Here is a 72,089-nt window from a genome sequence, read left to right as displayed (position 1 = left end):
TGCGAAGAGACGTGAATTTCTTAACTGTCATTTAAAGCCGTCCTTAAGTTTCTTTAAAATTGATGCCGATCTACATTTAAGCAACTCGAATTTCATTACGATAGGAAATAAAAGCAAAAATCGAACATAATTAGGAAGATAGAGCAAAATTTAGCATTAAAATATCGTTGAAAAATCGATATTTTAAAGGTGTATGAATGCCTTGTTAACTAAAAAGTGCGAAAAATAAGGCAAAGATAAATGTTCAAACCATTTCCTCCGGAACTGTCATTTAACGCCGTGATTAAATTTCTTTAAAATTGATGCCGATCTACATTTAAGCAGCTCGAATTTCATTACAATAGGAGATAAAAGCAAAAATCGAACTGTTTTAGGAAGATAAAGAGTAAAATCTAACATTAAAGTATTGTTGAAAAATCTATATTTTAAAAGTGTATGAATGCCTCATTAACTAACAAGAAGTTCTGTCTAGAACTAGACGAGCCTACTTTCCCGTATACCCATACTACTTTCTAGTACCTGATCAATGTTCTCAAAATAGCTAAAATCGCAAATTGTTTCAAACATATTTTTCCAATATTTTAAGCTACTTTCTAGGAATAAAATATTCCTCACTCATCTAAAAAAATTAGATGCGTAAAAAAAGAAAAAAAAAACAAAACGAACAAATAAAATAGCAGCAACTTTTAAACAAAGCAGCTAATACACTTTTTTCCATTAAAAAAAAAATTCTTCAACAGCTTTCAAAACGAAAAAATAATAATAAAAATTAATAAGCTCATTAAAATAAATACATCCTATCAAAAAAAAAAAATCGCTTCTTTTTCCCCTGCTGCCAAAAATAATTTTTTAAATGAATTAATGCACTTATCAAGATAAATAAAAACAATAAAATGTCAACGTAAAGAAATACTTTTCATTGTCAAAAAAAAAAAAAAAAATCGTCTGCGCGTATCTTTATGTAGAAACATAAATGACTTCGAGTTTATTCACCGAAAACTGAATACCTAAATAAAAACTTTAGCGTTAAAATAAAAACAAATCACATCAACAATAATTATTTCACCGTTAAAACCATAGCGTCGGAGTCGGAGTCAATCTAATTTTGGGATGAAGGAGTCGGAGTCGAATATCCAAGAATCGGAGTCGGTCATTTGTCCGTGTATAAATTTTTGCCAAAGCTAGGAAGTCATAGTCGAAGTCGGGGAGTCGGAGTACGATTAATTGTCGGGCACAGGAGTCGGATTCAGGTGCCGCTAAATTCTCGGAGTCCGAGTCTGGAGTTCGGCGTCAAAAGCTATTTCCAACAAAATTTGTTTGAAGTAAATCCGCCTTCAAGTACGGAATCTACGTTGACTTTCAGTTTCCCCGTAGGCGCTAATGTTAAGGGATTTGAACTGTTCAAAATTGAACAGAAAATTGTTCAAATCAAAAAGATATTTTATATACAAGTTTTTCATCAAAAGCTTTTTCCTACAAAGTTTGTTTGAAGCAAATTCGCCTCACAGTTCCGAATTGCCTTGAATTTCCCCGTAGGAGCTAATGTTAAGTTTTTTTGAACTGTTCAAAATTGAACAAAAAATAGTTCAAACCAAAAAGCGAAATATGGGAATGAGGTGTCCTTGCCGAGATCTTTCGAACAAAAAAAAGTTTGTTCGAATCGGACTATTCATTCAAAAGTTATTAGGGGGGGACAGACAGACCGACAGACATTTTTCCCCATCTCAATACCCTACTTTCCAATTTTTAATTTTTCGATATTTATTTAATTATTTTATTTATTTTTGACTTTTTTTTTTGTTTTTCGGGATATTTTTAAGATGCATTAAGCCTTCTTTCATGCTTTTTTCTTCTTTTTCTGACTTTTACTGGGAAAGTAGGCTAAAAAGTGCGAAAAATAAGGCAAAGATAAATGTCCAAATCATTTCCTCTGGAACTGTCATTTAAAGCCGTCCTTAAGTTTCTTTAAAATTGATGCTGATCTACATTTAAGCAGCTCGAATTTCATTACGATAGGAGATAAAAGCAAAAATTGAACTGTTTTAGAAAGATAGAGTAAAATTTAGCATTAAAATATCGTTGAAAAATCGATATTTTAAAGGTGTATGAATGTCATGTTAACTAAAAAGTGCGAAAAATAAGGCAAAGATAAATGTCAAATCATTTCCTCTGTAACTGTCATTTAAAGCCGTCCTTAAGTTTTCTTAAAATTGATGCCGATCTACATTTAAGCAGCTTGAATTTCATTACAATAGGAGATAAAAGCAAAAATTGAACTTATTTTTGGAAGATAAAGAGTAAAGTTTAACATTAAAATATCGTAGAAAAATCGGTATTTTAAAGGTGTATGAATGCCTTATTAACTAAAAAGTGCAAAAAATAAGGCAAAGATAAATGTCCAAATCATTTCCTCCGGAATTTTTTTGGCCTTGAACGTTTGTCGATCAAATAACTTCAGCGTCTATTGAATCAAATTGAGCAATCGCTTTTTTTTTACAACCTGTCAATGTAAATGACTTATGAAGGACTGAGGGGGAAAAAAAAATATTTCAAAGAGGTTTTAAGAAACGATTTTGAAATAGGAAAACAAATGTTGACACAAATATTATTTATTAAGAAAATGTGCTTTTCTTATGTGTCATACAAAATTTCAGTAGATACGAATACAGTAGACCCTCGCTTTACGCGGGGGTTATGTGCTTCGGAAATGCTGTGTGAATCAAAACTGCGTAAATTAAGACTTAATAGTTGTGTCAAGTAAAAAATTGAGGTTAGGTTCCATAGAAAGAAAAAAAATTTAATTCTAGTGATAAATAAATACGTATGTATAAAAGTTGAATCTGCGTTAGATCATTGGACATTTTCAAGGAATGGCTCAAAATTTTCTTTGTCAAAGGCTTTTAATTGTGTCTCATCGATGTCGGTATCCGCGTTGGTTTTGCCCTCCTTTGTAACTCCTAAAAGCTCTTCTTCCAGTGAGTTCCGAGCTGTATGAGTTTAATAAGGGGCCATTCATTAATTACCTAAGAGTCCCGAGAGGAAGGGGGCGGTGAAACACGCCCGGATCTATAAATTTTGCCCCTCCCGCCTCAACCAAATATGTAGGGTCCCTCCTCAGGGGCCAGCAGTCCGTATTTGTAACGTTAATCAGTCTTAGTGTTATTTTTTTTCAATTTTCTTTTTCAATTTGTTGGGCCCCTTAAAGACATAGGGCCCCCGCACTGCAGGGTCTGCGGGTGCGCTGATCCGGACCTGGGGTGGAAAAATCTCTACATACCCTTGATTTTTTTTGAGGGGGGGGGAGGAGGGAGTCAAACCCTTCTTACCTAATATCTTTTTAGTCGATATTTTGTATCAGAAATCGCCTAGTTAAGTGGTTTGGCAGGGATTCTATTTTATTTGCGTCTGGAAGGTAAAAAACGTATTTTGAGGAGCTGTTTTTATTTGTTTTTACAAAGAATGAATAGTGTAAAATGTAATAAAAGAATCTCACTATGTATAAAATGTTTTATTTTTAATTAGTATCGCATCATATACAAAAAAAAAAATTTCGAAAACACATTCAGATGAGTTTTCGACATCGAAAAGAGACGAAAAGTGTTATTCCAACTTTTTAGTAAATATTTCTTCCCTACACAAAAGGTTTAATATAATAATAGTGAATTTAATGACTGTTCCAGCGATGCAAGATTTGTTATTTTATAATTTTGAAAAACGAAATGAAATCTTACGTAAAAATATGGGGGAGGGGTTTGAAAAATTGCTAAAAAAAACATTCTTACGTGATGGATGAATTGTCCCTAACTTTTCGGATATTGAAAGAGGAGAAAACTTGATCTGTTTGCATTATCGCATCCGCGTAAAATCAAAACTCATCTGCATAAAATAAAATAAAGCTGTCAAATCTTAAACCGCGTCGTAAAATAAACCCGCGTAAAACGAGGGTCTACTGTATTAAGTTACCGTATTACTCCCAGAGCCTGATTACCGCAGGGGCACAGGCCCTTCCTGTTACGTTTCTGGGGGCCCAAAATTCCCTAATTTATCATGTTAATTAAAAATAATGATTCCACTCAGAATCTAGAGTATCATGATATCATTGATATTTTTGCAAATGCTAAGACAGGGAAAAGATCTCTTATTTGCAGATAGAAATTCCCCTCTGCATTTACTATTAAAAGTTATGTCATAGATAACATTGACATTTAGTTTGCTGCAACGGGCAAAGTTTATCCACATCTTATATAATTAACGTTTGCTATATCTCTTCTACCTTTTTAAATGTATAATACTATATTATGATATGAGGTATCACCAAATTTAGCATGGTTGTGTTAATACGCAAGTATCTAAATATTTTTTGCATCATTTCATAGAATAAAGGGGGGGGGGGGACAAAACGAATTTCATGCCTAGTGTCTTCAAAAATCTTAGTCGGGTACAAGGGGGCCCTGAAATAGAACTGTGCCCCATGTCCAATATTAGAATGATCGGGCTCTGATTACTCCGCATTATCAAATTCGGACGTCACCAGATTTTCAAGATCACTTGCAAGAGGCCATGTCTAGTGGCCCGACCCTTTGGGAGGGGCCGATTTGAAATTGGAGTAGTAAAAGTTTTGGAAATTTTATGAGGGGGCCTGATGAAAAAACCGACCAAGGGCCCGCCTTGGACCTTGGTTGGCCCTACTCAGTGGTTCTCAACCTTTTCACTACTGAGGACTGAATTCTAAGTGTTAGAAATAATGTTAACATATGGCTAAAAAAAATGTTTTCTCAACAATTATATTGGGTGAAATAAGGTGAATCCACATGAAAATAGGGAAGTTTTCGATATTTCAATTTTATTTTTATATGATAGAGTAACATGTATGAACATCATAGGTGAAAAAAATTTTGCGATACGATAAGTAGTTTTTTTAAAATTAATTTTTTAAGTTCAAGCGCTTGTGACGTCAAATGGCATAGGAAGTGATGTCATGCGCTCTTCCGATAGGGGAGAAGCCGAAGGTCACGCATTCGACTTTGAAGACGAAACGTAAAAGGCTTATCTCCTCGCATTTAATTCCTCGCGTTTCTGGAACATTAAACCTCTCATCCTCTCGGAAATATTCGAATATCATCATTGATGTTACACGAGGAAGATTATTCAGATTATGCTTTAACGAATCCGGTCTCCATAGTGTGTTCAAAGGGATTATTGAATTTCTAAAAAATAAAAATATCAGCGCGCTCAAAATGTCCCTAGCGAAAACAAGGGATCTTCGGCGGAAGGCTGCCCATTCGCGCCCTGTGACGTAGGCTCGTGACGTTTCAGAAGCGCTCACTTTTGCGCGTGGATTTTAAAAAATTCATTAAAAATCAACCACGGTGTTTTAAAATTCGGCGATGGTGAATTTTTTAGTTTTGAGGGTCAATTAACAATATCCAATAGCCAAAATATGAACATTTAATAGGTTGCAACTTCCCTATTGCTGGTGGACCAAAGGTTGAGTCTCATTGCTGCAACTCATTTGATTCCCATTCTTTGAGTCATTGAATCTAAACTTGAAAACGAAAATAGCAAAGTAGAAATTCCAACTTTGATCATGTAATAGTTTCTTCCACATACCCATCAATTTTTAATTTTATATAGATATTTGAGTTTCTTTCAAATCACAAGAACCCCAAAGCCTTGGCGAAGTAATGAGGAAAAACTAGAAGTGTCAATCACATACATTGCGTGCGGAACCCTACGAACGTCCTCCGCATTTTGCGTAAGGGAATTGCGATGCCTTTCCATTCATTCTTGTTTCTTTTCAATTTCCAAGAAAATATACCACTGGGAAACTCCCCCCGGGACAAAACTTGACCCACGGGACCTTGGCGAATAATTGAAGTCAAGCATCTGAACCACGCAACTGCCCGTCAAGATTCCAGTCCGATTGTCAGTATCAGGAAAGAAAGCTCAGAAATGTAAACAGCTAATTGCATGTAACAGATGTATAATGTGAGAAAATTTATTCTCGTTTTGACTGAGAAAGCATGGCGACATTAAAAAGTGGGATTCGTTTTGGAATGAAAAGTGAAATTATGCATTATTCTTTGAATATGCTGAGGTCAAAGGAAAACAGCTGCAAGAGTTAGGCCATGCTGTAATTATAGACTTGAATTTTGTTGTTAGTGTATGATTTTTCTGTAATATTTAATAAGTACTGACCTTGGGTTCATTGCACACTGACTTAAAACTGGATCTTCAAGGATGGAAACATCTTTTAGTTGTGTCCATGTGACGATTAAATTTGTCTCCTGATATTGCAGCAATTTAGTTCTACGTCCTGATACATATCTTGATGTGGTAAATTGTTTGTCAGGCGATGCAGTAGGCATGCTTTTTGTGTGATGAAATTGAAAACTTATTCAAAGGTAAGTTTTAATCTTTTTTGTTCTTATTAATTTACCACTGAAATTAAAAAAAAAGACTATTTTATTATTTTCCGTTACAATACAATAAAATCAAATCTATAAATTAGCAGGCATCTTAAAATCTGGCTAATTTACCTACCAAAAAGTTTAACTTTTTAAGATGATAATTTTTCATATGATAAATGTAAGCTTTGTACTTTTTTTGAAAGTAGTGGCATTCGTATGAAATCCAAAAAATAAATTAATAAATAAACTCACAGAGCACAAAATAAAAAAAATGAAGCGAAGAATAAAATAAAATAAAATAAATGAATAAAAAATGAAATTTATTAATCATATTATTACATTATTAAGTAAAATCTTCATATATATATATATATATATAACAGCCGATGGTCGAGTAAAGCGCGAGTTTCAACAATGAAACTTGCGCCACGGCATGATAATTTGATAATATGTTTTGGTAATGTTAAATATGCAGGGAAAGGCTTTATTCTGACTAAGCTGAACTCTATCCGGCAGTTTAACTGTTTTACTGGTAAAACTGTCATTTCAGGAAAATGAAAAAACAAAAAAAGAAAAATAAATAAATAAATAAATAAAAAATAAAATAAATAAATAAATAAATAAATAAAAATAAATAAATAAATTAAAAAAAATTGGTTAGTAATGAACGCTATCTACTGGAGCTTAGGGTTAATCCACTGGAGTTGGGGTTACAATTTCAACTATCAAAACATCACCAAACAGGCAATGGATTCGTTCAAATGTAGAAGCAATTTCCACCCTTCATACCTTGACGGGCGACTTTCTATTCAATAAATAAATGAATCTTGAAGAAAATAAATTTCATAACATTAACGAATTTATTTAACAGAAAATAAACTCTTTTCACCCTCAAAAAGAGTCTTCATAATTCCAATTCTCCAACATTACAGATGCTACAGTTGTCGTTTTTGCGTTTCAGGAATGAGCTACAGTTTAATTAAAACACAACAAAACTAAATATTGAAAACAACGCGAAACAAATTAATAAATTATTATTATTTTAATTATTATTAAAATAATAATAATTTATATTATTAATTAATTTAATAAATATTGAAACCAACATAGAAAGCAAGGCAGCGACGCAAAATGAATTTCATCCTATCTTAAAATGCTAATGGTTTTTTTAATAATTGGATGTATCAATTGTCTGACCCAAGAAGAAAGCAAGCAACTAGGCAGACAATAAAGCGTCGATAGATCATCAGCGTCATTTTGCAATGAACACTAAATCAGCAACGCTTGTTAAGTGACTTGACCTTATTGTAATAAGCTAAGCGGATAATAACGGCATGTCTTTCTGAAATCTATTTGATAAGAGAACAGCTGATGTCAATCTAAATAAATGATTTGAGGATAAGTGGTGTAGTCTGCAAAGTAAGTGATACATGCGTCATTTTCCAGGATGATTCTGCTCCGTGCCATAGGGCAAAACTGGTCAGTAACAACTCAAAAACTTTTACCCTGCCGTTAGACTTAAATTTGCACGGGGTTAAGCAAATTTTTTTTTCTCTAAACTCACACGCAGGTTCAGAAATGAAAAAATGAGCATGGGGTCAGCGGTTTTCCTTGGCCAGGAAACAGCCCCGATCTACGCAAACAATTATCGGATTCCTGCTGTTAAATGTTTATTTCATAAGTTTTGCAGAATTTCACATACATTCATCGTTAATCGGCCGACTGTTGTGAAAATGCGAGGGTGATGCAATTTTTTTTACAAGCACTGTAGATCTGGCATCCATGGGCTCTTACTCTGTTAAGAAGCATATTTAAAATAAATATTACATAATGAGCACTTACTCAGCATCCGCCCGGGTGAACAGTAAAGTAGGAGGGAAATCTCTGATATAGTTATGAATCGCAGCAGCTAATATGGACAGCAGGAGAGCTACTCCGTTCAACCATAAACCAATTCGCGGCTTTCTGGGAGGAAAAATAAGGAAGTCACTCTTGGCCACAATTTGATAGCAAATATCTTAAAGCGAAAAATAAAAGTAATATTAAAGCACAAAATTGCAAACATATTCCCATACATGAGTTTTGGGGTTAAAAGAGTCGGAGAACACATGACGCAGTGAAAAGCAAAGGGATGCAAGTGGACTATTTTAAGTTTCGAGTAAAACGCGTTTAAAGATCAGATCCTGGGTAGGTTTTCATTGAATATTTTTTCTAAATCATGCTGTACAGCAGGACCTACCAGGGCTACTAGTACAATATCTTGCCCCTTGCCCCTAGACAAAGGAGAGGTTCATCTACCATGTGTACTGGTTATCTCCAAATTTTTAATTTTGTCACTTGCATCCCTTTGCTTCTCACTGCCTCAATAGTATTCCGCGGAACACCGGGGTTCCTCGGAGATCAATTAAGAGTTTCACGTTGCTTTTTTAAGTTCTAAATAGTCACTAAAAATTTTGTTGACATAAGTTCGGAGTGAAGCGTTCACCAGTATTTTCCGAATAAGCAACAGAGAAAAATCAAAATAGATTGTGTATTGAAAACTCAATTGTATTGTCAATCAGTAGTAACCTATGAGTATGTTGTTACTAAAAGTACAAGAAAATGAAACTTATATCAAAATGATATTTAATTGAAATTTTAAAAAAAGTGCTTCCTTTTTAAAAAGTGTTTATATTTGGAATATTTATCATTTTTATTGCAGGTAAGCCATTTTCAAATGCTGCAAGCAAACTATACTATTGAAGATAATCTAGGAATTCAGGGAAATAAGTGGATATTAAAAAGTTTCCTCTTATAAAAGAAATTAAGTAAAGCTGTTTTGGATTATAAATTAGTTTTTGAAGATTTGTTTTTCGCTCTCTTAAAAACTTACAAATTGCATCATGCCAAAAAAAAAAAAAAAAAAAAAAAAAAAAAAATTCCCCGATGAAGAAATATATGGGAATGAAATGTAATATGAGGATTTATAGCTTTTCTATTTTAAGACGGAAATTTATCTATTTTGACGAAAAATAGTTGTTATTTCAATATTGACAGGTGTCAGTGGTATTCTACAGATTTAAAGCTCTGGCTACCCCAGTTTTAAGTTCAAGGGACAACTTTTAATGTTTTAGTCGATGATACGAACAAGTTTTTAAAAAATATTCTCACTGAAAACAGATGCGTAAAACTCGCAGATATATGCAGAATAATGCAAAATTATAACAGTTTGGGATGGCGAGTTCAGTATAATTTTGTTTTTAGCATTTAGTTGAATTTTGAAGAATATATAGGAATGAGAATAATTCTGAAATTCAAATTGCACTTGAAAATTTCTTTCAAATTTAGCTGCGTACTGAAAAATGTATAGTTCTATAGTTAAGTGCAAAATAAATAAATAAGTAAATAAATAAAATAAAATAAACTAAAATAAAAACCCTGAAAAATAAATAAATAATTAAATAAATTGATGCATAAATAATTAATAACAATAATAATAACTATCATCACCAAAAATGTTTCGTTGTCAGACCAAATAGAAATTGAGTTCATCTTTCTTGAAAATCAGCTTTTAAAGTAATAGGTAATGGGACTAGGGCATTGTTTTAAAAGTTTAAAGCTTTATTCTTATCGATGCGAAAAAAATTTCATGTTATGTTTTTTTTTCTCACTTTTTGGAGCAAAAATAGTCAAATGTTACAGAAAATATTTTTAATTGAAATTTTACATTTAGTTGCAAAAAAAAAAAAATATAATTGTGATAAACAAATATCAGAAAAAATGTTAATCATTGTAACAAATTATAAGCTGATATATTTCATTGCTAACTATACATAAAAAAGAAGAAGTCTCGTATTAGCAAACATCTTAAAGGAAAGAATGGTGAGCAATTTGTGATCTCCCGTAGTTGTTACTTATTTTGTCATCTTAATTTGTTTAACATCCTTAATTGAAAAAAATATATACAAAGAAAAGCGCGTGATAACCCAATCTTAAAACGAAAATAATACTCGTACGCTACACAATGCTTTTTTTCAGGCTTAGTTTTAGAAACTACGAGTACATTCCAGCCCTTTTTTAAAAATACTATTTTTACGTTTTCAATAATAACCTGAGATCCATATTTTGAAAGCATGATTGTGAAAATTCATGAAATACAAGTAATTAGATCAGTGGCGGCGAATTCGAGGGGGGGGGGGTGCAAGGGGGGAGACTACCCCAGCACTTTTTTTTATCATCAAAGATTGCCTCTATGTTAACATTTCAATTTCAAAACATTCTGGGTGAGATTAGCCGAACATTAACGTCACCAAATACTGTTTAAAACTTCAGTTTTAAAACTTCATTTTTGAAAATTTCCCGGGAGAAAATTCCCGAGCGCACTCGATCCTTTCTTTAAATTCAAAGATGATCTAAATTTGCGTTATAAAGACTCCAGTTTGAGGGGAAAAATTCAGGAAGAGAACTGCCCTAGGTAGCGTAAAACTGCGTTTTTAAGACTCCAATTTAGAAAAAAAAAAAAAAAAATCTTTTTTTGAAGTCCCCCCCCCCCCCCTAAAGGAAATTCAAGACTAAATTCTTAGGATTTCATCAGTTCAAAAAAAAAAAAAAAAATACTGTGTGAACTTCCGAACCTCATCGTTCCTCCTTCTGAAATAACGTTTTAAAGGCAGTTCAAAAAAAAAAAAAAAAGTTTAAACTTTGCAAAATTTCTGGGAGAGAACCCCAAACAGATTGCTTTAATTTGTGTCTTTAATACATCAGTTTAAGATTTTTTTCCGGTAAGAGCCTTACCCTTACATTACCAAAAGCAGTCCAAACGTCTTCGTTTTCATTATTATTTTTATTAGATTTTATTTAAAAAAAAACATTACGGGGACAACCCTGGAAACTCCGCCCCATTCCCAAACGTTGGCAGAACTCTACTAAAACAGCGTTTTTAAAACTACAATTCCAAAACATTTACGCAAGAGAACATCAAAAGCCCCCCCCCCCCCCCCCCCCACCCCGCTCAGTCACTCAAGATAGCCTAAAATAGTCTAACTTCCAAAAAAAAAAAAAAAAAAAATGCCCCAGCACTTATAAGTCCCACTCGCCGCCTCTGAATTAGATGCATAAAAAGACTTGTTACGCTCATATTTTCAATATCTAGCAAATCGTTTGCTTGTTTGCTACTACACATCCATCCGAAAATATAAGGCCAAGTCATATGAATCGATTTTTCTCTTTTTTTTTTTTTCAAAAAATGTACGAAGTCACTTTTTTTTAAGTGTTTTTCTTTTCTATACACAAAAATGCTAATTGTTTAACGAAAGCCAATAGATTTATTTGCGTATTCATGAAAAAATGCACATTAACTCGTACAGAGACGTCTTCTTTTGAAAGTCTTCCGACCTGGATTTTTGCAAATTCATTTCCGGTAAACCATTTTCTCTAACATCTTACGTTTAGCAATAGAAATCTCCTTTACCCGTAATTATGGCATCAACCTTTTCCGAAGTGTCACAAAGAGGATATGGAGTAGGTGTGTGGGGGGCAGAGAAAGAAGGAAACCAAAGGAGTATCGAAAGAGTTAAAATTTAAAAACATCCGAAGTTTTTTGACCTGATTCTGTTTTTCCGGAATCCAATATCCGGGCTCGAAATATCCGTAACATTCACTTGGCACCTACTGCTCTCCTTACAAAAACTCCCCATGTTTTATTTCTGTTGACAAACAAACAGCTATTCGGAGGTTTCGGAAGAAATTCTTCACTCACACTTTATTGAATTAATTAATTCATAACAGAATAAAAAAGGATCTGTTCATCACGTTTCTCAAATGGTAGGTACTCGTAGTTTCATTTTTGTTTTTGGCATTGATTAAAAATTAATTATTTTCTTTTAGAGTAAAAATAAGAAATATTAATTTGAATTTTTGACATCTTGAATTCAAATTATGTTTTTCGCAATCACGAGCGTGTGTGTGTATGAATTATGAATGTGCGTGTGTGTTTGTGTATGCGCATGTGTGTGGGTGCGTGTGTATGTGTGTATGTATGCATGTGTGTGCGTGTTGTGTATATGCAGTCAGTGGCGTAGCTAGATCCGACTTTCGGGGGGGGGGTTACTTCTTATATATATATATATATATATATATATATATATATAAAATATATATATATATATATATATATATATATATATATATATATATATATATATATATATATATATATATATATATAATATACTAATATATGTATACATATATATATATATATACATATATATATATATATATATATATATATATATATATATATATATATATATATATATATAATATATATATATATATTACATATATATATATATACATATATATATATATATACATATATATATATATATATATATATATATATATATACATATATATATATATATATATATATATATATATATATATATATATATATATATATATATATAATCGCTTGGAATTTTTCCCTTTTCTTCTTTTTTTTTTTCTTTCTCTTCTCTCTTCTTTTTCTCTTTTTTTTGAGACTAACTTTTCGGGGGGGGGGTTTTGTCCCCAAAACCCCCCCCTTAGCTACGCCCCTGTATGCAGTGCTGTGTGTGTACGCGCGCGAGTTTTTGTAGGCGTTCGTGTGTGTGTGTGTGTGTATGTATAGGCATATGTGTTTGTGTCTCTGTGTACAGGCATGAGTATGTGTATGTGTATGTGTGTGTGTAGGAGTGTGTGTTTGTGTCTGTGCGCAGGCATGAGTGTGTGTATGTGTGTGTAGGCGTGTGTGTGTATGCGTGTGTAGGATATGGACGCAACCTGGAGACGGTTTTCGCAAGAGGAGCAGCATCGTGAGGCCGGTCGACGCGACAGTGGTGCTGGCAGAGGGAGGTGGTGGGAAAATAAAATGATAGGAATTCAAAACAGTCAAATGAGAACAATAAGCAATCGTGATTGCTCAAAAATTATGTTAATTTCGTTTCGTATAATAATGGTCGAAAAGAACAAGAAAAAAATCTTAAGGGAGGAAGACTTGTATTTTTTATTATTAACTGCTTGTGATTGAGTTAATTTTTGACGTTTTGTATAAAACTCGGTCTTGATTTGAAAAAGTACTAGAAAAAAATCATAAGGGAAGAAGACGTGTATTTTTACTACTATCTGCTTGTAATTGGATTTATTTCCGAAGAATAGTTTAAAACTCGTTCTTTTAATTTTTGGTTTTTTCAGCCTATTCACATTCATAATTTTATATTGTGAGATTTTTATTTTCACTAAGTTCTATAATTTGCTTCTTCTATGCTAGTACGCTAACTAGTGGAAACTAAATTCTTGAATTTGAAATAATACGTTAACTAAAAAAAAAAAAAAACATCCTAGGTTGGGATTTACTGAAAAATAGTATATACCAGTTTGAAAGAATGAATTTCATATGGTTTTTATGATATATAATTGATTTCTTTTAATAACGATAATTTTAAAAAAACTTAGCTTGTTTCCAAAAAATCCTTTTAACTTTTAAAAAGGCAATTTGATATGATTTCGTAAAAATCATTTTAACTTTTGAAAAGGTAATATGATATGATTTCGTTTGGCATTCACACACGGAAAAAAAAAGGTTCGTTTTGTTCTAGCCGAACTTCTTGTTTGCATTCAAATGCACGTAATTTTTCAAATTCTTCAAGATAATACCTTCCTGAATTATAATCTCTTTATTGCTTAATTTACCCTAGTTAATTGAGGACTCCGAAATAACGACACCCGTATTAATGAGATTGTGCTAAATTGTGCAACAAATGCTATTTTCTTCGTTCCATTGTGAAAAAATATGACTGATTCTGCTTTCCCCCCCGCAACAGGTTGGAGACTTGCAAACAGTAACACACTTGCACATGCACCTGAAACAATGAAAACAAGTCCCAGGATAGCTGAAAAGTGTTTCTATGCGTGACTTATATTTCAATCTATAGGTACATAAAATCTTCGAACATGAAGATATTTTTAATCTGCGCTTACTTGGTTTTGGTTTTCGAATGCGCCCATGGAGCTGTTGCTTCTGACGATGAACTTTCGCCAGAGGATGAGGAAGTGGTTAGACAGTGGATGGAAAATTTTGCGAAGATGAAAAATGCCGCTCGTTCTCTGGTCAAAGCAGCCATGCCGTATCTCATGACGACTGTCTCGGCGGGGGATCTCAAGATGTCACCACAGTGCAAGAAATCGTTGTTTCAGTTCATTGGAGACCTTAGGAGTTTCAAACCATGGGCTGTTCGTCGTAAGTGTTCATTTATGTACTTATTCAATGTTTTATGTCGCTACTAGATAATTTTTCGATCGAAATGATACTTTTCTCCATATTACTCCACTACTTAGAGAGTGCCTTATGTGATACTGTCTTATGACACTCATGTCCAGCCGCCCGCCTCGTCTAGTGGTCAGATAAATCTGACTACGATGGAGAGGTCTTGGGTTCGAATCACGGCTCGGTCATGGATGTACTTTCTCTCTCCTATCCTTGTCCTTTCTTTGTGTGAACGTGTTGTTGTGCTGTGAATGGTTGCATACCCTACAATGGTGGTAAAAAAAAATTGCATCAACCGCGCCGCAAAGGAGAGGAATATCATTCCGACTGTATTCAGCACATCGTCAAGCATCCCGTATCCCAGATGATTTGGGGATGTATTTCTGATCGAGGAGTTGGTGGGCTTCACTTTGTGCAAGGAACAGTAAACGCTCAGGTGTAAATTGGCATTTTGGAGGAGAAATATTGCTTTCTACTATCCGGGATCACTTTACTTCCGTTCCAAGCGTCATTTTCCAGGATGTTTCTGCTCCGTGCCATAGGGCAAAACTGGTAAGTAACAAAACCTTTATCCTGCCATTGGACTTAAATTGACACGGTGTTAAGAATTTTTTTTCCTCTAAACTCACACGCAGGTTCAGAAATGGAAAAACCAGCATGGGGTCAGCAGTTTGCCTTGGCCCGCAAACAGCCCCGATCTACGTAATCAATGATCGGATTCCTGCTGTTAAATGTTTATTTCATAAGTTTTGCAGAATTTCACATACATTCAACGTTAATCGGTCGACCAAAACTTCTCACATAATCCCATTGTGGTGAAAATGCGAGGGTGATGCAATTTTTTTTGACCAGCACTGTATAAACGGGTCCCCATGGCATGTGTGTACTGCGGAAGTCGAACTTCCCTCCAAATTACGGTACAGTTGGAAAAGGAAAGCTGCGCACCCCAAATTGCCAGCCCAGCTGGTACAAGACGACAGCAACACTCATGTCCAAAATAAAGGTCACAAACATCTTGAGGAAGAGAATACTCGACGCATGGACTGGCTTTTGAGGTCTCCGGGTCTCAATCCTATGGAACATGTTTGGGATGGTCTAGAAAGAGCCAGTGCACAACGTATTCCTCCTCCTAGCCCCCTCAGGAATTAAAAGCCTTGCTTGTGGAAAAATGGGCTTTGTTGCTCCAAGCATTTATTGACACCCTCATCAACAGTATGAAAGCCCGTTGTGAAGCTGGTATAGCAGTGCACGGGTGGTCACACTCCATATTATTTATTTTTTTTTGACACAACAAGAAATTCCCTATGTACCACATAGTATCACCTAGGGCCAGAAGATAAAACGCACAACAGTACAAAAAACAAAAATGAACACAATTTGCAAGCAATGAAGCTAAGAATTGAAGGAAAAAATATACAAACACACATAAAACGAGCTGATGTGTGCCTCACATGACTTTCTTTTACTCCATTTTAATGTCATTTTCCCATTATTGGCAATTTTAATGTGATTCAATAGTTTAATCTCTAAATATTAAAAACGATGGCCAAATTAAAACCAGATAAAAAAAAATCGCCAAATTTTCCGCCAAGTTGGCGACAAAACTTGGCGACCAAAAGACTGGCGATATATCGCCAAGTGTCCGCCAAATTGTAACACCACTTAAGTTTGCATTGATATTAACAATGATTTCCCCCCAAAAAGGTGCAAAAGACCCCCTTAGGAACATCCGAAAGCAACCAAAAGGGGAGGTGCACAACTAGACCCCACTACTAGTCTATGTACCAAATTTCAACTTTCTAGGACATACCATTTTTGAGTTATGCGAGATACATACGCACATACGCACATACATACAGACGTCACGAGAAAAGTCGTTGTAATTACCTCGGTGATGGTCAAAATGGATATTTCGCGTGTCTATACATTCTTAGGCACTTTTCCGCATGTGGTCGAATCGAAAAAAAAACTCAACATTCATTTGGGGGTGAGCAAAATGGAAATTAAGGGCGATTTTTGAGTGAAAATTTTTTCGCGAATACAATACTTCCTTTTTTGTAAAAGGAAGTAAAAAGTCAAACATTCGAGTGGAAAAAACGTTTAAAAAGAGATAAGTCCGCTCTGGACCAGGCTTTTCCCGAGATAACTACTTTATCTCTGATTCATAATTAAATACTTTTTGATAGACCATGTTTCTTAATTCCCAATTAAAATTTTTCCATTGTTTTATTTCTATGTTCTTTCTCTCTCAGTGTAATTATGTCTTTGTGCCAAATTTCGTGGCATCAGTGAATAGTTTTTCAGGTTTCGCAGATTTTATATATGTGACGTTCATTTTGGACATGAGTGTATTTGTACTCTTTTTTTTTTTGACAAGTCTGGTGATTGTTAATTCTATATTAGTTACTAGTTTGTTTGGCACTCTTGACATCCTTAAGAGGTTTTCCATCCCCAGCTCAGTCACTTTCCTATGCCGGGCTGATGATTGCCAATAAGCACGAAACTGCAATCCTCGACTGGAATCACTGAGCTGGCTGTGTATTTCATGTATTTATACTCTTGCTTATCGACACATCGATTTATTGAAATTTTTTTGATAGCAAAACTATACCTATACTTGGCCAAATTTGCCCCAGAATTGTTTTAAAAAAACTAAATGTAAATTCTATCAAAAACTGATAAGTGTAATATTAGTGTGAATTTTGGGGATCGTGTAGAGAAATGAAATCGTTTCAGCTGTGATGAATGTTGTGAAGTTTTTACTTCATGCAATTTTCGTGGCGATCGTGATTAAGTGAATATTGTAATTTGCTTTTATAATGGTAATGCCTGAAAAAAACTGTTCATAACACTCGGTACGATCGAAAATTATCAGGATACCAAATGTATATGTGAAATCGTCTTTTTCTGCCATACGGAGAAATATTTCAGTGTTCCTTTCACGGGCAAAAAGTACAGGGTGGGTCGTGGGAAATTTCTTTCTTTTTTTTTTTTTTTTGAGCAATCACGATTGCTTATTGTTCTCACTTGAGTATTTTTGACGTTCCTTTGATTTCTCCCACCGCCACCCTCCGCACCATCACCGTCGACCGGCTCCTCACGATGCTGCTCCTATAGCGAAAACCGTCTCCAGGTTGCATCCATATCCTACACACACGCCCATACATACACAACTACACACACACACACAAACACATACACACACATACACCAACATACACCCACACACATGCACAAACACACACACACATACACACACGCATACATACAGACATCCACACATACACACACAAAAACATACACACACACATACACACAACTACCCACACATTCATGCCTGCACACAGACACAAACACATACATACACATCCCCCCACCGACACAAACACACATGCCTACACACACATACACATAACCCGTACACACAAACACATACCCCCACACACAAACACGCCTACATACACATACTCGTGATTGCGAGAAACATTTGAATTCAAGATGTCAAAACTCAAATTAATTTTTTTTTTTTTTTTGAATTTGGCGCGCACAAAGAGTCGAGCATCACAGAGTGGTAGGGAGAGGTTCAACGGAAAGAGCTGAATGGGAAGTTTAGTTACATCATGCTTTCATTTGCCATCCTGCTTTGGTCGAGAGCATCGCGCTTTTACTGTGGAGGCGTATTTTTCGACCAGTCGCTCGTTCCGAATGGGAATTTAAACTGGCCTGCAAGATCACCCGATTTAGCCCCCTGTGAGTATTTCTTGTAGGGTTATCTGAAGTCACGGGTTTATAACGATCGTCCACGAACCCTGGAAGACCCCGAAGAACCGCATCCGAGCCGAAACTGCCAATATACCGGTCGACATGCTCCAAAGAGGACCAAAACTTCAAAGTTCGACTGAATCAGTGACAATGGATTGTAACGCTTACAAGATATTGTTTTCAAAACAGTGTAAAGCATAATCTCCCATTGTGTGTCATAGAAAAAAGATAATAATAAAGACTTTTTAGGTATATAAAACTTTTTATTCAATTTTTAAAAAAGGAAGTTCCCGTGCCACACCCTGTACATTCTTGCGATCTGCAACGCCGAAGTGAAGAAAATGGTCTGTAAAAGATAAAACGCAGTAATGCGAAGAGACCTGCAGCTGGTTTCAAAATGCAGTTGAATCGCTTATTTCAAAAAGGATATGAGCCATATTTTAAGAAATTGAGTCATAATGTGACTCTGACATGATAAAGCTTGATCTTGACGATGTTTGCTTCTTTTAGGGGCAGTAGGGATGGATGGTTTGCGATGATTGAGTTTGGTTACATTCGTAGGGCAGTTTTGCGGAATTATTCTACTTGAAATACGTACCAATACGCTCTTTTCACAACTGAACTCTCCAAAAGTAAGTAAACATCGTCAAGGTCAAGCTTCAACTTATCGGAGACACACTATCGTAGTGGTTTTGTTGAAAAGAGAAGTAGCATTGAGAAAGAGTAAAACTTTCTGCATTGATAAGATGAAATTCAATGGACAAAGAGTCAAATATTTCGATTTGTTAAAATAAGTAGATCGAATTGCGAAAAAGCGTGGGCCATCGTTGGCACTGTCATTTCGTATTTGGCGGTCAATGCAGTTTTAGACTTGTTCAGATGAACAACATTCGACAGAAGTCGCTTTTTTTTCAAAAACTTTAGAACGTCTTACGTCATTTTAAATTAAACATCTTTCCGTTTCTGTACATAATGAAGCAAAAAATATATTTTATTCAGAAATATAAACCACACTGGAGGTAAACAACAGCTCGTATTACTAAGATTCAAGTAAGAAAGAGTGAGTGTAAGAATTCTTCGCAATATAGTACTACTGCGATACGGTAGCCTAACTCTGCAACTCCTCCAATTACTAACTGTTCTTTCTATGCAGAAATGAACTCTCTTAAAGTTAGGTTTTATTATTATTCCAGACTGTAGCAGACAAGTTCTTTGCTTTCAGTGCAGTGATAGCTATGGCCTGCAGTTTACTCTTTGGTTAGAATTTTTGTCGTAGGGGATGCCGTTTTATGAGGAGAAGGGTGTCGCAAAGTTTTCATGATAATATAGAAGAAATCTGGGTGCGCCAAATAAGGCTATGTCAACCAGAAAGACCATCCGGCCTACCCTTTTTTGATAAAGCAAAGCAAAAATTTGCTAGATTGTGACGTCATCGTCATCAGAAAGCCTAATTGATGATAAAGCGTTGTCAAAAAAAAATAAATAAATAAATAAATAAATAAGTAAAAATATTACCAGACAACAGTGAAGTAAAAGTTATACAGAAGGGTGATGCAAAAATTACCTGATCTTATTTTACAGTAAATTTTGTTTCTTCTTAATTCATTACAGTTAAATGGTATAAAAAAATTTGTTAATTGTTCTTAAAGCCCAATTGATCAAGTTGACGAATTGGAAAAAAAAAAAAAATGTTGTGTACAGTGATTTTTCCCGTGAAAGTGTCCTTATAATATGACACTGGAGTATCGGAGGGAGAATATGATCCAGTGCATGAGCTGTGCGAAGGAGTTTCAAAAAAAAAAAAAAAAAAAAAAAAAAAGAAAAAGAAAAAGAAAAAAGAAAGGGAAAAAAAATTAATTTGAATTTTGACATCTTGAATTCAAATTATGTTTTTCGCAATCACGAGTATGTGTATGTAGGTGTGTGTTTGTGTGTAGGGGTATGTGTATGTTTGTAGGGGGTATGTGTACGTGTGTGTAGGCATATGTGTTTGTGTCTGTGTGCAGGCATGAGTGTGTGGGTAGTTGTTTGTATGTGTGTGTGTATGTGTGTGTGTGCATGTTTAGGTGTCTGTATGTATTTATGTGTGTATGTGTTTGTGTATGTGTGTAGGTGTATGTTTGTATGTGTTTGTGAGTATATGCGTGTGCGTGCGTGTGTGTGTGTGTGTGTAGGTGTATGTGTGTAGGTGTATGTGTGTGTAGGTGTTTGTGTGTAGGTGTATGTGTGTGTAGGTGTTTGTGTGTAGGTGTATGTGTGTGTAGGTGTTTGTGTGTAGGTGTATGTGTGTGTAGGTGTTTGTGTGTATATGTGTGTGCGTGTGTGTGTGTAGGTGTATGTGTATGTATGTGTTTGTGTGTATATGTGTGTGCGTGCGCGCGTGTGTGCGTGTAGTTGTGTATGTATGCGCGTGTGTGTAGGACATGAATGCAACCTGGAGACCGCTTTTGCTATAGGAGCAGCATCGTGAGGAGCCGGTCGACGGTGATGGTGCGGAGGGTGGCGGTGAGAAAATAAAATCAAAGGACATCAAAACAGTCAAGTAAGAACAATAAGCAATCGGGATTGCTCAAAAAAACAGAAAATTACAAATTACTAGTAACCCCAAAATTTATGACTGGTCTTTTTTCCTTTCCATGGAAGTAAATATGGAATTTTTGGTAATGTTTTAGAGGTTGTCAATAATGGATTACAGTAGCAAATGTGGTTGAATGTGTTTTCGTATTGATATTAAAGAATTTTTAAATTCTTTTACATTTGATAGTAATTTTTAGCGGTTTTTTTTTCTAAAGAAATCCTTCCCCAGGATTGTGGCTTTATTATGGACCCATGTTCCTTATAAGTTCAAGTCGCCTTTCTATGTCGAAATTGATGGAGAACGGCAGTCATAACTTGAATATTCACTTGGTTTGAAATTTTTTTTCTTATTTTTTATAAGTCATTTGATGAATAAGCAAAAGCTGGAGCGAATTCAACCATAAATATGAGAAATATTAGGGTATGAACCTTATAAAGGCTTTATTTAGCGCACTTAACTCGCCTAATAGATATGGACTAGCGTGCCGTGAGAACATTCTGTTTCTAGAAAGGGTAAGTGAGCGAAAAAGTTTGAGTACCCCTGAGTTAAACAATTAACAGTAACTTCTGTTTTATCATCTTTGTTTAACTTCCAGTCACAAACTTGATATAATTTGCATTTGTTTGACTATCACAGTGGTAGATTCTTCAGCGAAAATGGTGACTGGAGTACTCACAGGATCGGTGGCATCTTTTGGGTCCTATGATCAGTGCCTGGACACCGTATCGCCAAATTCGCAAATTCAAGGACAGTACTGTACCATCGAAACCCGACCACCTCTTCCGAAGAAACCCAGATTCTATGCTCTGAATCAGAGACTGAAAGCATTCTCGAGATTTGAAAACGACACAGGGGTAAGATGTTTTTTTCTTTCATTAAATAAATTGTTATATATTGACGTTAATTTTCCGCAGACATTCTTGAATATCTTGAACCGAGTCTTAGGAAAACTTTTTGTTATAATTATACCAAGCTTTCCTACTTATTTTCCTCAAAGTGAGCACATTTTAGTGTCATTTTTGATACTTATAAAAGGAATGCTCTAATTACAGTGCTACCCAACCTACGGCCCGCGAAGCTGCTCCATGTGGGCCGTTGTTTTATCAAATATTACAAACAGAAAAGCACGATCCATGTGGCTTTTTGGCCATGAACTGGTTTGGAGTCTAGGTGAAGTGTCCAGTTGACATTACTGAAGTGCTCTTAGGCCCACAGAAGTACAATCTTACTGTCGTAATATTTTTTTACAACAGTAAGATTAATTTTACATTAATGAAACTTACAGAGATTGAGGAAACCTTTTCGCAAAGATATTTGTTTGTCGCAAGAAGCTGGTGAAAACTTGTGAAATCTCGGAACGCTGTTTGGAAATCAGCTGAGGCATTTCGGAATTTTCTTACAGTGCAATTTCTCCGGGCAAGAAACTTAATAATAAGCAATTCTGCCATCCGAACTAAGAAAGCAATGTGTCCCAATTGTTAATTTCCAGAAAACGAGCATTTAAGTTCCTTTGTTAGGCCACTTCGTAGAAACGCAGAGCACCTACGAAGTATATATTTTAGTGCTCTTACTGCTTTCTAGCGTTGTAGGATAACATGCATCATTGTACTAAACAAAGGCAGTGACTTGCAACTACAAATGGGCAAAAGAAAAAAGTGAAACAATGCAGATTTTTTGCCTGTTTGTGTTTTGCCCATTTACTTTTTAGGTTAGGATGGCAGTATCGAAGAGGGAACCTTAATCTCAGGCATGGTCACAGTCGCAATGGACACATAGTCACAGTTCTCCCACTCCTGACATACTCCCTCAACATGTCATACAACAAGAAACCTCACTCTGTAATATTACGCGCGTAAGAAAAAAAGCCTTGTTCAAATTTTTTAAACCCCATTAAGACCTTTCCAACTTTGAAACGAACCTCATTTGCATTAATCCTGCATGCAGTATAATCAAACGTAGCGATTGTGATGCCATATGAAGCCAAAATTCCCAATGCAGATAAAAGAAAATCTTTCGTTAGTGGGATGTGTCCAAAAATATGAAACACGAACCGTCTGGGGTGCACTTTTTCATACAAGCGTAATACCTTCACTGAGTTGTCCTCGTCCATCAGCAAGTAGCTTACAGTAGTTTCAACTTCTCCAGTTGCCTTTATGAGAGAGAAGATGGAATACTGAAGAGCGATCAGTCGAATTAAAGGCACAATCACAGTCATTGTGTCTGTTGGCATCATTGGAAGCGTCTCATAAACAAAAACATATGTTCTTAGAAATATTTCAGCCATAATCTGAATAACAAGTAAACACACGGAAAGGCTTAACTCTTTTTTAACTTCCAAGAAGGCGTCCGTGATTTGATTATGAACAAACAGCAAACTGTCGTAATTCATTTTTTGAGTACGTCCAACGATATGTTTCTTAATATGATGGGAGTAGTTTTCTAACGTGATTCTAAAAACATAAAATACACTGCAAAAGAATACAAGAAACAAGTCTTCGATATTTCTCAGAAACAGAGCCAGAATCAATCGAAAAATTTTTCCCAGCACACTTTGGAATGATCCAATCTCTGCGGACGAAATTATGTTGTAAACTTTATGTGTAACAATAATAGTGGTAATAAGCATCATTTTTCTTTTCAACTTAATTTCTTTTTTTGGATAGGACAGCTGAAAAGCTTTCGAAATTATTTTCACGATTCTGGCCATTTTACTTTTTCGAATGCCCATGTCAATACGAAGAGGTAGTTGAACATAGAATGACATTATCATTGAAAAACTGGTTAATACATCAACAGTATCACCGAGAACTGTTATTGCTACCACAGAGAATACCATCATAAAAAAGAGGCAGATTTCAAAGAAGTAAATAATTGCCAACAAAAGTTGTGTCAACGGCTGATCTCTGTGTTTCTCACAGTTGTGATCGATAATTCCGAATAAAGAGAAAACAAAGAAAATTGGATAAAATTGATCTTCGATGCTTTGGAACACCATTACGCGTAATGCTTCGTTGAGTTTTTCTTTTGACTCGAAATCTAAATTTTCAATGTATTTGTCAATAGCACTCTGTTAACAACGGCGAAGAAAACTAAAGAAAAAAACTTTGCAATATTAATTGAAAGAAATTTTCTTATAGCAATCCTTTTAGACTAGTTAGAAGTTTTCTTATAGCACTCTTTTTAAAGAAGCTAAGAAGTTTTCTTATAGCAATCCTTTCAGAGAAGTTAAGAAGTTTTCTTATAGCAATGCTTTTATAAAAGTTAAGAAGTTTTCTTATAGCAATCCTTTCAGAGAAGTTAAGAAGTTCCTTATAGCAATCCTTTTAGACAAGTTAGAAGTTTTCTTATAGCATTCCTTTAAAGAAGTTAAGAAGTTTTCTTATAGCATTCCTTTTATACAAGTTAAGAAGCTTTCTTATAGCAATCCTTTCAGAGAAGTTAAGAAGTTTTCTAATAGAAGTCCTTTTAGACAAGTTGAGAAGTTTTCTTATAGTAATCCTTTCAGAGAAGTTTAGAAGTTTTCTTATAGCATTCCTTTTAGACAAGTTAAGAAGTTTTCTAATAGTAATCCTTTCAGAGAAGTTAAGAAGTTTTCTTATAGTATTCCTTTTAGACTAGTTAAGAAGTTTTCTTATAGCGATCCTATTAGACAAGTTTAGAAGTTTTCTTATAGCATTCCTTTTATACAAGTTAAGAAGTTTTCTTATAGCGATCCTTTTAGACACGTTTAAAAGTTTTCTTATAGAAGTCCTTTTAGACAAGTTGAGAAGTTTTCTTATAGCAATCCTTTCAGAGAATTTAAGAAGTTTTCTTATTGCATTCCTTTTAGACAAGTTTTAAAACTTTTATTGAAACACGAAGCTTTATCGCATACATTGCTGGTATTATCTACTGTAAAATGCGTACTCCTAATCGTAGGAGTAGTTCCAAAGACAGCTGATATTCCAGACTGAAATTAATATCCGTTTGCGACCTTTTAGCGCGAATAAGAATAGATTAGTTGTATTCAAATACGTGCATGCTCGTACCATTTAGGATAAGCTTTTTATGGCTTCCAAAGAATCAAACAATAAAAGCGGAATCCATCGCGTTTAAAAAAGAAGAAAAAAAAAATCTGAACACAGTTAATTTTGTTCATTAAAAACATCGACTACTTTTTTTTATGTTTCCATAGAAACCATATCTAAAAACAGTATTATGTTTATTTTTCCAGTACAATACACACAAAAGAAACATTGCAAAATATACGACCTTTCTTTGCTCAAAATTCTGATTGAAAGCGATTGTTGAATTTAATGAAAGAAACTTAAAAGTTATGAAACAATGATCAAAGCTGGTGTTTTTTTCATTGTATGAACTTTATCATTGTATTATTTGTGTTTCATAAAAGTTGCGCGATACTAATTGTTTTTTAAGCAAATCTACAGAAAGTAAATTGAATTTATAATTTTATATTTCTCTTACCAAAAATATGCGAAAAGTGAAATAAAATACACCAATAATGAACATAAACGCACAGAAACTTTCAAAGAAGGGATTAATGCGTCGATTTTTCTTTTCATTTGAAGCCACTTCGACACAAAAGGTCTTCGAAAGCAAGTGAATCAATATCCTTCTCATCTTTTTTTTTTTTTTTTCATGCGAGCGAAAGAAATACATAAAAGTCTTAAAGCAAAAGGCAAAGGCGTACAAGAATTGGTTGTTGTCATTTTTTTACTTATAAATAAATGGTATCAGAAGACAGTCGTAAAATTTAAATTTAAATAACTTCAAAGAACAGGATGAGCACAAATTGTAAACCCGATTTCAAAAAAAAAAAAAACTAATTTCGAAACTACTTACACATATTACTCATATTACTATAAACAAAAAGTCACACATGAATTTAACCCCTTATCGATCGAATAATTTTCAAGAAAACGGTCATAAAAATATCTATTTTTTTAAATTAAGAAAATTACGTAAAAATAAGTGTACGAAAAAGATTTGCATTCAATTTTTAATTTTTGACATTTTTTAGATTGAAGTTTTAATTTTTCTAAAAATTTTATAAAAAGCCAACAAGCAAGCCCAAGCAAGCAGCGAAAATTTAAGTAATACGTATTTCAAATACTAAAAAGAGGATTTTATTAAACTTTTGCGTAATATAAGTAAAGATTAGTACATTTTTCTTGTGTGGTACATTTCAAAGCATGAGATATAGAGGCCAACGTCACAATCCGAACAGAAAAACCGTATTTCCTTCCTGCATTTCTGAAATTAAATTTAAAATGGACTGGTGCTGCCATCTAGTGTATAAAGAGAGAAATAAAATGCATTCCGAGCAAAATAAACGAATTGGTTTTAAAGAGAAATATACTAATTTTTTTTTTTCCCAATGTAATACAATAACGCAAATGTGCAATGTGTGAGCACATTGTACACAATGTTCAGTTTCAAATGCTCAATGTTGGTTGGTTAGATTGGTTTTTTTGATGCAAGAGCCTTAATTGGCTATACTGCGACACACGTTTGTTTTTATTCGAAGAAGGTGCCAAAGATGAGAAATTGTTGAAAGAGAAAAAGATACAAAACTTCTAGAATTTGGAAAATTTTTGCCGAAACAACCACATATAAAGGAAGTTTCTAATTTTGAGTAACAAGCCAAAAGATTAATTAGAAAAATAATTTTGAGTACCGTATTACCCCGCATTATCCGGCATGCCGCAAAATTCAGGGATCAATAGATTTTCAATAACACTTGCCTCTTGCCTGGTCCTTTCCGACATGCCGAAAAATCGAGGTTAGGAAAAAATACTATAAAAGATATATGTTCAGATTAAAAATGAACATAAATTCTATCAGTGGTTGGAAGTAGCGCGCTACAAGTAGCGACGCAATTGTAGTAACTACGTTTTTTAGTGGTTTGTAGTGTGGCGTACTACTTTAAAAAAAAGTAGTGTAGCGAGTAGTTCTATACAAAAAAAAAAAAAAAATAGTAGTTTGTAGCGATTTCTAGAAACCACTTTTAAATAAACTTAAAAAAAAAAAAAAAAATTCAAACGAATTGACAGTACATCAGCGGATGCAATGAGAAGCAGGACTCAAAAATACGAGCTGACCTCAAGCATATCATTTTGACGCCATACGTTCTGTTTGTTTGACGCCATTAGTTTATTTGCCATCATAATTTTTATATTTTGTCAAAATTTGTACTAAACGCTTGACTGACAAAAAAAAGTATATGAATTAGCGATAACCTCCAATTTAGAAACTCCTTTGTTTTTTCTTGCTGCCGAGAATGTCCAGTGGATGAACGTTTTAGATTTCAAAGAGATTATTGTTCCAGTACTGTAAAAGCACTTATTTTCGCGAAAATGAAGAAATGACAACTCGCAGATTTTGCGAGTTGAAAAATTTCGTGAATTTTATATGAGCAGACCGAAAGTTGAAAAACAAAAAAAGTCTAACGACAAGTCTTAAATTGTCGCGATTACAATGGGGGACGCGAAAATTGCTAAAATCTGTGCTTTTACTGTATTCACCAAACATAGAAGCCACTGTAAATGTTACAGAAGAGGATGATACTGAACTGCTCTGGCCGGCTTACAATAAATACGAGCATGATAACGAACATTAAAAAAAAAAGAAATAATAGAAAATTCTAATGATATTCCATTTTCAGATGAGCTAATTTATCAATCCTTTTTCTGTTCAATTCTCTTACGGTGTGTGTGTGTATTAGTGCGTCCAAAAAAAAAAAAAAAAAAAAAATAATTTGAATTTTGACATCTTGAATTCAAATTATGTTTTTCGCAATCACGAGAGTGTGTATATAGGCGTGTGTGTTTGTGTGTGGGAGGTATGTGTGTTGTGTGTAGGGGTATGTGTGTTGTGTGTAGGCATATGTGTTTGTGTCTGTGTGCTGGCATAAGTGTGAGGGTAGTCGTGTGTATGAATGTGTGTGTGGGGGGGGGGTATGTGTATGTGATAGGCATATGTGTTTGTGTCTGTGTGCAGGCATGAATGTGTGGGTAGTTGTGTGTATGTGTGCGTGTATGTTTTTGTGTGTATATGTGTAGGTGTTTGTATGTATGCATGAATGTGTGAGTAATTGTGTGTATGTTTTTGTGTGTGTGTATCTGTAGGTGTCTGTATGTATGTGTGTGTAGGTGTCTGTATGTATGTGTGTGTAGGTGTATGTGTGTAGGTGTTTGTGTGCGTGTGTGTGTGCAGTTGTGTATGTATGCGCGTGTGTGCAGGACATGGATGCAACCTGGAGACGGCTTTCGCTATAGGAGCAGCATCGGGAGGAGGCCGTCGACGGTGACGGTGCAGAGGGTGGGAAAATAAAATCAAAGGACGCCAAAACAGTCAAATGAAAGCAATAAGCAATCGTGATTGCTCAAAAAAATTGATGGTTGATTTTTCAAGTCATACACCCTCTTATATTTTTCTTTTTACGTCAAAACACTTTTAAAAAGGTTTCATGGGATTTGAACAACGGCAACTTTTGCCGACTTCCGTCTGATAGTGCGAACCAGCACTTATAATGAGCTAGGTCCAGTTTAAAGAGAAAAAAAACCTTTTTTAGAAACTTGAAATTTCTGTTGGTAAAACGTTGCCCCCCTATACCCCACATCCCACACGCACACAAAAACATTTATTTAAATTAAAAAAAAAAAAAAATTTAGGTACTCCACACTTGACCAAAAATTCATAATTTTCTTCAAAAAATTCATTTTTTTCGAGACATATTTTTAAAAAGTAAGGTAAATTTTACGAAATTATCAAGATGAAATATATAAACAGCAAAGTGGGTAATTAGCGCTAAATAGAATTTTTTGTTCTCCTGCAATATTTAAGTCTCCCACATAGTACTCAACAGCTCACAACAGCTCAATGTTGGAACCTTTTTTTACATGACAACATTAAAACTGTGATCCAGTTTGTTGCACACATTTTTGGGTATCACACTGTCAATGATTCATAATGCTACTCAAAATGCGTTCTTGAAGTTTGTAGTGCTTTCTGCATCGAGGTGCGATAAATTGTCTTTGACGTAACCACATAAAAAGAAATCACGTGACATGGACGACCTGGATTGCAGATTAGACTTTTTTCATGAAACAAAAGTCTCACATCAAACATTTGTAACCGAAAAAAAAAAACTTGAAATTTCTCTTCCTATTCATGTGTCACTTGTTGTAATATGTGCAGTAGTTTCAAAAATATGATTTTTTAAAATTGGGTTCATCATTTGTGTTCACCGTGTACTTACATCAGTGACCTGGGGAAAATATAAAGGATGTCCATAAAGTCTTGCAGCAAAAAAAAAAAAAAAAAAAAGTCATTCAAAAAATAAAGAAATAAAATAAAATAAAGAAAGAAAGAAATAAAATAAATAAAAAAGCATCCAGCCCTCGGCTTTTATTTTGCAATCTCACTAATTTCTCTTCCCATTCATGTATCACTTGTTGTAATATGTGCAGCAGTTCCAAAAATATGATTTTTTAAAATTGGGTTCATCATTTGTGTTCACCGTGTACTTACATCAGTGACCTGGGGAAAATATAAAGGGTGTCCATTAAGTCATGCAGCAACAACAAAAAAAAAAAGTCATTCAAAAAATAAAGAAATAAAATAAAATAAAGAAATAAATAAAATAAAATAAATAAATAAATAAATAAAATAAATAAAAAAGCATCCAGCCCTCGGCATTATTTTGCAATCTCACTAATTTCTCTTCCCATTCATGTATCACTTGTTGTAATATGTGCAGTAGTTCCAATAATATGATTTTTTAAAATTGGGTACATCATTTGTGTTCACCGCGTAGTTACATCAGTGACCTGAGGAAAATATAAAGGGTGTCCATAAGGTCTTGCAGCAAGAAAAAAGGGTTCATTCAATAAAGTAAAGAAATAAAATAAAATAAATAAAATAAAATAAATAAATAAATAAATAAAATAAAATAAATAATGAAATAAATAAATAATTAAAAAAGCATCCAGCCCTTGGCATTATTTTGAGTTTGGACATCCTGCATTCAAATTATGTTTTTCACAATCACGAATTGCGATAGGACCCTACTCGTTTGGTTCCTTGATTTCTATAAATGGCTCCTATCGCAGTTATAATTGCGAAAAACATACTTTGAATTCAAGGCGTCAAAATTCAAATGGAACGCTCGAGGTTGGATGATAGATGATGAATGCTGGATGCTGGAGTTGGTTGCTGGGTGTTGGATGTCAAATGAAAACAATTAGCAATCGTGATTGCTTGAAAAAAGACTATTTCAGTTTTAAATATATTTCTTTTTTATTTTGACTTGATCTGTAAAAGTTTTTTTTACTACATTTAATAGGTCATTATACAAAAAAAAAAAAAAAAGCCATTTTGTCCTTCACAGACAAGTTTATGTATTTTACTAAAATGTAATAATTTTCAAAGGCGATAAACTGAATTTCTTTCTTAAGAAATTACATATACGCTTGTGATTTCTTAAGGAATAAAATTTTGTCGATCGCTCTTTTGAATATGTTTTTTTTTTTTTAATGCTAAACATATAAACTGTCATTTGTGGGACAAAACGACCTTTTTTTCTTTTTTTTTTTGTGAAATGGGGTTGTTTCTTTCGGTCAAAAGTACTACTTTCAATCACTAAAGTTAATAGAATGAGCAAAAAAAAAACATGGACCCAGAAAATATTTTTATTTGCTAACAGTTATTTTTTAATTATTTTTTTTTTTTTAAATGTCCGATTTTCCAAACAAGGCGTGGTCTTTATGACGTCACAAATGATGAGCTTTGCCGCGTATTCCACTGGCGCACTAAATGTTTAGACTTGCTGTCGATTGCGTTTCCAAATTTTGATAATCAAGAAGCGAATTAAATATTGCTCTCTGCGCTTGCTATCAACCATATCGTTGCCAATACATGTGAATAAAGAAGCAAATTAAATATTGCGCTCTAGTTTATGGCAACAGTGAATGGCAGTTCATCATTTGTGATGTCATACGCAGAAGAGTAAACAAGTTGCACCGATTAAAATATTTTTTTAATATTAAACTTAATCAAATTAAAAAAAAAATAGTCAGATCCTATGTTTTTAAGCCCGCTTTTCCAGAAAGAAATGCTTTTAAATTTTGGAAACGAGCCCATTGTCTCAAAATACGCTTTTGCGCGGGCAACATTCGTAATGGGGTCGTTTCCAATATTTTAAAAGTATTCTTTTCTGAGAGAACATGCTTAAAAACATAGAATCTAACCATTTTTTTAAAAAAATGTTTAAGTTTAATATTTTAAAAAAAAATAATTAAATCGGTTATCTTTCATTGTTCACATTTCTTGCCGATGACATCACAAATGCTGAAATGCCATTCCGTGTTGCCATTCACAGAGCAAAATATTTAATTCGCATCTTTACTCACGTGTATTTGCAACGATATGGTTGATAGCAAGCGTAGAGGCAATTTTTAATTCGCTTCTTGATTATCATAACGTTTAAATGCGGTAGAAAGATACGCCATAGTGCATCATTTGTGACGTCATAAAGACCACGCCTTGTTTGAAAAACCGGACACTTTAAATAATTAATTAAAAAATAACTATTGGGAAAATGAAAGAATTTTCTGGGTCCATGTTATTTTTTTTTTTTTTTTTGCTTATTCTATCTATTTCAGTGACTAAAAGTACTACTTTTGACTGAAGGAAACAACCCTATTCTGAGAAGGTTTAGGCATTTTTTAACTTCGTGCCAGGCACTAGGGTAGTACTTGCAGCTTATAATGCATTCACTTATTTGGCCAAGGTTATTTTTCACTAATTTTTAGTAGAATTCATTACCTTAGAACCACGGTTCTAATATTAAAATGCAGCGTTAGAAATTAGTTTTCAGTTGCTAGTGAAATAGAATGATATAGTACTAGTTTTCAGTAAGTTACAGCCCTATAGCCAGGGCTAAGAGAGAAATACTTGAAATATAACGCCATTGCTTCGGTCACTCGTCTGGTCAGTGCTAATTCTATATTAGCTACCAGTTTATTTGGCACTCTTGGCTTCCCTAAGAGGTTTTCCACCTCCAGCTCAGTCACTTCCTATGCCGAACTGATGAGTGCTAATAAGCACGAAACTGCAGTCCTCGGCTGGAATGACTGGGATAGCGATGTATTTCATGTATAGTACTAGTGTTTTAGAAGAACAATTATAAAATAATATTTCAGCAAAAATGATTCTGATTTTTTAAAATTATTAAACATTTTTCTTCGTGTGATTATTCATACAAACAAAAATTCTTCAATTTCTTACAGATGCTTGGTGTAATGACAAAAAATGCCCAACTCTTTTATATGTTCCCGTTCAGAATTGGTATTTGTGTTCCATCAACATGTTCTGTTTCGGATGTTCTGAATGTTTCCAATTTTGGTAAGTGACAATGCATATCATAATTAACCTTCAAAAGGATTTTTTTATGGTTTGTTTTTTACTTTCTTCTATATCTAATATATAGAAGAAAGTATTGGATTCGTGCAAATTTTCGAATTTCGAATTTTGACGGATTCGAACGTTTTGAGGTGTGCTGAGTCCATTTCGACTATTTTTGGAAAATGCCTGTCTGTCTGTGTGTGTGTATGTATGTGTGTATGTGTGTGTGTCACGTCTGTGTGTGACCAGTTTTTTTGTGGCCGCTCTACAGCAAAAACTACCGCACGAAATCGAACGAAATTTGGTACACATATGTGCCCCTATGTGAACTTGTGCCCATTGGTTTTTGGCGCGAATTCCTCCAAGGGGGGTGGAGCAATGGGACGTTTTTTGAGTTACGCGTGCTTGCTATTCCTCAGGAAGTAACTGGCGGAATCAAACAAAATTTGGACCATATGTTGCCATTAACAGGAACAGGTGATGATTCAATTTTGGTGGCAATAACTCAAACGAGGGTTGAGCTATAGAACGTTTTTTGTCGTCAATTGTGACTGCTGTATCTCAAGAAATAATGAACGGAATGAAAGAAAAATTTATCGGCAAGTAGACCTTAGTGGGTATAAGAGCTGATTTTATTTTGGTGTCAAAAGCTGAAAAGGGGGTGGCGCAATCGAGTGTTCTTTTTTTTCATTGTGAGTGCCATTTCTCAAGAAGTAATGCTACGTTCTGGATGAAATTTGGAATAAATGTGAATCTATTTGTAAATAGGCGTTGTTTCAATTTTGGCGCCAATCGCTCCATGGGGGTCTGATTTTTTTTTTGTGTTTATAAAAATAGCTTTATAAATGCAACAATAAGAAAGATAAATTACAATATTCTCGTCTGCTTATTTCACGTGATTTTAATTTTCGGGAGATAATCGGAAATGTTATCGCAATGATTTAAAATTAATAACTGTTGCCATTTTATGTTTGTTAACAAATAAAACATCTAATTAATTCAAGCAAGGCTTTTAAAATAACTTTCAAGTCGTTCTTTGCTTTGCTTTTGCGGGAATTCAGGAATTCGGACGGTCGTCAAGTTTTTTTTTTTTTTTTTTTGCTGGGAATATTGCATTCTTTTCAAGCATAGGGATTGATCAGAATTCACAAGAAAGATATAGAAGAAAGTTTCGTGATGGCCACAACATACAAGTTCTTTTTGAATTCATTAACTATTATTAAATAATAATGTCTTCTGTGATGCATAGAGTATCAATATAGTTATGTGCATTGTCGCCTTTAAACGTTTATAATCACTGTCCTCAAAGTTCAGGTTAATTTATTACGGACAGGGCCTGATTAGCGCACAGGCCGACTAGGCCTGAGGCCCCATCTCCCTAAGGGGCGCCAAATTTTCTAAAAAATTAGGCATGGCATTGCAACTATATGAAAAATACATATATTTTTTAAAAAAATGAAAAATTATGACATGTTTCATTGGAAAAAAACTTCTTCAATGGGAATTTTTAATCATTCTGCCAGTAACGAATTTACTTTGTCACAACTGTGAGGGGACCAAAAGGGGATTCAAAACCGTAGAGTATAAGTGATTTATACATAGCTCTGTGATTAGACAAAGAGGCCCCCAAAAACGCATTTGTGCCCTAAAACTGTAAATCAAACACTGTATAGTCTTCAAGGGGCCTCCAAATTAATGTGGGCCTATGGCCTCACTTTTAGTTAGTCGGGCCCTGGTTACGGAAAATTATTTTGAACGCATATCATGTCGCATAAATATTTTCAAAAGAGAAAAAAAAGTTTATCAAATGAATTTAAAAAAAAAAAAGAAGAAGAAAGAAAAATAAATAAAAGGAAACAGCTTACAAAACAACAACCACAACGATAGTTTTTAGCAAATAATAATAACAGGAACAATAATAATAATAATAGTAACCTAATTTGCACTTTCGACTTCTCACATTGTAGATATTTTTGTTAATTCCTGAATAAACTGTTATGTTGTATTTGTTTTTTACCTTACTTTTTGAAACCCTCTCGTATTAAGACAAGCAAATATCCTCAGACAAAAAAACCTTCTTGGCCTTTACTTTCGGGATAGTTTACTGAAAACTAGGTTCGGGAACCCCAAATCCATAAGTTTCACTAATTTTCACTCGTAATTGCTCTTTACGCCTTACAAGTCCTGTTTTTTTTTTTTTTTTTTTTTTTTTTTTTTTTTTTATAATGTCGAAAATGATGCATATGTAATGCAAATTTGTTTCAAATCACGTTTTTTTTTTGTGAGTTCCCTCAACAAAACATTTCAGATAATCATTAAAAATTACTGACATTTTTCTTAAATTTGTCCCGTAATTCTCCTCTTTAACTTGTAAATTCAATTAAATGTCTGTAAAATTGAGTTTCTTTGTGTAATTGATTTTCTTTACGGAATCGTTAATATCATGAAATACAAATTACGAGACATTTTAGTCCACAGATTTGCTTCAAACTGATTAATATCTTAAAGGAAAGAAAGAGTTAAGAAGTTATTCTTTTTTTTTCGTCTTTTAATTGAGTAGTATTCATTCCCGGAACCTGTTTTTATGCCCTCGTTTATCCTATGTGAACACATAAAAGTATTCATAATTATGTTATTTCGTTAGAATTTTCTAATTGTTTAGCCTCGTATACTCAGATTAATTCTCAATAAATTTTTGCGCTTTCAGTTGTGAAAAAATTCTTTAATGCTAGTCTCACTGTGCCACGATGTGAAGTTAAAGAAGAGGTAGTAATAAAAAGTAGCCAAATCCCAATACTGTAAGTAAAAGTTTTATTGTCATATCTTATAATGACATTTATCTTAACCATTTATCTCGTTTCATTGTTAAAGTAGTCTATTAACGGGCTTATTTTACTCATTTTAATAACAAATCAAAATGGTTTGTATTCATTTTATCAATAGATTTTAGTCAGCTTGAATTTATTATATACTCATTTAAATATATACAGTGGCTCCCAAAAGTGTTCGTACACCTACGACTTTCAATGAAATAGGACCCTATGTATTGGTTAGAATTAATATTTCGGAATAGGTATTTAATTATAAGATCTATGAACAATTTTTAACAAAACGACATGAAATATTTTTTAAGAATATTAAAACTTATTTTTTTTTTAATCAAAAAGCAAAAAGTGACGGAAATTTTATCTCATAAAATTTTTCGTACACTTTAAAAAATGTCTGTATATTATTGAATAATCTAACTTTTTATTAAGTTATTATTGAGCAGATTATTATGCAGTATCAACAACACCTTTTAAACGTCTGGGAATAGATTTCATTCCGTTTTCTTTATTTTTTTTTGCGTAATTTCTGAGTAAGTGTTCAACCACATTTCGAGTCCTACTGTTTCTAGCTCTATTTTCGTTTGAAAGCCGTATTTTCGTAATCTAACCTTCAGGTATCTCTAAATATGTTACATTAAGTTCAAATCTGGAGATTGAAGGGGTATTGTCTAAACTTTAGGGCAATTTTTGAGGAACTAGACGCAAACGTTGAAAACCGTGTGCTTCTTATTTTTATCTTGATAAAAAATCAAGTTTTTTCCGACAACCAAATTTTTGGCTGAGAGTTAAAAATTGGTTTTTAAAATATTTAAATGAACAGCATGATTCATTATTTCGTCAAAAAATTCCAAACTACCAAGTCCTGATGCTGATATGCACCCTCGCACGAGAACGCCTTCACCGTCCTGATTAACTGGTTCAACTGAGTTCTTAAGATCAAGTTCCTCATTTTTTATTCTATTGGCAATTATACAACAATTTAACCAAAAATGTTGAATTCTTTTTTATCTGTAAGTAAGAGGTAATTCCAAAACGTTTTGTGCTTATTTATCTTTGATTGTGCGACGAAAAACGTAAGCTTTCTGTTTTTCGCACGGCCAAAAAAATTTCTGCGGGAAGAGGGTCCATTTAATTCAGCTAATCAGAGAACTTAGCGAACAATTTTAGGTGAAAATTAAATGTAAATATTTTCATTTAACTCTGCAAAACCTTTCACAGCACTCAAATATGTGTTTTTCATAATTTTTTTAACTGTAAATCTCCGATCACGCTTCGTCAACTTTGCCGGTTGACTTTTTCTTACCTTGTCTTCGGTCCCATTCTTTTCTTTAAAGCATTTTCTCAAGTACTTTATTATAGAATGTAATAAATTAGATAATTTAGAGACATTTCAAACCAATTTACCGTTGCTGTGAGGAAAAATTCAAATTTCGAATGGCGTTTGTGTTTTCTTACGAATACCAGCCATTTTAAAGTAATAAGCACATTATTAAGGAATAAATAAACAACAAATGAAAGCCAAATGACTTTTAAGGGTCAACACAATGCAAAAATAATAATTCAAAAAAATGACATATGATAATCTTAATCATGAATTTATTCGAAAATATTTGAGTGTACCATGACTTTTGTGGCGTATTATTTCTCTGTCTATTCGTTTTTTGACCCACTTCAAAAAGAAGATCCGTCAATATTTTGAAAAAATTACAGGGTTTTATTTAAAACGACATAGGAATGTTAGTGAAAAAATATTGGACTTCTGGACTTCATATTCGAATTCAATTTCGCGTTATTTTTGTTTTACTAAAAAGTTTCAAAGTGTGCGAACACTTTTGAGAGCCACTGTATATAGTATATGAATTTTAAACATTTTACAGATTAGATTTTATTTATTATTCTACTTTAAATAAAATGTTTTTCTAGAAAATATATTTATCCATTCCTAATTTTGAAATTGTATTGATCTTTACTGGTTATCTAAGTTCTTATAAATATTAATTCCATCCGTACACTGTATAAAAATGTAATATTTTTAACTACATTGAATTAAATGCAGGATTGTGATTGCCGTTCTTGCCGCATTAGTTATAGGTGGAACAGTTATTGATTATCGGAGGCAAAACGAATCAGAGCTCAAACTATCGCAAAAGGACTTGAGTAAGTGCCATTTCAAATTTCTTTAGAAATCATTATGTCTTTTAAATTTGAAGTTAAATTACCCATGCGAACTAGGAAAACACCCGTTTTTTTACTTCCTTTTACAAAAAAGGAAGTATTGTATTAGCGAAAACATTTTAACTCAAAAATCGGCCTTAATTTCTATTTTGCTCACCCCCGAATGAATGTTGTTTTTTTTCCCCGACCCGATCACACGTGGGTAAGTGCCTAGGAACGTACAGACATCCGAAATATCCATTTTGACCATCCCCGAGTTAATTACAACGAGTTTTCTCGTGACGTCTGTATGTACGTATGTATGTGCGTATGTGTGCATGTATGTCGCATAACTCAAGGTCGGAATGTCCTAGGAAGTTGAAATTTGGTACGTGGACTCCTAGTGGGTCTAGTTGAGCACCTTCCCTTTTGGTTGCACTCGGATGTTCCTAAGGGGGTCTTTTGTCCCTTTTAGGGGGAAATCATTGTTAATTTCGATGTACACTCAAGTTATGTTATAATTTGTCGGACACTTGGCGATATATCGCCAGTCTTTTGGTCGCCATGTTTTGTCGCCAACTTGGCGACAAATTTGGCGATTTTTTTTCCTTTATTTTAAATTTTGTTTCAATTTGGCCACTGTTGGTGATATTTAGAGAGCAAACAACTAAATCACATTAAAATTGCCAATAATGGGGAAATGACATTAAATTGGAGTAAAAGGAAGTCATGTGATGCACACATCAGCTAGTTTTCAACGCGATTCTAGTTTGAAATTTAGTGTCACGAACTCCCAGCGTTATATATATATATTATCTTGATTCTGAAAGATTCGCTAAAGTTTTCTACCTTGGTGTCAAAGTACGATAATTGAGAAATTTCTAAAAGGAAAAGTAATTTTTTTGCTAATTGTAGCGTTTGCGATTAACTCCAAGAAGATTAGGATGAGGTGTCTGTTTTCCCCCATATTGTTGATAACAGATATCAAAGTATTGTCCAACCACGGATTGTATGGAATTTTCAAACGTCCAATGAGACGAATCTATCTGATTGAGGGGGGAAAGTAAAAATTTGATGCGTGTATTCCTCTCCTTTGAATGAGACTCTGCTTCTACAAAAGCTGACATCGCTAAAAATAATAGATTTGTCCATTTTCGGCTGTAAATTGGATGTTTGTCTTTCCATACAATCCGTGGTCAGACAGTATCTTGCTTTGCATACGAAGCCGTAGCGGCCTATCCGCTGAGCCAATCGTTCTAAATTTTAGATATGGCTTTTTTAAAGAACGCACTCGAAATTATGATTACTTTAAGCAACGGAGGGTTCTAAAAGTTGCATTAATACTGCACGAATTTCAAAATTTTTGAACAGCAACACCCAATTTTTTCTGGCGAAATTTGACTAGCGAATTGAATATCCACAAATAGAGTTAGAACGATTGGCGTGTAACAAAACTACTCGTTTGCAAATCATGCTGAAGAAACACGCTTTCCACTAATTCGTATGGCTGCATTGAAAAATTTAAGACACACGTAATACCTACAACAATGCTTGAGAAACACCAGATAGTACAGTGGTGGTAAACAAAAAATGCATCACCCGCGCCGCAAAAGAGAGGAATATCATCTCGACTGCATTCAACACACAGTCAAGCATCCCGTATCCCAGATGATTTGGGGATGTATTTCTGATCAAGGAGTTGGTGGGCTTCACTTTGTGCAAGGAACAGTGAACGCTCAGGTGTATATTGGCATTTTGGAGGAGAAATTGCTTCCTATACTATCCGGAATCACTTTACTTCAGTTCCAAACGTCATTTTCCAGGTTGAAACCTTTATCCTGCCATTAGACTTAAATTAACATGGGGTTAAGTAGTTCTTTTTCTCTAAACTCACACGCAGGTTCAGAAATGGAAAAATGAGCATGGGGTCAGCAATTTGCCTTGGCCCGGAAACAGCCCCGATCTACGTAAACAATGATCGGATTCCTGCTGTTGAATGTTTATTTCATAAGTTTTGCAGAATTTCACGTATATTCATCGTTAATCGATCGACCAAAACTTCTCACATAATCCCATTGTTGGGAAAATGCGAGGGTGATGAATTTTTTTTTTTTTTTTTTTTTTTTTTTTTTTTTACCATCACTCTGTATATGTCACTGAAAGAGGTTAGCCCTCAGTAGTCATTGCATCTCTTGATAGCCTGTGCTTACATTCGTAAAGTAGCAACCTGAAAAGACTTCTTATATTTTCTATTTCGCATTACAGTTCAATACCGCCACAAGTGCAAACTTTTTATTTTTGATTTCATGATACTACTGCAGTACTAAGATCAATGCAAGGCTGAAATTGAATTGAACCATATCCTCAAATACGCTGTAATCCTCATATAAATAATAGCCGATGATAAAGTAACCAGCGTGTTTCAACAATGAAACTCGCGCCACGGAATGATAGTTTGATATTATGTTTTAGTAACGTTTAACATGCATGGAAAAGCTTTATTGTGACAAGGCTGAACTCGATCCGGCAACTTAACCGTTTTACTGGTAAGTTTGTCACTTTAGGAAAACGAAGGAACCAAAACAATTCGCAACTCCAATAAACTATAGGGGGCGCTGCAGCCACTGTCTAATGGCTGATGAAAAAGATGAAACAAACAAATGCCGTAACTTATAACTTGCTTTGACGCTTAGTGAATGGCAGTACTTTTTCATCGTGTTCGTGGGAAGTTTTCTTTTCTATTCTTCTGAAATTACATTACACCACAAACTGTCTGATGCCTGTAATTTACCCCAAAGAAAACACGTGGAATGGACTGTTTTACCTTTTTCGGTAGTATTGTTAATCACCGCAAGGTAGCGTATTCGAGCCCTGGAGTTGCGAATTGACGCTATCTACTGGAGTTTAGGTTTAATCCACTGGTGTTAAGGTTAAAATTTCAACTATCAAAGTATCACCAAACAGGCAATTGCTTCGTTCAAATGTAGAAGCAATTTTCACCCGTCATACCATGACGGGCGACTTTCTAGTATTAAAATAAATCACTCATGGCTGTGTTTTATTTCAAAGAGTAGTATGTTAGCCCTGTAATACCGCCATAAAATCAAAAACTAAAAACGTTCGCTAATGGCAGAATCGAATTGGATGTACGATTTGTAACATTTAAGGTGCAACTGCTGATCATTGATAAACACGGCCAATTTTATGTAGCTTGCTCCAAAGTCAGTTCACCAATCAGCTAAATAATTTTAGCATCAGAAAAAAAAAACTAAAAATGTTGTATCCAAAGAAGTTCTTGCTTAAACATAGGTAAAATGTGGATGGCCTGTGTTTGCAAAGATAAACAATACTTTAAAAGGATCGTTAATAACAGTTAAAGATCGGTTAAGGACAAGGGCATATCATAGGCGGATTTAGGACTGAGTTCCTGGGGGGGGGGGGCAGGATTTTTTTTTTTTTTTTTTGGAGCAACATTTTTAAGGAAGACCCCGGAGGAAATTATCTAAAATGGATATAAAATTCTGCATTTTGAAGTCTTATAAGGGTTAATTGGAAATAATAGGCAAATAATTTTTTTTTTAAATTTTACGCTTTAAAAGTGCTTTGTGATGCAAGTTAATACTTTAAAAGAAATGGTGCACAGATTTAGAGAATAGGTATCAAGAGAGTAACATACTACGCATTTGAACAATTCTTCATTTATACACTTGATAAGAAATAAAATTGAAGCACACTTTGCTTAGGAGTTTCAAAGACTTGTCTAATTATTTTCAAGGTTTGGTTGGTTAGATTGGGTTTTTGGTTCAAGAGCCCTTGTAGGCTATACTGCGCCAATCTTTTCAGGGATTTTAGAACCTATCAATAATTTGCACTTTCCAGCCTCTGAAATTGAGTAGTAGATTATACACTTGTACAGTATTGTTCAAACTTGTAAGAAACGGCTATTTTAAGTTTAAAAGAAAAAATAAACTTTCATTTCCTACTCAAAAAAGAAAAAATCATGATTTTTTTTTGTTATAAGATTTTGGAAGATAAGTTGTTACTACATAAACTCCTCCCAAAACTGGGGAGCATTGTCCACTTTGCCCCCCCCCCCCCTATAAATCCACCCATGCTCTTCTAAACTATTCAAAAACGAAAAAATAATGATTTTTTTTTTTTAAATTTTTGGAAGATGTGTTGTTACTACATAAAGTCCTCCCAAAACTAAGGGGCCCCCCTCTGACCCCCCATAAAACCGCCCATGGGGCATATATATATATATATATAAGGAGTCCAGGGGCCCCGGGATCCTCCCAAAACTAGAAAAATTATAGGTAATAAGTAATATTTCCGGGGATTTTCGAAACTAGGTGCACTAAGCACTGTTAACCCCTGCTAATTCCATTACCCCAGCAATACCGGGTACGGGAATGCTAGCTTCATTATATGTGCATTATTTAAATTTAAGTTTTATTTGTCTTTCTTTTGTAACACAAATTGTTTATTTTTTTATAATCGTTCTTTAGGTATTGGGACAAAAATTGCTGTGTCTTTCTCGGCAATATCTAACTGGAAAACCCTCATGGATGTAAAAACAGGAGCTGATACTTTAAGTGTTCTGCAAGGCATTCGAGTTTTTTCTATGTTTTGGGTTATTCTAGGACACACGTATTTTCATTTGAATTTTAAAATTCTCAGTAAGTATGACTTGTAAGCTTTCAATTAAAATTCTAAGTCTACCAGAAACTTAAAAATGTAATTTTCGAATATTTTCACTGTTCATTAAGTAAATATGCATGTGTTTTTAATGTATGTTAAAGTAATTTTTTAATTCTATTTGGCGAAAACTTCTTTAATATATAGTGTCAGTCCAGTGGCGCAACGAACGGGGGGGGGGGGGGGGGGGGGGGGAGGAGATGAAAACACCCCCAGAGGCATTTTATTTAACTTAAATGCAAATTATAATACAGTAGTTTATGCATATGAAAGGGCTGTTTTGATTTAAAAAAAAAACCTTTCAGAAAGTATTTTTGACCAAAAATCTCCTCTAGAAGGTAGTTTTGATCAAAAAAAAAAAAAAAAAAAACCCTTCCAGAAAGTATTTTTGATCAAAAAAAAAACCTCTCAAAGGTATTTCTGGATGCTCTAGAGTCTGTCAGTTAAACTGTAGAACTTTTCTGGAAGAATAAGCATATTGTTCTTAAAAAACATATTGTGGCAAACGTTGATTTCATTCTCATTTTCCAGGGAATCTTCAGATTACCATTCAATTAACAAGTCAGTTTATTTTCAACTCAGTCACCAATGCATCTCTCGTGGTCGATAACTTTTTCTTCCTGAGGTAATTTCAGTTTTTTTCTTCACACTTTTGCTCTTTAAAAAACTAATTGCTTTCTCATGCATCCGGACCAACATTTTCGCTGGGTAAACATTGTCGGCATGTTAGTACAGCAGAAGAAAACGAGCTGATGTGTGCATCACATAACTTCCTTTTACTCCAATTTAATGTTATTTCCCCATTATTGCAATTTTAATGTGATTCAATAGTTAACTCTTTAAATACCACCAACAATGGCCAAATTGATACCAGATTTTAAAAAAAAACAAAAAAAAAAAACAAAAAAAAACGCCTTGGCGACAAAACGGCGACCAAAAGACTGGCGATATATCGCCAAGTGCCCGCCAAATTATAACACCACTTGAGTTTGCATCGAAATTAACAATGATTTCAACCCAAAAAAGAGCAAAAGACCCCTTAAGAAACACCCGAATGCAACCAAAAGGAGAGGTGTACAACTAGATTCCACTAGGAATCAACGTACCAAATTTCAACTTTATAGAACATACCGTTCTTGAGTTATGCGATATACGTACGACATACTTACATACTGACGTCACGAGAAAGCTCGTTGTAATTAACTCGGGAAACGTCAAAATGGATATTTCGGGCGTCTATGTGTTCTTAGGTACATATGTACGTGGGTCGGATCCAAAAAACCTCAACATTCATTTGGGGGAGAGCAAAATCCAAATTAAGGCCGATTTTTGAGTGAAATTTTTATCGCGAATACAATACTTCATTTTTTTTTGTAAAAGGAAGTAAAAACAAACAAACACAAAGCACTCCTTCTTATTTGAATACTTTTTACGAGAAAGGCACATTATACGCTTCTGCATAATCATTTGGCGAATGGAACTATGTCAACTGATCAAAAATGGTGTATTCTAAAAACCATTAAAAATTCTGTTGATATTCATATTAAAATAGTCATCAGTTTGAAATTTCAAGAAGTAATTTGCAATATTTATCACACGTTTGTAATTAACATCAAAACTCAACCTTGTGTGAAAATTTTCATGGTTCAGCTTTTTCTTTACAATTAACATCAAGGGGAAAAAAAAAAGACATCGCTCCATGTTAAAATGGTTTTGTTGTTTTCTCATATAATAAATGTACTACTTTGAATATGGCACGTATTGATAACGTACACAAATTATGAACCGAAAACATGTTAGTTTACTTTTTGTTATGAGTTATAAGAGTTATAAAATTGATATTTCACAAAAAAAAAAAAAAAAAAACATAATGGAAACTTTCCACGCTTTAATTGGTCAACACGGAAAAGGCGCTAGAGGTCAACTCAATAATCGACCTTAATTTCCATTTTACTCACCCCCGAATGAATGTTTTTTTTTTTTTTTTTTTGACTCGACCACACGTGGATAAGACGCGAAATATCCATTTTGACGATTCCCGAGTTAATTACAACGAGTTTTTTCGTGACGTTTGTATGTACGTATGTATGTGCGTATGCGCGGATTTGTGTACGTGCGTATGTATGTCACATAACTGAAGAACGGTATGTCCTAGAAAGTTGATATTTGGTACGTAGATTCCTAGTGGGATCTAGTTGTGCACCTCCCCTTTTGGTTGCATTCGGGTGCTTCTAAAGGGGTCTTTTGTCCCTTTTTGGGAGGAAATCATTGTTAATTTCGATGTAAACTCAAGTGGTATTAAAATTTGGCGGACTCTTGGCGGTATATCGCCAAGTTTTGTCGCCAACTCGGCGACAAATTTTGCGGTTTTTTTAAAACCTGGTTTTAATTTGGCCACTGTTGGTGATATTTAGAGAAAAAACTATTGAATCACATTAAAATTGCTAGTAATGGGGAAATGACATTAAATTGGAGTAAAAGGAAGTCATGTGATGCACAAATCAGCTCGTTTAACTGAAGATTGTGTGAACAAAATTCTGTCATTTAAGGCCATCCTTCCGTTTCTTTAAAATTGATGCCGATCTATATTCAAGCAACTCTAATTTCATTTCGATAGGAGATAAAATCAGGTGTGTTCCCATAGGGTATACGCCATATACGCTGTATACTCTCAAACATTGTTTATTCATATTGCGTATACCCTCAAGCTTCAAAAATTTTCATATTATGACATGTTATGTATATGATCGCATGCACATATTGTGCGTAATGGATTACTGGGAGAATACCCCCAGAGTGCATTTTTAAATTTAGAAATTGAACGTCCAAATATTTAAACTTAAAAGCGTCTTCAGCACTTGATGAAGTTTAGAAGTTGTAATGTTATAAGTTTGGATACTTCTAAATAGCCAACTTGAACCATAGTAAAAACGAAGAGCATGCTTTTCTTTTTATATCTGCCATCAAATTTCTCTTACCTAAATGTCATTATTAAGTAAGTGCTTTTACTAATATTTTGTATTATATTTTGACTAGCGGATTACTGGTTATATACGTTGGCATGGATATGGAGAAAAAGCTGGGAAAAGTGCCGAAAGCTATTTATTTTGTGATTCACAGGATATGGAGGTAAATTTTTACTATCCAGATTTTTCTTAATTTTATTTTCCCAATCAAAATGTAAAGCTAAAGAGCTATAATCTACAGCCCCGTAGCTGAAGCTTAAGCAGAATCAAGTAAATACCGAACAGCTCAGATACTTCATCTGGAGACTGCAGCTTCGCATCTAGAAACTGCAGTCTCTGGTTGCAGTTAATGAGCTGTTTGCTGTTTGCTTGCTGTGTAAAGAAGTGTTAATGTAAGCCAAATGAACACAATAATATAAAGTAGCATTAAACAAATGATGCAAATTGTATTTAATTTTAAGATAAGCAATTGAGGAGGAAAATGACTTTGAAAAATGTTATGTGTGTGTGTGTACTTTAACTAAATGGATTTTATTACTTATTTTAAAGTTTAAATATTTTTACTATGAATGGGGTCGTTTCCAAAATTTTAAAAGTATTTTTTTTCTGAAAGAACATGCTTAAAAACATAGGATCTAACCATTTTTTAAATAATTTGTTTAAGTTTAATGTTTTTGAAAAATTACTTAAATCGGTGCGCTTTCATTGTTTATCTTTCTTGACGATGACATCACAAATGATGAAATGCCATTCTATGTTGCCATTCACAGTGCAAAATATTTAATTCGCATCTTTACTCATGTGTATTGGCAATGATAGGGTTGGTTGCAAGCGTAGAGCGCAATTTTAATTCGCTGCTTGATTATCATAACGTGGAAGCGTAGTAGAAAGATGCGGCAAAGTGCATCATTTGTGACGTCATCAAGACCACGCCTTGTTTGAAAAATCGGACGTTTTAGAAAAAATTAATTTAAAAAAAACTGTTGGGAAAATTAAAGTTTTTTCTGGGTCCATGTTATTTTTTTGCTCATTCTATCCATTTCAATGACTAAAAGTAGTACTTTTGACTAAAGGAAACCACCCCATTATAATTTATAGCAAATTTATATATTTTGGTAATAAATAATTATTTATTACCGAATTACATTTACCGAAAAAAAATTATTTATTTATTTATTTTTGACCTCAACAAAATGACCTTAGAAATCTAATCACTTTTTGTTTTTCCAAAAGATATCAGCCAGTGCAAATGTTTTTCGTCGGAATAGCCACTTTACTTCCTTTATTTGGCGACGGACCTGTTTGGAGAGAAAATATAGATCCCATCGTAGAAGGATGCAGAAATGATTGGTGGGCCAATCTAGTCCTCATTAATAATGTTTATAGGAGTGGACCTACAGGGGTAACAAATAGATATTTATTACTTTTTTATTGTAACTTATTTTTCCGATATTGTAACTTATTACCTGGCGTATGAGTTTCTTGTAATTAAAACTAAGGCATTCTCAAACACTTGTGTCGTATGCACCTGCTGATTCGACCTTTGGTCATGCAGCCGCTTTTGACTGCAGGTCGAAGTCTGCTTCAACCAATGAGTAGGTTTCAATCTGGTGTTCAAGGGCCTGACCGATGGTCAAATACTCGTAGCTTAGTGAATACGGACGTAAAACTGTCAAACTCCTGACAAAATTTGAATGATTTTTTTTTATTGTTGTTCGAAAAAAAAAAAAAACTTCTGGATTTTTCTAGAAATTTGAGAGATGGGAAGCAAGTCAAGAAACTGAAAAATGTTAACTTGTTAACTACTGTTTGACCATCGATTACATGGAAAGGCTAATATCCGGTTTATAGGCGGAAATGGGAGTATCTATTAGTTTATAGGGATGTTAGTTGGTTTGTTTTAGATGCGCACTATTATCTCTCTATTATTTAGCCTTTGTTTTGTAAAAATAAAAATTTCTCAGCAACATTTTTTAAATCTCAAGTATCTTCGATCTATATTCTCGAGGCAAAAATTCATTGATTTATTTATTCACAACAAAGTTTTGAGCTTACCATTTTGCTTTTACGTTCCTGAACGAAATGAAAATATTTTCTTTTCATTTTGTTGTTTCCATGGTAACTGTTTTTGTTTCCCGTTATTTTATTTTTGAGAATGCAATAAATGAATAAGGTACTAGTGACATTATAAAACGTGTGCATCAAAATCCCATCATTATTTTCCCCTCTCCCCTGATGGATTCATTCAAATGGAATAGTCTTTACTTGGCACATTGTCAAATTACATACAATCCGTGGTCAAACTGTAAGGCTTTTTCTCTGACGGTAAATGAAGGGACCTGCAACAAATTGAAAAAAAAAATAAATGTCTTCTTATTCTTCTTCTACTTACTTATCTCTCTGTTCTGAATCAGATCAGATCCATGTGGTTGTTCGCCTTAATCAACTTCAAGACAGAAGCAGGTCTCTTCAGTAGATCCTCTCGTATCAAGCCAACACAAAAAATCAGATGTTGTGCAGTGGCCTCTTCAGTATGACATTTGGTGCAAATTGGGAAAGCCTTATTACCATGGGAAAATCTGAGGGTTTTTAGATGACCTGTGCTCAGGCGAGTCAAAGCAGTTTGATCTCTCCTGTCACCCTCAAATTCAAGGGAAGCACCAGGACCCTCGCAAAAATACCATGGATGCTCAGGAGGACATCTCCAAGAGCTGTTCATCTGGAGTATAGTTCAAGGTACGTCAGAGGATCCCCACTATTCTGAGTCATAGTAGAGCCCTCTATCGCCAGTCCATCAGCAATATCGTTATGTCTCAAATTCACATGAGCTGGAATCCATTGTAAATGGAGGTCACAAGAACCGGACAGACTCTTGAGTTTTTAAACAGTTCTTATTCCCTTTTGATCTGCAATGAATCTCCAATTTTGCAAGCATAAAGTAAATGTACGGTGTGTGTAAAAAAAAAAGTTGAAATTCGTTTTGTTTGTAACATGTGATAGTGATACTTTTGTTTCGATTATGTTTGATCATTTTCAAGCGAACAGTGCCTTATTAATAGATATATTAATATTTATACAAAAGAATAAAAATGTTACTAAGTTTTTTGGTTTGTAATATGAGAATTTGCAACCCAATCCATTTTCAGGTAACTTAACAAAGTGCGGTAGAAACAATATCCAGGAATAAAAATTGAATTTTTATATACTTTTCGACCAAATTAGATATATATCATGCATAATTTTTGTTTCAGTGTCTCTCTTATTCTTGGTACCTCGCAGCAGATTTCCAAATCTATGTGTTTTGTATACCAATAATCATTACTATCATGAAGTAAGTGAAAAAGTGCATTATTTTGCTTATAGTTACAATGATTTCAATCCTGCATCAGTAAAAAAAAAAAAAAAAAATCGTTTTTGTACTATTTAAGCGATTTATTTTTACTCTAAGAAATACTGGGTGATCCAAAAGTCAGGACGAACTTTAAAAATTAATAATTCGAGAACGAATAAAGATAAAAAGATAAGGTTGGCACTAAACGGATGGAGAAAAAATCGGGGTTTGTCTGTTACCGGATAAAAAATAGTTCTGTTGGCGACCAACAGATGGCGCCGTCGAATTTCTGATGCAGGATCATGCAAAGCAACAAAGAATATAAAAAAAAGAGCAACAGCAGCAGGTTATGGTTGTCGAAGCTTATATGCATCGAAATGCTGTCCATAGCTAAGAAAGTCATCTTAGTTAAAACTGTATTATTAGAATAATGGAGAAATAAAAAGCTACATAGCGCCATCTGTTGGTCGAACACAGAACTATTTCTGTTTCGTTGCCACACAAAACCCAGCTTCTTTTCTATTCGTTCAGAGCAAACCGCATCCTTTTATCTTTATTCTCTTTCGAATTTTTTATTTTTAAAGTTCGTCCTGACTTTTGGATCAACCTGTATATGGGTTAGAAACCCCACCATCCCTTTGGAACCACGCTGCATTTCCAAGCTGTAATGTTAATCACTTTATATAATCAACTGTAAAAATATTAGTTGTAACCTTTATGTTATCCCTCATGAGTCGTAAGCTGGGAACTTAATGAGTTTCTGCCCAGGAAGCACACGTAACGTTTAAACGTTTCAAGAACGTTGTTAAATGGTTGTCCCAATGTTGACGTCCTTTTTAGAACGTTTATAAAATGAAGTGTGCTACCTGGAGGGACTAAGTCAGATGAACTGCAACTTGGAAGAGTCTCGTCGCAAATTTCATTGAAATTATTTTGGTTGACTTCGTGAAAGTAGAAGGTTTGAATGAACCAAAGTACGAACACACTGTTTTTGGACTTTTAATTACAAACACAAACACAGTTAGTTGCATTTAAGAATCAAAATTGCACAAAATCTCAATCGGTGCAACATTCATGTAAACATGATTAGCAAATCTACAATGAAAGAACAAATCGAAAGTTTTTTTGCTGCGTATAGTTTTGAGAATTTAAATGTTTATCTAAGGAAAATGTTCAGCTTTTGGATAAGAGATTAAATAAAAAGTAATAATACTGTTAAAAATTCAGGAAACTTTTATAGTAAATATTACTGTGAAATGGTGTGTTTACAGTAAAGAAAAAATTGCAGTAAATTGTAAAGAAGAAACATAAACGATTGTAGTGCCAATTGATACACCACGTGACTCGTATGGTGGGCAGCAAGGCCGCCTGCCAATCCGAAGGTTCCGAGATCAAACCTGTTGCTCGCAATTAGCGTTTTTTAACTCTCGTTTATTCTATCGTAAAATTGCACAGTAGAATAGGATTTTACGGTAAAAGTTACTGGAAACATGGATGCCAGTAAATTTTAGCGTAAAATTTCTGGATTTTTTTTTTAACAGTGAAGTTTGTCTTAATGTCTTAAAAACACAAGTCATAATAATATACCTTTTAAAACTTCTACATGTGAGGTAGTGAGAAGCAAAGGGATGCAAGTGAAAAAATTAAAAATTTGGAGATAATCAGTACAAATGGTAGGGGAACCTCTCCTCTGTCTTGGGGCAAGAGATTGTACTAGTAGCCCTGGTAGGTGCTGCTGTACAGCATAATTTAGAAAAAGAATTCAATGAAAGCCTATCTAGGATCTGATCTTTAAACGCGTTTTACTCGAAACTTAAAATAGTCCACTTGCATCCCTTTGCTTCTCACTGCCCCATGTGTTTTCCGACTCTTTTAACCCCAAAACTCATGTAGGAATATTTCTGCAATTTTGTGCTTTAATATTACTTTTATTGTTCGCTTTAAGATATTTGCTATCAAATTGTGGCCAAGAGTGACTTCCTTATTTTTCCTCCCAGAAAGCCGCGAATTGGTTTATGGTTGAACGGAGTGGCTCTCCTGCTGTCCATATTAGCTGCTGGGATTCATAACTATATCAGAGATTTCCCTCCTACTTTGCTGTTCACGCGGGCGGATGCTGAGTAAGTGCTCATTATGTAATATTTCTTTTAAATATGCTTCTTAACAGAGTAAGATAAGAGCCCATGGATGCCAAATCTACAGTGCTTGTAAAAAAAATTGCATCACCCTCGCATTTTCACAACAATCGGCCGATTAATGATGAATGTATGTGAAATTCTGCAAAACTTATGAAATAAACATTTAACAGCAGGAATCCGATAATTGTTTGCGTAGATCGGGGCTGTTTCCTGGCCAAGGCAAACCGCTGACCCCATGCTCATTTTTTCATTTCTGAACCTGCGCGTGAGTTTAGAGAAAAAAAAATTACTTAACCCCGTGCAAATTTAAGTCTAACGGCAGGGTAAAGGTTTTTGAGTTGTTACTGACCAGTTTTGCCCTATGGCAGGGAGCAGAATAATCCAGGAAAATGACGTTTGGAACTGAAATAAAGTGATCTCGGATAGTAGGAAGCAATTTCTTCTCCAAAATGCCAATATACACCTGAGCGTTCACTGTTCCTTGCACAAAGTGAAGGCCACCAACTTCTTGATCAGAAATACATCCCCAAATCATCTAGGATACGGGATGCTTGACTGTGTGGAATGCAGTAGGGATGATATTCCTCTCCTTTGCGCCGCGGGTGATGCAATTTTTTTTTACCACCACTGTACGTCATAGTAGAAAGGCGCCAAAGTTTTTCTGCGTAAGGACATCACAGCAGGTAATAAGGTTTCGCTATTATTTATGCTGAGTCGCGCTGGCTTTGGCAGGAAACAGGTAACAAATTTTCGTCAAAAACTGAGTCATTCCATGTCGAGTGACCTCGTCGTTTCATCCGATCATCTCCGATTTGAACGAAATTTTATAGAGGTGCAGACATGCGTTTGAAACTCATCTGTACAAATTTTCAGCTTCCGAGACCCAAATCCTAAGGATCTAGGATCGATAATTAAAAAAGGGGGCGGGGGGGGGGGCTACAAAATGGCGAATCAGCTTTATGATCCAAATTACCATGTTTGGCACGATTTCCCCATTGGGGGCCATTTTGGAGCCCACGTTTTTTATTCTTTTTAAGGTATCCTAGGTCCTCATGATTCGTGTCTTGGAAGTTGAAAATTTGCATAGGTTCATTTCAAAGGCATGCCTGCACCTTTGTAAAATGTCCTCCAAATCAGAGATGGTTGGATGGGGACCAGCATGGCACGTGACGTGGAATGAATCTATGGATTTTTAGTTTCTTACAGCAATTTTACACACTTTTGTACCTGTTTCCTGCCAAAATCAGCGCGACTTAACTTAAATAATAGCGAACCTTTCTTATCTGCTGTGATGTTCGTACACAGAAAAATTTTGGGCCTTTATACCGTTTTACCCCGCATAATCCGACATGCCGGGAAAAAGTGAGGTTGACCAGCATGCCGGGAAATTTGAATTATCCGGCATGCCGGATAATTTGAGGTTTGTTTTGCGACAAAACAAAAGTAAATTTCCCCATTCAGTTCCAATCAGAAAGCAAATCACTGTAAGGAAAAAAAAAATAAATAAATCCCGAAAGTAACCTTCTGTCAAAAAAATGTGTATTGCATATAATACTCGTATGTGTTTGTTATTTATGGTAGGTAATTATTAATGGATTTAATTATATGCCAATAAAATAATAAATTCAGAAGCAATCATCGTTACTGCGATTTGTTCACAATTTTTTTAAATAAATTATTTTAGTTTCTTTTTAAAGAGGTCAGTTTAATTTTTATTTATTGAATAGCTATAGTAAATCCATTAGCACTGGTTTAAGGGGAGTAATTAACTGCTTAATTGTTTGCTTATTTAGTTTTAATTTTTTTTAAATTATTCGTTATTAATTCGTTAATATTGTTCTCGTTAAAATAACAAGTGATATTGATAGTAAATATTTTTACAAAATTAAACTGTTTATTAATGTTAATGAGATATGTATAAAACTTATATTCATTTTAAAGCTGAGCATATGTTTTTATAGTATTAATTTTTATCCTACCTCGATTTTTCCGGCATGCCGGAAAGGACCAGAGAAGTGCTATTGAAAATCTGGTTACCCTCGAATTTTTCGCCATGCCGGATAATGCGGGGTAATACGGTACTATGATGTAGGTCTATCACTCATGGGTTCTTGGACTATAACATTTACTGGAAGAAATATGTTGACTAATCCTTTGATTACTATTTCTCTTTTACGTTGCAGGCAACGCACGCAATTAATGTTGGAAACGTACTACGCCCCTCACACTCATCTTGGTCCATTTTGTATAGGGATTTTTATTGGATATTATTTACAACGCGACAAACAGCCGTTGAAAATTCACTGGGTAAGTGTGAAAAAGGATTTTTTTTCTTTCATCACATAAACAAATCTGTTCTTTGTAGCGGTGGTGTTACCATCTCGTAACATTCTTAACTTTGTGAGTCAAATTGTCTACGTAGTAATATTACAATTCATGACGGTCTTGAAAGAAAAAGCTTATATTAAAAAACACATTTATTTGAGATTATTTACACATTATTTATATCTATGTAATTAAACTTCTTTCGATAAAAATGGCCAAATACCTCTCATTTCACCTTCATTGTAATAAACAAAATCCACTCGACGTTAAATCCCGGTTATCACAAATTTGCCATTTCAACTGCGCTTGCGCGCGAACTTAGCTGATTTGAAAAATCTTGCTAAAATTAATTAAACATTTTAAATTTGTTAATAAATATGTGATGGCAACAGATAAAAATTAGAAATCACAAAGCTTTCTCTGATTTAGTTTTTTAGGTCTCGGTAATAATTGCGTTTTGAGTCTTAATTATTAATGGATTCGGATTCAAATTTTTCTATGAAAGGCCCTTTCCAGAGTCAAATTTTCAACCACAGAAGAGCGTACTAGAATTTCAGCATCACTTCTAATACAAAGCCGAACCATCAACCTAAATAAAAATGTGTAATACTGCTGTTTACGCTTAACGTAAAATATCTGCAAAAGACGGACATCTGTACTCATATTCCAATCATTTTTGAAGTACACAACGTTTACGTTAAGTAAATATTTTCAAACCAATAAGTATTGAAGTGTCATTTTTCCCTTTACATTATAAAGATTATCAGGTATTCATATCCGTAGTTTCTTAAATATATCACGAAATCGCTGTGAAAATCTTCTAATCGCGTTCATCAATTTGTTGGGACTCGAGCTCAATCTAAATATAAACAAGCAACACAAAATTTTAAAACAGAAAGCAGCGCAGTTGAAATGGCAAATTTGTGATAACCGGAATTTAACGTCTACTACAAAATCCTATTCTATTTTCTTACGCTGTTGCCACAAGTCAAAAGTCAAAAAGTTCTTTGTTGCCACGAGGCGGAAAGGATGATCATTTACTTGGTTTCAAGGCTCATCTCCACCAGGTGGGTAATGTCATTCTTTTTAATGCTCCGTTCGTTATAGGATCGTTCATTCTTTTGATCCGTTCATTCAATCCGTTCATTAGAACGACTTCGTCCATTTAAAAAAGTCAAAGGCGATTTCTCTGCACGACATACTCACGTATATATGAAATGTTTCATTAGATCAGTAATATTCTTTGAAGGAAAGATAACAAAAGTGATCTAAAAGTATGAAATGTCCGTGAAAACGAATCGGAAAAACTAAATAACAAATGTATCAGCAGCTCTGCCGGAGTACCGGATGTATAACTTAATATAAAAAAAAAGATTCTCCTTATATATAAGAAAGTTTCAAAATTATTCCACAGTACCGATGAGAACAGAAAAAAAAAAAAAAAACGCAACTTTTTAAAGTAGGGGAAAAAGTTGGACAGCAATAATGCTTATTAAAAATCTCTGGATATTAAATGTTGGAGTTAAAAACTCGCACATGAATGTAACTTTAAAAAAGAATTCTGATTTTACTAAAAAATGTGATTTTAGTGCGTCAATACAATTTTCCAAATTGCTCATCGTTCAAAAGAATGTTCGTACATTTTTTAAGTGAACGAACGGATCCGTTCATTTTAAGGATTCGTTCTTTTTGACCTGTTCATTCACGAACGACACATCCCTAGTTCTTTGAGTTTTCACGTCTTTCTTATCATCTCATCAAAAACAACCCTGTTGTAAAAATTTCCCCGCCAAGAAAACCTTTAACTTTTCCGCACAAAAAAGAAAACCTGCATCCTAAACCCAAAAACCCTCAGCCATAAAAAGTTATGATATCTAGTTTACCCGCCAAGTATCTGCCAAACTATCATCCTCCCTCTTCTCCTTTTTCATCACAGCTACTTCCATTAGAACCTCCTCCCACCTTCAACTCCTCAGAAATATGGATAGATCTTTTAAATTATTTATCTTGTTTGGCGGGAAGCTTTTTGCTCACCAAGCAACCACTTCACTTTGAAAAGCTTCCCGCCAAACAAGATAGCCCATGATGTCCCTGGGGTTGAATTTTTGTATATGTACTCAATGCCCCCCCCCCAAGAATATGTGTACAAAAAATCATTACCGTAGCCCCCCGGGGGGCTGTGATAGAACCGCGGGAAGGTACAATTTGGGGGGTAAAAACGAGGGGGGAAGGGAAGGGGGGGTCAAATGGCCCAAAAGGCACATCAGTAGGGCACAAGGAATGTGTGTGCGAAATTTCAGCTCGATTTCTTTTTTCGTCTGGGCTGTAGCCCTGTCAAAGAAAGCGAAAACTTTTTGGAACAGCAATTTTATAACTTTAATACCTCCTCCCCCTGATGGTCTAGGAGATTGTATTTTGGTTTACGGTGTCAGGGGCCACTAAAAATTGAGTGTACCAAAAATCAACTCCGGGGGTCTTCATGAGGCTGAGATACAGAGGGGTGAAAAACCCAAAAAACCCCAATTCGTTCTGTCGCGTAATCTTGTTCTTGGTCGCTTTATTTTCTTTCGTCTTTGGCGGTGGATTTGCTTCTGTTGGCTGCTGACGTTTGGTTTCCTCGGCGGGGCGGGACGCTCCCGCGTCCCGTGATATGTGTTAACTGCATAAAATTTGATCACATGCTGAGAGCAGATGACGGTTTGTCGAAAACGCTATATATCTGTATTATGTTATAGGATTATCCCGTAGTATTCTTTAGGACTCAGTACAGTTTTTTGGTTTATCTGTTCTCTCTGTCTTATGCAAAATATGAACTAATGCTTTTTTTTGCATCCATCCCTTTTTACTGTAATTTATATTTGCAAATGATTATAGTTAGTTCTATGCAAATTTGTACATATTTTGTCTGCATCATTCGATAAATTGTGCTTCAGTTTAATCTACCTAATTCAATATGAAATATTGTGAACTATTGCCAGGTATTTGTGTTGTACCGAGGTGCCTGTTCTCCCAACAGCAATGGCGCACCTCCCCCCCCCAGTTGGGCATGCCTGTAGTTTAACAAGTTATGAAAAAAAAACTGCAACTTCTTGTAGAAGGGTGTTGACTCTTGGTTCTCAGTCGTTTTATTACCAATGTGCTGCTCTAAAAGTCACCAACTATTTAAATAAATAAAGAATAGGGCGGATCATTACTTTTACCAATCAGAATGGTCATGACGTAATAATTACACAGAGGGTTTTACTTAAATATATTTTAGTAATTATTTTACCATTCATTATTTCTTTTAATGTAGAGCTACATTCGAGTTATCTTAAGGGGTCTAAGGACCTTTAACCTTCAAAATTTTCGAATTACGGAAAAAATATGTGTCATGCATAATTTAATTCTGAACCATTTGATACCTTATTTACTACCATACGCAAAAAACTTTTAAAGTTATCGAAAAAATGCGTAAACTTTCCCCATAGAGATTTATGTTAATGCCTATTATTCTCAGGTGCTGGTTTCTCGTTTTGCGTGAGGGATATCTCAAAAAGTTTCTTTTATATTTCCGTAAAACTCTTCATGCATGTTTGTCTGGTTTATTTTTATGATCTGAACCTAAATTTTAACTAAAAATAAAAGTTAATTTAATATATATATATATATATATATATATATATATATATATATCTATATATATATTCGCCCAAAATTTTGTAAAATTTTGATATTAACTTATAAAATTTCAAATAAATAAATAAATAAATAAATAATTTTAAAAAAATAAATAGATTTAGGTTCAGATCGTAACCAGACAAACATGCATCAAAAGTTTTACGAAAATATATAAAAAACTTCTTGAAATATCATGCACACAAAACGAGAAACCGGCACCTGAGAAAAAGGGGCTTAAACAGCTGCTGTTAACATAAATCTCTATGAGAGAAGGTTACGCATTTTTACGATAATTTTAAAAGTTTTTTGCGAATGGTAATAAATAAAGTATCAAATTGTACAGAATTAAATTATGTATAACATATATTTTTTCCAGAAAGTCGAAAATTTTGAAAGTTAAAGGTCCTTACACCTATTAAATTAATCGATCTCCATGCAGGAGTTACCCAATAATAGTTAAGCCCTACGCATTGTACTCGTTACAATAAATTAATATGCACTCTACAATTAGATTTATTGTAGAGTGATTAGATTTGTAGTGTGTTTAGATTTTTTTTGTTGAAAAGACGTAATATGAACTCTGCGAGGACAAAATATTTCTAAAATCTCAATTACACAACTTATCACTCATAATGATTTTTTCAGCCTCTCTTTTTAAAAATATTCGACGGAGCCGGCGTTCAGGCAAAATTCGCCAAGTTTAAAGCTTTGCGACATAGTCAATGTAAACAATCTAACGCCATGAAATATTGCAAAAATCGTTTTACAAACAAGTTTATTCATGTAATTTTTAAACTGTATAATTGACTCTCATCATTAAATAACCAACTGTTAAGTCTAATTCATTACAATGACTCTTCCTGTTTTTTTTTTTTTTTTTTCTTTTTTACTGGATGAGTTCTTTTCAGTTTGCCGACTATATTTACTTACAGGCCTGTCGTTTAGGGAGTCAGAGAAGGGTCAATTGATCCCTGATTTCTCCGAAAAGTTAATGTTTTTATATGAACGTGAGAGTGTTTTTTGTTGTTTGCGACTATATTTACTTACAGGCCTGTCATTTAGGGGAGTCAGGGAAGGGTCAATTGATCCCTAGAATCTTCGAAAAGTTAATGTTTTTACATAAACATGAGAGTGTTTTTTGTTGTTTTCTGATGAAATTTGCATTGAGTACATACCCTTTGCTCCCCAACCCTTTCTTTAAAAATTTCAAATGACGGGCATGCTTACGCATTTATGAACACGGAGCTGAGTGTAAAGTTTCTTTTTTTATTACAGATTTCAAATGTTGCTGCATGGGTTTTAGCGTTCGTTTTTATGTGTTCAGCTTTATTTGGCGTCCATCCTTGGAATAGTGGGACTGGAGCTACAGGCGTTGTGCCTACAGTTCTTTATGCTAGCCTGGCAAGGATAGCATGGACACTAAGTATCGCCTGGATGACTGTAGCGTGCACCAAAGGCTGTGGAGGTAAGCATCGCAAAAATTCAAGAAGCAGATATTTTGTTTCGTTCCTTAAAAAAGAAAAAAAAATAGGTTGCCATGGAAGTATAATCTCTTCATTGTTTTTGTGCTTACTACCAAAACTCCTTAATTTTTCAAAGATAAAAATATTAGTTTATGCTTTAAATATACTGGTACGAGTCCAGCCACTTCAAGAAATTCTTTAAATGACGACACAGTTCTTGAGAAAACAGGAGATTTATTTACAACTATGTAAAAAAAAATATCGTTAGCAACGGCTTAAATAGCCACAGCAATTAGGCAAATATCAATTAACACCGTAAACTCAACGGTCACACACATATTTACATCAAAGTACGCAAAAACACAGCGCAAAGGCTAATACACGCTTTCCTGAACAACGACTAAAACGAGACTAACTTTGATGACTCCACATGGCTATTTATAACTCTCGAAAGAGAGTTCTCAAACATTCCACGTGAGTCCCGAAATTTCGTTTCATTTTCTTTTTTTTATTAATTCACAAATCTTATTCTTCAGAAATGGAGGGACCATATACTTCCTTTGAATGTAAGGGGGTTGTATATTCATTACAAGAAACAATTTACAGGTTACATTACTAAGATAATTTTAGATGAAACATAATGGTATAAAAGCCAAATTTAGCCTGATTACAACAAATTAATCATAAAAATAATGACTATTTACAGAATTTGCAACAATACCTTTTCAGCACAAATGTGGCAGTTGTTTTTGCCCTTTCGTCCAGAATTTTAAGAATCTGCTACGTAGCCTTGTGTTTTCACTAGAAAATAATGTCTAGTCTTATCTTTTCAAAATTAAGTGGTAGATATTAATTGAATTTAAAGGTACAGTTCAGAGGCGTAGGAACTTTGTAGAAGTAGGGGGAGCTGGGACACAGTATAAGAAGTGTCTGGAATCTAAGGGGCAGAAGCAGAGGCGCAACCAGAAAATAATTTTTTTAGGGGGGGGAGGAGGGAGGCTTTTAAACGTTTTCCCCCATAAAAAATTGACTTCGAAGCTTCCATCTCTTATTGAATATTGTATATATACAATTGTTTATGGAGAGAATGAGGTGATTAAACTTCTGGTTTTGAAAAGGAGTAGGTTAGTACTCGAAGATGAGCCGGAAAATTTTCAAAATTCTTGTTCTAAAATCGAACTTATAGGTGATCTTTGATAATGTTAAGGGGAGAAAAGGTTCGAATACCCTCCCTGAAAAAATTTCGAAGTTAATGTCTTAAAACGCGATTATATACCATACTAGCTGCGTTGCCCGGCTTTGCCCGGTCTACCTTGAAAACAACCATTGTGTCAAGTGAAGTATTTTCAATAACCAGGATTAAATGAAAGAAAAAAAAAACATCATGCAAAATTTCCCCGCCAAACAATGACGACAGATACTAAAATACTTTTAAGAAATTAAAATAAAATGTGAAAGATGTACTTAAAAGGCGTAACCATGGAAACACAAAATAAAATAAGTTTATTTCCATCTTTCTCATTTTCAATTCTTAAACAATGGATTCAAAAAGCGTTACCGTGGAAACGCAAAATAAAATGGCTAAAAACTTGAATTAGAGAAGAGATTTTTGAACTTCATTTACTTCGCTTGTAACTTTTTTTCTAATGGAGATTGAGGGTTAAACTTTCGACCTTAGGTCGAGTTAGATCTGGAGTAAAACAAGCAGCTCTATCCAATGGAGTCAAAACGAAAACTGTGGGACAATTCCTTCACTTTTTATTGACAGATTTAATGAAGAAAGTAGTGCCTAAATTTCAACAAAGCCTAAAAAAATTCGAGCTAAAAACGCAAATAACTCCCGCCGTAATTAAGTTAGAGCGTTGAAACAAATTACGTAGAACGAAGAAAATTTTATTCTTTCCAACGATATATAATATTACTATTTGCGAGTAATTTTTCACCCTTATATTCGGGAATTTATGTGAAAATTGGGCCTAAATTGGGATAAAAAAAGAACTATTCATCGAATTATTTTCGAACTGGTCTGCAAACCTTCTCAGGACTTAAAGGAACAAACTGAAAATTTCAGCGCAATCGGCCGGGTAGTTCTCGAGTTTTGCGAGTTCAAACAAACAGACGCTTTTTGGAGACTTCATTTTATACTATGTAGAGATTTGTTGCCTTTAGTGAAAGTATGACTCGAAGGATTGTCCTCGATCGATTTTTCGAACGATTTACATCTCCGTCCCAATATTTCGAATTGGAAGTCCTAAAAACGTAATTGCAGACAACCTTCAATGATGGCAGGGGAAAAGGCTGTACTAGGGCTCTACTCTGGAAATTTTTCAAAATTGAAGTCCTAATAGAGAGCGTTTTTCAATGATGTAATCAGAAAAGGTTCAGAGGTTTCTTCTTTTTATTTTTTTTCGAAATTGTAGTTGCTGAAAAACGCGACTGTGGATCATATTTGTTGGCGTTAGGGGTCCAGCAATTTTTTTGAAATTGAAGTCCCAAAAACGGAATATTACATAATCTCCCATGTTGTTGGAGGGCAAGGCATTCAAAGGGCTCTCTTCCGGAAATTTTCTGGGAATTGAGCCTTGAAAACAAAATTCGAGGCGTTCTGTAATAATTTTGGAGGAAAGGGGAGGCTTCGACAGCGTAGCATTTAGAAGAGTTTCTTATTTTCTGAGAACTAGAAAAGGGGAATAGATGAAACAGGAGGGCGGAAAAACAGAACGTTGGACCTGTGTTAAAATGAATTGTTCACTACATATTATATTGTTCAGATAAATTTTTAGTTTAAAGTCTTTGAGTCTTTGATAGAAACTATAAAATATTGTTGGTTTTTTTTCTGCAATAATAGATGAAAGGTAACAATTTTGGCATAAAAATATATCTGTAAGTGATAAAAAAAAATCGTAATTTTGAGAAAGCAAAAAAAATTAATTTGAATTTTGACATCTGGAATTCAAATTATGTTTTTCGCAATCACGAGTGTGTGTGTGTGTGTGTATGTAGGCGTGTGTGTTTGTGTCTGTGTGCAGGTATGAGTGTGTGGGTAGTTGTGTGTATGAGTGTTTGTGGTGGTGGGGGGGGGGATGTGTACGTGTGTGTAGGAATATGTGTTTGTGTCTGTGTGCAGGCATGAGTGTGTGTATGAGTGTGGGGGTAGTTGTGTGTAGGTGTGTGTGTATATGTCCGTATGTATCCGTGTGTGTGTATGTGTTTGTGTATGTGTGTAGGTGTATGTATGTGTGTGTATGTGTTTGTTTGTACGTGCGTATATGTATGCGTGTAAGTGTAGGATATTGACGCTAGCTACAGATGGTTTTCGCTAGAGGAGCAGCATCGTGAGGCCGGTCGACGGTGGTGCTGCAGAGGGTGCTGGCGGGAAAATAAAATGATAACACATCAAAACAGTCAAATGAAAGCAATAAGCAATCGTTATTGCTCAAAAAACAAGAATATCTGTAACTTCGTAAAGTATAATCTGAGGGGTCAGATAACTTAAAATGAGATACAGTGGCTCCCAAAAGTGTTCGTACACCTTGAAATTTTGTAGTAAAATCAAAATAACGCGAAACTGAATTCGAATATGAAGTCCATTTTTTTCACACCATTCCTATGCCATTCTGAATAAAACCCAGTAGTTTTTTTTTTTCCAAAATATTGCCAGATTTTATTTTTGAAATTTGTCAAAAGACGAAGGGTCAGAGCAAAAAATACGCCACAAAAGTAATCGCACACTGAAATATTTTCGAATAAATTCATGATTAAAATTATCATAAGTTGTTTTTTTATTATTTTTGCATTGTGATGACACACTAAAGTCATTTGGCTTAAATTTTTTGTTTATTTATGCCCTAATATTCTGCTTATTATTTTTAAATGGCAGCTATGCGCATAAACCAAAAACACAATTCGAAATTTGATGTTTTTTCTCTCTCAATAGCCGTAAATTGGTTTGAAATGTCTTTAAATTAGTTAATTTATACCATTCTATAGTGAAGTACCATTCTATAGTTGATAAAATGCTTTAAAGACAAGAATCGGATCGAAAACATGGTAAGAAAATGTCAAATGCAAAGTTAACAAAGCGTGATCGGAAATTTACAGTTAAAAAATGATGAAAAATACACCTTTGAGTGATGAAACATTTTCTGCAGAATTGAATGAAACATTTTCGTTTAATTTTCCTCTACAATTATTCACCAAGTTCTCTGATTACCTGGATTAAATGGGACCTCTTCCTGCAGAAATTTTCTTGTTCGTGCGAAAAACAGAAAGCTTACGTTTTCCGCCGTAAAATTCAATGATAAATAAGCTCAAAACATTTTGGAACAACGTCTTACTTAAAAATAAAAATAAATTCAACATTTTGGGTTAAATTGTAGCATAATTGTAAATAGAAAAAAAAAAAAAAAGAGAAATTAAATCTAAAGAACTTAGTTGGGATCAATTAATCAGGACGATGAAGGTGTTCTTGTGTGAGGGTGCAGGACTTGGAAGTTTGAAATTTTTCGATGAATCATGCTGTCCAGTGAAATATTTTTAAAAACAATTTTAAATTATTAGCCCAAAATTTGGCAATCGGAAATAACTTCGTTTTTTTCAATCAAGATAACGATAAGAAGCACACGTTTGCGTTTGGTGCCTCAAATATTGTCATTAAGCTTAGAAATATCTCCTCAATCGCCAGATTTAAACTTAATAGAACATATTTGGAGATATCTGGTGGATATATTACGAAAATACACTATTGAAACGGAAAACGAATTAGAAACAGTAAGACTCGAAGTGCGGCTGAACACTTACTCAGAAATTGTTAAAAAAAAAAAAAAAGAAAGAAAGAAAGAAAACAATGAAATCTATTCCCAAACGTTTAAAAGCTGTTGCTGATACTGCATGATATTCTACTAAATAATAACTCAGTAAAAAGTTAGATTATTTACTAGTTTTTTGACATTTTTTCAAAGTGTAGGAAGACTTTTGTGAGATCAAGTTTCTGGCACTTTTTGATTATTGATTTCTTAAAAATCAAGTTTTATTATGTTATCAACAATTTTCATGTAGTTTTGTTAAAAAATAAATCATAGATCTTATAATTAAATACCCGTTCCAAAATATTAATTTTAACGAATCGATAATGGCGTATTTCATTGAAAATCGTAAGTGTACGAATACTTTTTGGAGCCACTGTAAGTTGTTGGAAAGTTGAAATTATTTGAACAAGTTCAACATTATTTGAACAAGTACAAACAACCTTAGTAACCTTTTTTCAGTTATGTCTGGAGCACCTTCCATGTTATTCATATTTAAATGCCAAACTGGCTCATTATTATCTCTTTTTGTGATCACTGGACTAATGGCGAATCCGGGGGGGGGGGGGAGGCAGCTATGAAACTGCAACCACCCCCATACCAGAAATAAATTCTTTCACCCTCTGTCTATGCATCTTAATGTTAAAAATATATATATATATAATTTCCTACATCTATTCTATCTTTATGAATTAATTTGTTTTCGCTTTTCTTAAGGTTGGTACACAAATTTGCAATTGTAACAGGAGTGTTAGTTTTCCGAAATTTCCCTTCAAATTTCTGAACTTTTTCCCTACCTGTTCCAAATATTTATACATTTACTCACTGAAAGAAGGAAAAGAGAAAAAAGTGTAGCTATAAATGCTACTTGTTTTTCTTTCTTTCTCTCTCTTTAATTTTCGTGTTTGATATCAATTCTTAAAATTTTTTCTTCTTTCTCGCTGTTTTTCACTATTTGTTTAACATCTTTCAGCTTTTCTTTCTTCTATTTCATTTACATCACCTTGTCAGCGTAATTGTTTTGCATCCTTAACAAGAATTGAAAATTTTGCTTTCAAATTGCATAACAAATACGTCTAAGACGAAAGAAAAAACTTTGAATATACATTTGAAATTTAGAATTTTAACACTGAATACCAAATTTTAGATAATTTCAAATGTAACTCAGAAAGATTCATTAGTCATTAACACCCCTAGATAGCAGATAATGATACAGAACACTTTCGTTTACATCGATAAACTTTGGTAATGACAAGGAGATCTCAGCAAGAATTTTAACTACCTCAGCCGCCCCCAGAACAAAATTCTGGATTCGCCACCACATTGGACAAAAAAGCCGCATGCAAAACTAATAAGAATATGAACTGGACTGCAATGCCGCTCTCGAAAGTCGAAGCACGAGCTCAAGGTGGGGAGCAAATCCATATTGTTACTGGTACTGATTTTCACAGGACGCGGGGTAGAGCCCACTTTTCCGCATTTCTGGAATCAAGAGATGTTTTAACAGTAAAAAAAGGGTGAAGGTGAATTCAAGTGCACTGACCACTCCGTCTGCCCCCTGCTTTTGTTGCTTATTGGGTGGAAATTCCGAAATTCCTAGAAAAGGCACATCACATTTTTGAAATCAGGTTTGAGTAAATCAATGTATGGCAATAAGCTGCAGTGCTAGAATTTTCCGGGGGAGCTGAGCCGGTTTGAAATATTCCAGGGGGAGCTCAAGCTCCCCCAGCTCCCCCGGTTCCGACGCCTATGGTACAGTTATAAGCGCCACATCCTTTCTCCTTTGCTATTTGACCTAATATAGTACGAACTTGCAACTTAACCTGCTTGTGACGTAATTGGGCGATTCGCGCCATTCAAGTTTAAACAACACATGTTGCGATATCGTGAATTGCAACTGAACTCAGCAGCCAGTAGCCAAGGAATACGTAAAATGCACCATAAACCTTAGAAAATGAGATTATTATCATAAGCTGAAAATCAGTTGAAAATGTATTTTGCTGGAAATGCTCGCTCGCTGTCGCTAACTGCCGATCTTAGCGCTTTGTGTTATACTTCCATAAGCACTTTAGAATTAATTTTATTGTCTTTTAGAACTCGTAACTTAAATTTCACTATTAATAAATATAACTTAAATTTCACTACTACTTCACTATTTCTGATAAATGTTACTTTGTAAATTTATTTTATGTAAGATTTTTTTTTCTTTTTTTCGCGTTTATAAGATTTAATTTCAATTTCAGGCTTCCTGACTTCCGTTCTTCGCTGGAAAGCATTGATTCCTCTAAGTCGCTTAACTTTTCTGGTGTACATGGTCCATCCCTTCATTCAGCACATTCTATATTCAAATCTTCGGGAAGGAATTCAAGCTAAGAATCATTTAGCGGTAAGTCTCTCATTATTAAGATCGTAGGGGAGACTGTTGTACCTTGACAATGGTGTACCTTGCGCCATGCACTATAATCAGCTAGCGCTTTTACCTAGTGAGGAATCACGGTACTATGTCAGCCATGACAGTCCTACACCTGCCAGAGGAGGAATCACTGTACTATGTCAGCCATGACAGTCTCTCCACCTGCCAGAGTGAGTTGTTAGTAGAAACTCCAGCTTTTATGTGGACAGTGATTGTTTCGTGATTTGTGCAAACAAAAGTAAATAATTCCAGTGTTACTTAAATGAAATTGGACTTTAAAGACTAGTGTTGCCCAACTGATTGAACATTATATCTATTGCCTATTTCTCGGTAAGTGTATTCAACATTTAGTCTTACGTAGCTTTTAGGTTAAGGTAGCCACTTTTGTATAAACATGCACCCTTGTCTACCTTGAAACTAAGCACCTTGAACCACTGGATCAAGGAACAATAGGTTGTAGTGATTTTTTTTTTTTTTTTTTTTTAAGGTAAAATTTCATCATGCCTCGAAGTAAAACTGAAATCAAGAGGAATCCAGTAGATGTTGAGGCATTGCAAAATGCTATTGAAGCAGTAAGAAGTAATGATCCTGACAAAAAAATGACTTTTAGAGAGGCCGAAAAAGTATTCAAAATGAGCAGGTCAACCATTACTAGGCATTTAAGAAAGTTGAATGAAAGTGGGTCCAATTAACTTGAATAACTGCGTAGCATTGTTTACTCGGGCTCGGTTACGCGAGTGGTTCAAGCTACAACAACAACAATAGCAATCTAATGATCCTGTAATTTTCAAGCACAAAAATATTTGAATTTTTATTCAGTTTTTAATACATTAATGGTTAATTTCACAGAAAACGCTTTTAAGGGACACTTTTGAATTTTACTCTAAGCATACAAGTTACAACAACATGGCGATCGTTCTTACTTGTAATGTTTTCCTTAAGCTGTTGCCACTCACAGAAACATAAACAGTTTATAGATTATTTATCGACTGGAGTGACGTTCGGCTGCAACAGTTCCACATAGTTAATATTCATATTATTTATAAGATTCCACGTAACTCTCCTGCTTTGATCACTTTGGCAATGTTTTTATTGTTATTGGTCCTCATTTATAATTAATTTAATAACGCAAATGATTATTTTCTAGGTATTTCTATGCATCGGTTTCATTACAGTAAGTTACGTCTTTGCTGCAATTTTGTGCTTGTTATTGGAAGCGCCAATCATCAACATAGGGAAACTTATTCTGGAAGTGAAAGAATCCTTGAAGAAGAAAAAGAAACTGCATTCCAGACCGATCCTGAAAAATGACGTGAATGCTTTAGATATTGTATGCAGCAACGGAGATAAATTTAATTTGACCTCAAATGGTCATAATGGATTGGAGAATCACTGCAAGGTGAAGGAAAAGGACATTGAATGTCAACTAGGCGAACTTATTTCTTCAAACCACAAAGGTGAAGAGGAATTTATCTGTCATCTTTGAGGTTCGAACTGCAAGTTGCAGGAAAAGGACATTGACTGTCAACTAGGCGAACTTATTTCTTCAAACCACAAAGGTGAAGAGGAATTTATCTGTCATCTTTAAGGTTCGAACTGCAAGTTGCAGGAAAAGGACGTTGAATGTCAACAAGGTGAACTTATTTCTTCAAACCACAAAGGTAAAGAGGAATTTATCTGTTATCTTTGAGGTTCGAACTGCAAGTTGCAGGACTAGGACGTTGAATGTCAACAAGGTGAATTTATTTCTTCAAACCCCAAAGGTGAAGAGGAATTTATCTGTTATCTTTGAGGTTCACACTGCAAGTTGCAGGAAAAGGACGTCGAATGTCAACAAGGAGAACTTATTTCTTCAAACCACAAAGGTGAAGAGGAATTTATCTATCATCTTTGAGGTTCACACCTGAAAAAAAGGAATCCTTAATAAACTGTCATGGAGTCAGGCGTCCTGTTTGGTGGTGTTCCAATCAAGTCGAAGTGATGTTCAGGTCCTGATAAAAGTTGGTGCCAATCTTTCAGTCTTAAGAAAATCATTTCAACATTTTCAAAGTAGTTCTTGTGTAATAGAAAATCAATGAAGCCTCAGGTTCCCAAAGCGGCACCCTGAGGTACCGCAGAAAAAGGAGTGGGGTGCCGAGTAGTGTCCATGTTATCAACAAATACGAAATTCATAGAGATGGACTAAAGTGCCATGAGAAAACTCTAATTCTTCAAAAGGTGCCAAAAGTTTGGGAACCATTGAACTAAACCACGCCTAGTATATACAGACCGACGCATCAACTTAAATTTTTCCATTTTGGATCGGATTTTTCATTGTTGCGGAGCTAGAGTTACCAGAGCAATGTTTCGGGTTTCTGGCAAATTGGAAAAAATAATATTTTATTTAACAAACAATTAACGTGACGCTAATAAAATTGTTTACAATGAAAAATCGCCAAACCCGATAACTTGCCAGAAAAGATAACCACTCAAACACGTGCTCCTATGCAAAATGGCTGTTCCAAAGCTGATGCCTCGGCTCGGATATATAGGAGCCTTAACCATACCTTTTTTATTGTACCCTGATCTTACTAAAATACATATTGAAATTATTACTAGGTGAAATGTGCTAAAAAACAAAGAAAAAAAGGAAGATAGAGAAATTTAACCTATCTAAAAAGTTAAATTCCATGGATGTGTGGGACCTAGCACTAATCAGTCTCTGTATGAATTCTGAAGATTAACAATGGAACGAAGGATAATCCGTAGGGTAAATGCTCGGTAGTCCTGTTTGGTGGTTTTCCTCCTTTTTCATAAGTCACAGCTTGGTTCTTAATTGCGCATTTAATTGCTTGTAGTTAATTGTTATCTGACTAACTGCTACAAGGCTATAGAAGTAAATTATGAAAGAAATTCATTTAAATTAAAAAGAAAAATATGTGTTTTTTTTTAAATGTTAAATAAAATAATAAGGATTTGGGAGTTAGTAATTTGAGTTTTAAAAAGAAAATGTTTTTAGTAATGAAATTAAAGAAAGAAAACACATTATGTTATTATGAATGGCAAAATGAGTTAATGCATTCTTTTTTAACTTCAAGTCATAAAATTCAATAAAATAATTTTATGATATGCATTAATTTTTGCTTAATTTCTGAATTCGAAAACCGATGCTGTTTGATTTGGGATTTATCACATAAAAATATTCAAAAGTTGTATATCGAGCTAAATGTTAACTTTTAACAAAATTAGAATTTAAGTAGAAAATTAACCATTTGTAAGGTATTGCTGTGAAACTGGTATGTAGTCTTCAATTTACAAACAAGTGCCAAAAGATTCATTCAAAAAATACACTCACACGCACACGTTACCTTTTCATTACATTTCATACGGATAATTGTAAGAAATATCAACTGCCAATGTGCTCAAAAAATGATCAAATTTTTAGACAGGATTTATTACTCTTTTTTTTTTTTTTGTCTATTAAATGGAATGAGAAAAATCGTGCATATATTTAAGGAAGTAAATATTTAAAAAAAAGTCCTGTTTATAGTTTTGAAATTGTATGTTGATTGTATTTGTATGATTTTATAATACTTCATTTTATGTTTGTGTGTATATAATAAATTTAAAAAAAAATGGATATGAGTCTTCTTTTTCACTAAACATTTTAAGTGCAGTTCAAAATTCTTCTGTGCAACTGTAAAAAATAAAATAAAATAAAATAAAAATTAAAATAAAAAAAAATCATTTAACACAGATAATTTAAATATTTTATGTTATAGCATAAATGTTTACACTGCACATGTTTTTTCTAGACGCATTTGTACTTTTGATTACACCTGATAAGGTAACCTCAAATCTGCAATTTATTTGGTTTTGAAAGTTACAGATATTTTTAAAATGGTATTTGCACTTTAGTAATTTTTTTCTGCATTTACAAGTTTGTAAAAAGTCTTTCGGTCTCCATATACATAGGTATTTAATTTAGCACCATCGGCTGCTCATGCTGCTATTCAACAATAACTACCACTGAGTTGTCTGATAGGAGGTAGCATCATTTTTTCTAAGAGGGCCTGATACTATGTCGATAAACAAAGCGCATTTCTTCCGAATAAAGTCTACATCTCTTTTCAGGAAAAAGGAATATGAAATCAATTCTTTTTGTATTGCCTAGAAGATTTGTCTAAGAGTTTGCTTTCTTCAGCTGCGTTTTTGGAGAAGGCCCAATCACATGCTAGACCAGCGGTTCCTAAAATTTTTAGGCAGCGGAAACCTTAGTGCTTTGCTTTTACCTCAAGGAACCATATCATTGTTTATGACTTAAAGACAAAATGTTAATGATATGGGAATGAAATGATAATGATGAAAATCATTCGAGTGCTTTCTTCTGCATAGAAGAAACAATTAATCATATGAAAATTTTCGTATTTTAAGATTGATGCATTTTAAGGAATGCTGAACGCTGAACATGTTTTGACCATTTTTAGAAACTATCTGTTATTTGATTGTGTTTGCATGTATTTGACTGATTGATTGCGGGTTTTCCAATTCAAAACGTGATGCTGGACTTGATCAAAAATTGGCATACATATGCACCCCATGTGAACTGGTAATTATTAGTTTTGGCGCCAATCTCTTCAGAAGGTGGCACATCTGAATGATTTCCATTGTTAGTCTGACTGCTTTATTTGAAATAGTAATACAAGTATTTCCATAAAAATTGGTGCTTGTATGCACCAGAATGGGAGAGAAACCGATAAGTTTTTGTCTTCATTCATTTCCAAGGGGTGTCAGAACAAAAATCTTGCTTTTTTCTCGAAAAATAATGTAAGAATTCAAACAAAACAAGAGGGAACCTCAACTGAAACATTTGTGGATTAGTTTTGAGTCGACTTTGGCATCGACTGATTGCTCAAGGAAGGGAGGTGCATCAAATGCTTTTGTCGTCTTATAAGAAGAGGTAACTTTGTTCTTGAATGAAAATAGAGACTTTGTTCAGTTTACCAAAAATATAGTCAACAGATAGGCTGATTATATCAACCGAAATCATGCAAAACATTGAAAACTGCTAGATATTGTTGTCTTTTGCTCCAGCTGAAAAACCTTCAGTTCATCTGTAAGCACATACACTCTTTCAAAAGTTTGTTTTAGCTAGCCAGCGTATTTCGTACGGAAAAGTATGGATTTGTGATGAATACTCCTTCAAAAGTCTTGCTCAATAGTGTTATTTGGTAGCAGTGAGACTAGAAAAAATTAACTACTTCTGAAGCTTCATCTAAAACTTTCTTTAAGTCAAGCGATGCTTCTTTTATACTGCCATAACAGTGATACAGGTAGTTATCAAAATACTGGAAACACCCGTGAATAAAAGTGAAAGTTTTGAATGTGCTTCGTACGTAATAAAAAATAAAACTAAACACCTGTTTTTTTTTTAAATAAATACCAATGTGCATATTTTGGTAATATATGGTCGCTTAATTGAAGTTTTGGAAGTCTTGGATTTTTTTCAAGCGCGTGAAATATCTGACCTCTCAAATTTTAAAAGAGGCCAAATTGTTGGAGCGCGTCTAACTGAAGCAAGTGCAACTGAAATATCTCAACTTTTTGTTGTTTCTAGAGGTACAGTATCTGAAGTCATGACAGCATACACACAGCGCGGTAAGACAAGCTCGGCAAAGTAAAATAGTGGACGGAAACAGAAGCTCAGTAAAGGGGCATTCCAAGGTATTTTTGACATTTATGTAGAGTCCGTAACGTGACCTTTTTTGCCATAACTTTTTAGTTTACTGTTTGATTAGCATATTATTTTATTTTGACCATTTCCTACCAACACACCAGCTCAAATTAAAATAATTTGCAAATCAAACGGTAAATTAAAAAGTTATGGCAAAAAAGGTCACGTTACGGACTCTACATAATGTCAAAAATACCGTGGAATGCCCCTAAAAGAAACCGGCGGGTATTGAAGAGGATTGTAATGTCTAAAAAACGAACACAATAGCAGCAAAGGTGACCACAGAACTCAATCACCATCTGGATTCACCAGTGTGAGTGATTAGAGTCGAAGGGCACTTTAATCAATAGAACATTTATGGAAGAGTAGCGATTCCCAACACAATCGTCACAGAGTGTTTCCATTATTTTGATAATTACCTGTACAATGACACTGCTTCAATTTAGAGCAGCTCTTTTCTTTATCCCTGAAAGTTTCTCTTTTTCTGAAATTATTGTGGAAAATAATAAATTTATGCGACTCGTGGCGAATCCCTTCTTATCCTTCGGTGGAACCCAAGGGATACACTTTGGGAATCGCTGTGCTAGACCATTCAAGTCTGCTTGACTAAACTTGTGGGGATGGGAGTTAATGAAATCTCGCAGGGTTGCCAACTGCTCCGCATTTCGCGGAGTGGCTCCAAAAAAAATGGCGAAACTCCGCAGCTCCTCAAAGAAGTTTTTTGCTCCACACATCCCGCCCAACGCTTTCAAGCTCAAATTTTGCTATTTTATCATAACAAATATAAAAATATGGGAAATTAAAGATGCTTATACTCAAAGATTGAAATAGTGTTTAAAGCAATTTTATTAATTTAAAAATAATTCTTTTTATACTAGTACTTAAAATGATTATTAAAGCTATAAAATATTTTAGGAAAGTGGTTTTAGTTATTTTAATTGATTTTTATACAAAATTCGGAACTGCTCCGCAAAATTTTAAATTGCTCCTCATAGTCAGCACAAATGCTCCTCAAAATGCTTCTCCTAGGTTGGCAACCCTGAATCTCGCAATCAGAAGATGAGGAAACTGCAGAAGTAAAAGCAACCAATCCTGAGAGATTTATATCATGAACACACATTTTCTTCTCTTTCTTAGTGTCTTTACGTT

General features: G+C 34.3%; 1 protein-coding gene across 1 annotated transcript; it reads left to right on the top strand.

Moving 5' to 3' along the window:
• The first annotated feature begins 14,387 nt into the window (after window positions 1–14,387).
• Window positions 14,388–66,713, top strand: LOC129220042 (nose resistant to fluoxetine protein 6-like). The gene is made up of 15 exons (XM_054854379.1): window positions 14,388–14,673; window positions 21,677–21,894; window positions 32,332–32,446; window positions 35,154–35,244; window positions 37,331–37,431; window positions 41,937–42,107; window positions 42,658–42,751; window positions 45,163–45,255; window positions 46,326–46,494; window positions 48,344–48,423; window positions 50,421–50,543; window positions 52,745–52,868; window positions 57,822–58,011; window positions 65,058–65,200; window positions 66,375–66,713. The coding sequence occupies exons 1-15, from the start codon at window positions 14,388–14,390 to the stop codon at window positions 66,711–66,713; spliced, it is 2,337 nt and encodes a 778-aa protein (XP_054710354.1).
• The last annotated feature ends 5,376 nt before the right edge of the window (window positions 66,714–72,089 follow it).

Source organism: Uloborus diversus, chromosome 1 (genome assembly GCF_026930045.1).
Source record: "Uloborus diversus isolate 005 chromosome 1, Udiv.v.3.1, whole genome shotgun sequence".
Classification (NCBI taxonomy): Eukaryota; Metazoa; Arthropoda; class Arachnida; order Araneae; family Uloboridae; genus Uloborus; species Uloborus diversus.
The sequence above is the reverse complement of the archived record's forward strand: the minus strand, read 5'-3'. Positions and strand labels throughout refer to the sequence as shown.

What these genes read in the sequence shown, in the direction of transcription:
- LOC129220042 (XM_054854379.1), top strand. Translation starts at nt 14,388, where the DNA reads ATGAAGATATTTTTAATCTGCGCTTACTTGGTTTTGGTTTTCGAATGC. An exon ending in AGTAGCCAAATCCCAATACT is followed by an intron (nt 35,245 to 37,330) that starts GTAAGTAAAAGT and finishes AATTAAATGCAG; the next exon opens with GATTGTGATTGCCGTTCTTG. An exon ending in GTGATTCACAGGATATGGAG is followed by an intron (nt 45,256 to 46,325) that starts GTAAATTTTTAC and finishes TTTTTCCAAAAG; the next exon opens with ATATCAGCCAGTGCAAATGT.